This window comes from Cynocephalus volans, chromosome 10 (assembly GCF_027409185.1).
Source record: "Cynocephalus volans isolate mCynVol1 chromosome 10, mCynVol1.pri, whole genome shotgun sequence".
NCBI classification, from domain to species: domain Eukaryota; kingdom Metazoa; phylum Chordata; class Mammalia; order Dermoptera; family Cynocephalidae; genus Cynocephalus; species Cynocephalus volans.
This window is the reverse complement of record NC_084469.1, coordinates 103441196-103511395: the sequence shown is the minus strand read 5'-3', so window position 1 is coordinate 103511395 and position 70200 is coordinate 103441196. Positions and strand designations below refer to the sequence as shown.

Sequence of the window (70200 nt, the reverse complement as noted above, 5' to 3'; positions counted from 1 at the left end):
CCTCCAGTTCGTGGGGGTCAATGGCGGGTGAGAGGAGCCCCCGTCCCCCACTCCCTGTCCGCTCCTCACTTCTGCCCTCCTGCTTGCTCCTCAGTTCGTTCCTGCACAAGAATGTACCCAGTACCCCATTCTAAGTCCTTCCCTTTGATTAATTCATTTAACCAAACTGTCATAGAGAGATGGAGAAACTGAGGCACAAGGAGTCTGAGCGCTTGGCTGGAGCTCACACAGTGACCGAGGAGTCTGCCCTGGGTGGTCTGGCTCCAGAGCCTGTGGCGTAACCACTGCACCATCCTACTCACTGGGAGGTGCCAGGCGCAGCTCCTGGCCCTGACCGAGCTCCCCATCCAGGACACAGATGGCAGTTCCAGCACGGTGTGGTGGGATGGGAGGAAAGGTGGGGGACATTCAGGCAGCGCAGGTCTCTAGGGGAAGGAGGGGACGCGTGTGCCGCGGGACAGGTAGGAGCTAGCAAGGTGAAGAGTGGGACGTGTGCACCAAGGTCAAGGATTCAGATCCCTGTACCGGCCAGACACCCCCAAAACCAAAAGAGTGGTGCGTGGGGAAGGCTCTCCTGGTAGAGGGCACAGCCTGGATAGAGGCCCAGAGGTAGGAGGAAGTGGTAAGCAATGGTTGGTTCGGCGCCTTCAATGCCGTGCCCAGGAGCTTAGACTTTGTCAAGAGGTAGCAAGAAGCACAGGCGGGTCCTGCTTGCGGTGGGACGAGGGTCTGAATCAGTAACACCTGCATAAGGGGCAGCCCTGCAGCCCTGTGAGGTCAGTACTGCCATTGTCCCCATTTAACAGATGGGGAAACTGAGGCCCAGGGAGGTCAGGTAGCCAGGTCCCTGTGTCCCTCCCCCACCACGTCCCATCCCATCTGTAACGTCTCCTCTGTCCCATCCGTCCTTCCTCCCCAGGTATGAGTCCTCTGAAGACTCGAGCACGGCAGAGAACTTCTCAGACAATGACAGCACAGAGAACGAGGCCCCGGAGACAGAGGAGAGGGTTTCGAGTGTGGCCAAAGCCCCCAAGCTCAGGCCCACGGGGCCAGCCGTGGCCAAGACCAGCCAGCAGGAATGCCAGCTGTCTAGGGAGTCTCAGCACATGCCCACGGCTGAGGGGGCATCAGGATCAAACACGGAGGAGGAGATCCGGTCAGTTTTCTGGGAGGGAGGGATTCAGGCAGGGCCAGGGGCAGGTGACCTCTGCCTTAAACCCCCCCATTCAAGCCCTCTGAGGGGGCCCCCCATCAGTCATGCACACCTTAGTCTAAATTAGTGAATGAGCATTTTCTCCTTCTGGATATCCGAAGGTCTGGCTTTGATAAAGGGCCTGATGGGGTATTTCAGTCTGCTGAGGTTAGGATTTAGGGGGCCAGGCAGAGTTTGTTCTTAAGCAACCCACCTTTTGGGGGGAACATTTACTCCACCTGCCCATCCTATTTATGTCTTTCTTTTTTTCCCTGATGAAAAATCTGCCCTTGGGAAAGATTTTTCATCTGCACACTGGCCATTTGAAATGAATTTTGGATTATATATCCACTTTCTCTTGGGGTCTGTGTGTTCCCTCTGTCTGCCCCTTGGGGTGCAGTATAAGAGTGTGACCCAAGTGAAGGGGGTCTGAGATGCCACCATTCAAGTGACCCCTGTCAGGACTGTGTGAGCATCATAGTAGACAGTATCGAACCCCTCCCCAAGCACCCCAGCTCTGGGTAGGAGTGGGGGGACTCAGGAGATCGAGGTGGGTATTCCTAAGATAAATCCGCTGCTCGTCTGCTCCTGGCAGGATGGAGCTGAGCCCTGACCTCATCTCAGCCTGCTTGGCCCTGGAAAAGTACCTGGACAACCCCAACGCCCTCACCGAGCGGGAGCTGGTACGGTCGGGCCCTGGGCCTAGGTGCAGCCCCTCCGACCCCTCCAGCCCCACCCTTGGCTTCTCCTCATTCTCGGTGTCTCCCTCTATCTGCCCAGTGGGGACCCTGGGACCCAAGCCCGGAGCTGGGGGAGGGTGGTGTTTGAGTCACGGGCCTTGGAGAGGGGCCAGGAAGGCGCCAGGAAGGCGGGGAAGGGCCCCAGGATGATCGCCCACGGGCCAAGCCTGCTGCTCCTCTTCCTTCCAGGGCATTGGGGTGGGGGCTCCCATATTTTCCTTTTTCCTTGCCTTTGAAGACTGTATCCATTGGGCTGGCCAGTTAGCTCACCCGGTAGAGCCTGGTGCTGATAACACCAAGGTCAAGGGTTCGATCCCTGTTCTGGCCAGCCACCCCCCCCCCCAAAAAAAAGACTGTATCCAGGATGGAGAGGCTCACACCCTCCTCTGGGGGTCATGTCTGGGATGACCGTGTCTACACTTCCCTTCAAGGGTCTTGTTGGGACAGGGGTGTCCATACTTCCTTCTGGGTGCATCTACACTTTCCTCGAGGGCGCTGTCCAGGACAGGGGCTCCACACTGCTCCAGGGGGCTCGTCTGGGGTGCAGCGGCATGCTCCCCTCCTGGGTCTTTGTCCGGGCGGGGTTGGGGTTCACTGCCCCACGCCCCTCTCCCACCTGACTTGCATCTAGAAAGTGGCCTACACCACAGTGCTGCAGGAGTGGCTGCGCCTGGCCTGCCTCAGCGATGCACACCCCGAGCTTGTGCGGCGCCACCTGGTCACGTTCCGAGCCATGTCCGCGCGGCTGCTGGAATATGTGGTCAACATCGCCGACAGCAATGGCAACACGGCGCTGCACTACTCTGTGTCTCACGCCAACTTCCCCGTGGTGCAGCAGCTGCTCGACAGCGGTGAGCCTGGCAGGGACGGGGAAGGGCCCAAGTGAGTGGCCATCTGTCACCCCCCGGTGTGATGGCCCAATGGGGGAGACACCGCCCTCCCTGTCTGATGAGGGAGACATGGCCCTTCCAGTCTGATAGAGAAGATGTCACCCTCCAATCTGGTGGCGGGAATGTAGCCCTCCTAGTCTGATGGAGGAGGCAGAGTCCACAGTCTGATGGAGGAGACACAGGCCAGTCTGAAGGGTCAATGGCTCTTCCAAATTAGCATCTATTCTCAGTCCTAAACATGGGTGCCAGCATCAGGAGCCCCAAGTCTGATGGGGGTGGCACAGTCTTCACATTCAGAGCCCCTTGTCCGACAGAGTAACACAATGGAGATGGAGACCCCTGGCTGGGACAGAGTGGGGTCCTCAGTCTGAGAAAAGGGAGGAATTAGGCCATGCCTAGACTGATGGGGGAGACACGGAGCCCAGTGCTCACTGTGGTAGAGTGAAGCAAGGCTTCCAGTCTGATGGCAGAGACGGGGCCTGGTCTGAGGGCTCATTCCTGCCATGCCTCTCGCTCAGGCGTCTGCCAGGTGGATAAGCAGAACCGCGCCGGCTACAGCCCCATTATGCTCACGGCTCTGGCCACCTTGAAGACTCAGGATGACATCGAGACTGTTCTGCAGCTCTTCCGGCTCGGAGACGTCAATGCCAAAGCCAGCCAGGTACGGTACGCCTGAACATGACCTCAGAGAGCCGCCATTCCATAGGCGAGGAAACTGAGGCTCGGAGAAGCAGAGGCATTTCCTCAAGGTCATAGTCAAGAAGGCGGGATTTGAACCCAGGTGGTCTAGCTCCAGAGCCCTGTTCTTAATAACCTGCTGCCTCTGGCACAGGACCTTCTTGTGGAAAGTGCGGGGTATGGAGGACATGGGGTCCTCACCTTTCATAATCCGACACCATCCTGCTTGCTGCTTGGTAATTCACTGAACAGCAACGGGGTTCACAGCGGCTGGACACTGGGGACCCAAATGGTGGATAGGCAGGCACAGTCCCACCTCCTGAAGCTCACCAAGTAACCGGGTGCTCCAGGAGCCGCAGAATTTCAGGCATCACTGGGGTTTGGAGCAGGTTAGGACACGGGGGCTGAGGGAAGTCACCAGGGAGAGGAGTGGCATGGCCCGATCCCTGATTTGAGAGCTTCTTTCAGCTGCGGGTTGGGGTATGGAAGCCGGGAGACTATGGAGGTGACTGGGACACAGAAAGGTCTCCAGGCAGAAAAGCAGGGCAGCGATGACCCTGTGGGGACAGTGATGATGGCAGGGATTGCCAGTAGCTTAAATGCAATGACAGAACAGCAGGGCACTGTGATGGGGCATAACAGGAGCTGACCCTGCTTTATTTTTTATTGATTTAATTTTTCTTAATTTTCAAAAAAAATTTCAGTGACCTTTTCTCTCAATTGAGGTGAAATTCATTTCACATAAGGTTAAACCCCCCCCCCTTTTTGTGTGTGGTGGCTGGCCAGTTTGGGGATCTGAACCCTTGACCTTGGTGTTATAACCCTGTGCTCCAGCCAGCTGAGCTAACCCGCCAGCCCTAGATTAACCCTTTTAAAGTGAACAATCTTTGGTGGCATTTAGTACATTTACAATGTTGTGCCACTACCACCTCTATCTAGTTCCAGAACATTCCATCACTCCCAAAGGAAACCCTGCACCCTATTAATAGTCCTTCCCTTTCCCTGCCATCTTCCTCCAGCCCCTGGCAACCACTAATCTGCTTTCTGTCTCTGGGTTTACCTATTCTGGATATTTCATATAAATGGAACTTTATATATGTGATCTTCTACGTCTGGCCCTGTGGTAGAAAGAGTTGTTTGAGATACAGGAGGTCTGTGAGTGTGGTTGTACGTGTCAGCATCAGAGTACTTGGGAGCCACGGCAGGTTCAGGAGCAGGAGTGTCATACCCTGGAGCCTGTGTGAACCATCATTCTGTTCCTTCCTCTGCCCAGGCAGGGCAGACAGCCCTGATGCTGGCGGTCAGCCACGGGCGGGTGGACGTGGTCAAAGCCCTGCTGGCCTGCGAGGCGGATGTCAACGTGCAAGATGATGATGGTTCCACGGCGCTCATGTGCGCCTGCGAGCACGGCCACAAGGAGATCGCTGGGCTGCTCCTGGCCATGCCCAGCTGCGACATCTCGCTCACTGACCGCGTGAGTCCCCACCCAGGTGCACCCCAGGGGAGGGTGGGAACACAGCAAGGGGTGTCACAATAGCAAGAGCTACTTTGCAGGACGGGAGCACAGCACTGATGGTGGCCTTGGATGCGGGGCAGAGTGAGATCGCGTCCATGCTGTACTCCCGCATGAACATCAAGTGCTCGGTGAGTCTCAACCCAGCGGGACAGGGGGTGGGCACTCTGGTAGGAGATGGGTGTTCATGAAGAGCTAAAGGCATACGGGGTACATGCTAAGGACTTTGATCACCTCATCCCCCATCATCATCCACCTGGACCACTGCTGTTACCCTGCCCTGGTCCCTCAGCTCCTGTCCTCACCCCACCCCCAGTCTGTCCTCCTCACAGCAGCTAGAGGTCATTGTGAACACCCGAGTCAGGACACCTCCCTCCTCTTCTCACAACCCTCCATGGCTCCCACCTCACTTGGAGAAAAAGCCGTAGTCCTCCCCAGAGCCCACCAGGCCCTGCAAAACCTCCCTCACCTCCCTGCACTCCCTCCACTTCCACTCCAGCCACACTGGCCTTATTCTCTGTTGCTACCCCAGGGCCTTTGCACTTGCTGGTTGCTCAGCCTGGAATGCCCTTCCCCCGTGGCTGGCCCCTTGACATCATTCAGGGACCAGCTCAGACATCACCCTCCCTGACCACCCACTGTCCCCTTCCATTCCCGTCTGTCCATTATCCCTGATCAGAATCCTCTCCTGCGCTCATTTATTTGCTCCTGCAAGGAGTCTCCCCTAGGACGTCACCTCCTTGAGGCCAGAGATCACTCCTCCTTCTTGCTCACCCACACGGGGCCAGCCGCAAAGCCCGTGGCGCCTTGCAGGGATCTGGAAGGATGCCAGACAAAAAGAATTCTGCTTCTCGTTTCAGTTTGCCCCGATGTCAGATGACGAGAGTCCTGCGTCGTCCTCTGCAGAAGAGTAGTCGTGAAGGGAGGCCAGAGGCGCCTCCCCGCGGGGGCCTGCCAGCCCCAGAGCGAACCATCCCTTGTCTCCTCCCTGGCCCCTCTCCTCTCTGGCCACCCCCCATCTCAGTCTCCAAACCCCAAGTCTCAAAGACACGTGGGTTTTCCTTCTGCTTCCCCGGGGGAGCCCCGACAGCGACAGGACTCCAGCTGGAGGTGGCTTTTCCCGGCGCCCCAGTTCAAAGCAGCCGCAGCACAGACCAAAGCGAAATTCTTGTATAAATTGGCGCCAGTGGCTGATGCTGGGCTGTGGGTTTTATGAAAAACATTGAGAACAATCAGCCGGCAAGCTTGGATGGAGAAAGGCGAGAGGAAAAAATACTGTATTCTTGAAACATTGTTGCAGGAGGGGGAATCATATTATTTGTTGCTACATTTGAAAGTCACTGGAACCGTATACCATCTTTGCATTGTAATCCCGAATCTTATTACGCACGGGTCGTGTCTCAAGCATTGCCCCCCACCCTTTCAGCCCCCACATTTAATTGTCCGGTATATAATAGTGTTTTGTTCACTCCACCCCAGACGGCTCTCGGGGGAATTTTCTGGTTGCCTCACAAAACTGATCTGTCCCTGTCACCAGGAGCAAAAGCTCAGTCCTTTCTTCTGCCTTCTTGCTGCCAATGCCGGTGTCACCCCCATTCAAGTGGGGGGCCCAGGACCCTGCAGCTGAGACACATCGGTAGGCTCTGTGACCTGTCTGTAACCGAGTTTCACAATGAGATATTACCCAGAAATCCACTCCCTCCCCGCACAGAGGCCCTGGCAAATGTTAATTTTCCTAGAAGATCCTTCAGACTTGGAGACACAGGAAAAAGAATCCAATTCTCAGAGTGGATGCTGTGTCCCCGAGCCCAGAACTGTGGTAGCAGGGCCATCCTTTTTGTCCCCAGGACTCCAGAATTTCTCTGCTCAAAGGAAAGGAAACAGGGCATGGGTTTGTTGGCAACACACAGGGCGAGCTCTGAAAACCCCATGTGGACCTGATTAGAAGTTGGCTGCCCCCGGTGGACTCCCAGCGCGAACTTAAAGAGACAGGCCTTTGCCGAAACCAAACAAGGGCCTGCTGGTTTTTAACAACCTAGAGACTTTCCGGAACTGCCTGGAACAGAGCCTGCTGGAAATGGGGAACGCCAGAGATACTCCCAGTTTCCTTTATGGCCTGTTTTGTCCCCAAAATCTCAACCTAGTTTTCTTTCCTGTTCCTTTCCTCGGTGGACAAAAAAAAAAAAAAAAAAAAATAGAAGGGTTCCAAGCCTCTACATGTGCCTTAGGATAGGGAAGCCAGTTCCCTACCAAATATGTGATCTGCCCTTTCGTGTCCAGGACTCAGCTCAGCCTACAGGGCTTTTTGGAAGCCAAACCTCAGCAGGACAGAGTAAGCCCAAGGAGCTCACATGTTCATTAAATAAAGCAAAGTGCTGGCTTCTCTCCTAGAAAAGTAGATTTCTTGGCTTGATAGAGTCCAGCTTGCTTTGATTTTGATGGAAGGGATGGACCCAAGACAAGAGTTTTAATGGCCAAACAAGACAATCATGAGGGATGGATGGATGGATGGATGGACGGCTTGTGTGTAAATGGGAAAGAAAACCAAAGCTGGTTGGGGACAACCCCTGCCGTCTGTTTTGGGCAGCTTTGAGAAGCGGTACAGGCACTGTGTGCCCGTGTGTCCAACCCCAGAGCCAGCAAGCGCGTTTCTTTTAAGCTTCTAGAAGCTACTCCTTGGCTCAGGAGTGCGTGACCCCTCAGATAAGTCCACGTTTATCTCTGCTGTTCCTTCTCTCTCCATACCCAGTGGGCTACAGCGATCCTGCCTTTTGTCCCTTTCTCTTCCCACATATATTCATGAGCTTTAATTTCACTTTCTGACCACGGTACGTCCATAAAGACAGTATTACACTTAAATGAAGTATTCTTTTTTGTATTCTTTTTTTAGAAGGTAAATGAATTTAATAAAGCTACCGATAGTGCCGATGTCTCTGTCTTTTCTTTAAGCTCGTGCTCCTCGTTAAGCTTTAGAGTTACGTCTCAGCTGGCCGGTTAGCTCAGCCGTTTAGAGCACGGTGTTATAACACCAAGATCAAGGGTTCGGATCCCCATACCGGCCAGCTGCCAAAAAAATATAGATCTCTTTTTCAAAATGGACTTATTTGGAAAAATGTTCAAAGCTACAGAAAAGTTGTAAGAATATTACAATAAACCTTATGCTCTATCCTAGACCAGCACTGCTCAATACTATAGCCACATGGCTAGTGGCTACTGTTTGAGGCTGTGATGTCACAAAACATTGCTACTGTCCCAGAAGGTTCTATTGGACACTCCCTGTGAACACCTCAGAAAAAAATAGATTCTGCTGGCTGGTTGGTTCAGCTGGTTAGAGTACCATGTTTTAACACCAACATCAAAGGGTTTGTATCCCCATACCAGCCACCCACCAAAACAAAGAAAAGAAAAAAATAGATTTTTAGTTATTTTTTTCTCATGAAAAAATAGTGTATACCAGTCATCAAAAGACAAAACTCAAAATTCAAAAGTGGCATAGCTGCACTTGGTAGAAATGCCATTGTCGATTGATGGCTTGGAGTGGGTCCTGCCAAATCCTTTTCTAATATGTTTGATTTTAATTTTTTTATTGTTTTATTTTTTTATCAAGGTATCCAATGTATATAATACGTGCACAAGTTGTTCAAAAGTGTACAGCCCCGTGGCTTTTGCAAACTGAGCGTCCTGGAGTCACCAGCACCAGGACAGGAAGCGGAGCATTCTTGGTCCCAGCAGCCCCCCACCAGCCCCTGGCCTGTCCCCTCACTCCCCCAAGGTAATTGGTGATCACTCTCCTGACTTCCTCTTTTTTCCTCCACTGGGCTGTTCAGCCAAGAGATGATGGGTGGGATGTTTTTGGGGGAGTCCCAGAAATTTTACCCAAAGGAGTATATTTCTAAGTGGAATTTCCTTTCCTTGCTCTTGTCTGTTTCCCAGAAGAGTCTGTAAGCCAAGAAGGGGCCTTTAGGAAATAAAAAGTTGTTTCTCCCAGAGCAATTGCCAGGACCATTTTGTCACTGTCTTTGTTATCTCACGTAAGACCCCATCCCCCCACCACCACCAGTTTCTTGCTTTTCTTAAAGTATGTTTCAATATTTAATCGTAAAATATACATAACATAAAATTTGCACCTTTTTCTTATTTGGGCAGCCAGCTGGTATGGGATCTGAACCCTTGACCTTGGCGTTACAAGCTAGTGCTCTAACCAACTAAGCCAACCAGCCAGCCCTAAAATCTGCATCTTCACCTTTTTTAAGCGCACAGCTCAGCAGCGTTAAGCACATTCACAGTGTTGTGCAGTCATCACCACCATCATCTCCAGAACTTTCTCATCTTCCCAAACTGACACTCTGTCCCCGTTAAGCACAAATTCCCCATCCCCATCCCCAGCCTCTGGCACCCACCGTTCTATTTCTGTCTCTATAAATTTGATGACTCTAGGGACCTCCTATAAGTGGATCACACAGTATCTGTCCTATCGTGTCTGGCTTATTTCACTGAGCATAATGTCCTCCAGGTTCCTCGATGTTGTAGCGTGTGCCAGGATTTCCTTCTTTTTCAGGGCTGAATCGTATTCCATTGTATGAACAGTCCACACCGTGTTGATCCATTCATCCATCAATGGACACTTGGGTTGTTTCTATCTTTTGGCTGCCGTGAATCGTGCTGCTGGGCTCATGGGTGTAGAAACATCTGTTTGAGTCCCTGCTTTCAATTCTTTCGGGTCTACACCCAGAAGTGGAACTGCTGAAATGGTAATTCTATTTTTAATATTTGGGGGAACTGCCGTACTGTTTTACATAGCAGCAGTACGTTGTACGTTTCCACCCACAGTTCTTGTCATTTTCTGGTGTTTTTGGTTTGCCTGTTTGTTTTGGATATTAGCCATCTCAATGGCAGGGAGGTGGGTCTCACTTTACTTTTTGGAAGGAAGGTGAGTGACCTATTGTGAAAGGAACCTTTGTACCTGTCAGGTTTGGGTTGCACAATCTGGAATGCCTTATCTCTTGGACATCTGGCCCCAGCTGACAAGAGAGGGCTATCTTTAGCTGCTGTGGCTTAGAAATGGCAAGCACCTGCCAAGGTCACAGGTAAACTACAGAGTCAGAAACTGAACCCAAGTTATCTCCTCTTCACTGCACTCTGCATTATTACGTAATTCACTGCATTTAGGCAAAGAAAAGGTGACTTCCCTGTAGAAGGCCACACAGCTGATTCCAGAAGCCGTGTTCTCAGCCACCGAAGGGTGACAGATCAATCTCAGCACTGAACGCTCAGCACTGACTCTGAGGAGTTGGTTCTATGCTCATATTTCTGCAGGAATCATCTAAGGAGGCATCATTCCTGTATGTGCTACCTGCTCCGTGAGACCATGCTGTTCTAAGGCTGGGCTGATTCTTAGCCTGAAAATCTGGGGAGGGCCTTCTGGGGTGTAGGACCTCCCCAAAGCTGCACAAAACCCAAAAAGAAGAGCCTGTCATTGCTTTCCTAGCATTTCAAAAGGATCTATGACCCAGGAAAAGCTAAATACATTAGTTGTAAGGCTGTCTCCATCTACATGATCATTTTTAAAATATAAAAACATGAGCCTCCCCTGGGGTCTTGGCAACTCCTGTCTTGTTACAGGGCACACTTATCTCCTGGCTGAGGCTCCCCCAAACTGATATCAAACTCACAGGCCTGGCTGCCCGCCCCCAGACAAGAGCACACCAACCAAAAGCCAAATGTCAGTAAAAGTGGAAGTTGGCTTTTATTCAGGAACACTGGTGACCCGAGGAGACATGTTGGGCTAACTCACCTCTCCAGTAAACCTGAAAGAGAGTGGCCAGACTAAACCCATCTCAAAGATTCAGGTTTACTGAGGGGGCTTTAAAGAGGAGGATGAGGGAATGGAAGGTGGGAAATGAAAAGCAGGAGGGAGGGGGATGTGAACTGCGAGGGCTTCCTGCAAGGTCTCAGGTGCAAAGTCTCGCCAAGACTCCGTCTGGATTCTGCTCCCATCGTTGCTGTTATCTCAGGGTCTGGGTAGTACGTGCAAGTCCGCAGCTTCGGGCTGGCTGGAAAACAACTTTAAATTCATGTAAATAATGTCATCTTGCCCCATAACCAAGGTTCAAATTATCAGATACCCATGGGAAAAGAGGGAACTCAGAGAAATGCATGCCAAGAAAAAAACCATGTTCTTTTAAAATCTTTTAGAGCCGATGTGGTTTTAGGTCCCAACATGGCTTCAGTCCTGCTCACTCCAACAGTCTCACAATATAAGCTCTGAGGGGGGGAAGGTGGCCAGAAGCCATTCAGAATCCTGATGGTCAGTGATGGTCTCATTTCTGATGGCTCCATGGTGGCTTTTTCCTCCCTCCCTAGCTGAGCCTTCTCTGTTTTGTGGCTTTCTCTTTTCTACAACTGATGGATCTTGGATGTGACCAGCGCCATTTTACACACACTGAGCACAAAATGGCTGCCAGCCTTTCCCTTAGGAGAAACCTCATGGTTTCTGAGAAATAGAAATTCCTCCACACCAGCACCAAACCCCTCCCTGATTAGTCAGCCTTCCCTACAGCCTATATGCCTCGTGCTGCTCTCCACTGTGAGGTCAGCCCTGGCTGCTGCCCTCCATTTTGAGTACAGCCTGGCAGATGCTTTTCCTTTAATAAAGTTTGATCAGTACCTGGCGTTTCAGCTCACTTTCTTTCAACAACTTCTATAGTTGGAGGGTTTCAAAACTTGGTCCTTGGAGTTCCACCTCTCCATAATCCCCCCAGGGTGGTGGCATCAGGTTTCAGCTGTACCCTGATGACTCTGGGATTTTTATCCCCTGTCCAAATGTCTCAGCAGACTCATACAACCAAGTGTCTACCTTCTTGATAGCTCCACGTGGCCGGCCCCCAGGCATTGGGACTTCCCAGTGCAGTCCCTTATCTCCAAGCCTGGTCCTGTCCTGGTCCTTCCCGACCCAGCCTCTACAGCCATTACCCATCCAGGTGTTGGGGCCTAACACCCAGGAGGTATCCTACAAGCCCCTTCTCTTCCTCATTCTGCACATCCAGTCCATCCGGAAGTTCTCTTGACTTGGGAAGATCTGGAGCCAGTCCACACCATAGTCCTCCCCTACTCAATGTTCCCAATGCTTCCTGTTAAACCAGAATTAAGTCCTTACCTCCCTGGCAACTGCCTCACTCAGTCCTGTCCAGCCAGCTGGCCTCCTTGCTATTCCTCAAACAAATTAAACTTTTTCCCACCTCAGGACCTTTGCACTTGCTCTTTCCTCTGCCTAGCACTTTGTTTCCCAACATATTTCCATCACTCATGTATCCTCTGCTCAGGGAGGCTGTCTCTGATCATCTAACCTAAAATCACTTTCTTAACTCCCCCCCAACTCCAATGACTCTATCCTATGACCCTGTATTATTGCCTGTTAGCAGGTGTTCTTGTCTCAAACGATCTTGTTCGTTTCTCTGCTTATTGTGAAGTCTCGCCACTACAGCAGTGACCTTCGATGATTTTTATGTAACTAATGTGCAGTCAGATACAAATTTCGTATGTGACCCAGTGATACAGGTGTTATAGCTGTGTAACCTATTACCCCCAAATTTACTGGCTTTAAACAACAGCATGTATGTTGCTCACAAATCTGCAGTTTGGGCAGGGCTTGGTGGGGACAGCTCATCTCTGCTCCTATGGGATGACTTGAAGGCTGAGTTCTGGAATCATCTGAGGGCTCATTCCTTCTCATCTTGTGGTTGCCTCTGGGCTTTGGCTAGGAACTTATCTGGGACACTCTTTACCTGGCCCGGGCTTCCTCACAACATGGTAGCTGGACTCCAAGGGAGGGTATCCCAAAGAGAGACAGAGAGAGAGATGCAAAAGATGTATCCTTAAAAGTCACACAGTGCCCTTTCTGCCACATCATATTCATTGCACAAAGTCCTGCTCAGTCTTAAGAGGAGGGGAATCAGAGTTTGCCTCTTCATGGGGAATGGCAAGGTTGGAACTATTTCAGTAGCCATTATTCAAAAATACCATCTGCCACATCCAGTATGAAGAGTTCAGAGTCTCCCAGAACAATACTTAACTTTCCGTACACATGCACTGATTTTTTCCTATTCTATTTTGTAGAAAATGCTGATCATGACCCGCCAAACTGACACCTTCCCATGCCGTTTGAGGGACGTGTCACCAAAGTGTGCAGTTTGTCTTTCCTCTGCCGTAACCCCTCACATAGTGTGGCCTCTGGCACCTTCTGCAGCTCACCTGCTAGCATACCATGTATGTTTCACTATAAACTTATATGGCACTTACTGAATACCAGGCACCAACCTCATTTAATCCTCACACCAACCCTGAGGTAAGCACTATTACGACCCTCATTTTACTGAGGAGAAAAGTGAGACACAGAGAGGTGGAGTAACTTGCCCAAGGTAACACAGCTAGTAAGTGGCAAAGCTGCGATTCGAACCAAATAAATGTGGCCGCAGATTCCATTTTGCTATGCGGTCTCTTACAGAATTTATTTGTTGCTTCTGTTGCGTGCATCCCACGCACACACTGTAGAATGTCAGCTCCACGAGAAGCCGTTCACTGCTTCGACCCCAGAACCGCGCCCTGCACGCAGCAGGAGCTCCAACTATGGAGGAACAAACACCTTCACACTCGCGTAGCCGCCTACCAGCCTGCGCAGGCGCATCAGGCAGGCCTCCCGGAGACGCCCCCTCCCTGCGCCGATTGGTCATGGCTGATGACTGACGGAGGATCCGGCGCAGACGCACCAGTCCAATCGCGAGGCGCTCCCCTCCGTCGATTCTCTCCAAAGCCTATTGGCTATTGCTAATAACTGACGGAGGAGCAAGCCAATGGAAATGGGTCTCTCCGGGAAGTGGGAGGGCCCCCCGGGCAGTCAAATTTGCGCGGGTTTGGCCCTGGCGTAGTCATGGCGGCCTTCCGTGACTTGGAGGAGTTGAGCCGGGGGCTGCTGAGCCTGCTGGGGGCCAACCGGGCCGAGGGGCAGCGGCGGCGGCTGCTGGGGCGCCACGAGCAGGTAGTGGAGCGGCTGCTGGAGACGCAGGACGAGGCCGGGCAGCGGCTGCAAGGTGAGGGCCGGAGCGAGGACGCGGCCGGGCCTGCCTGGGAACCCCCTCCCTGCGGGGCTGCCCTGTCCCTTGCCCTGTCCCCCCGTGGGACCGCCAGGTGGGCGCTGTCCCCTCTGGGCCTCAGTCTCCCCACCCGTGAAATGGGCTTCATGACATGGTTTAGCGGTAAGTATAGGAGCCCGCAGGGCCTGGCCCCTTCTGAGCGCTCCGTGAGCAGGAGCTGGGGGACTCAGGGTTTGAATTGGGGCTCAGGAGTCAAAGCGCCGCGTTCGAATCCCAGCACTTCCCAGCTGTGAGATTTGGGGTGAGTTTCTTAACCTCTCTGGGCCTCGGTTTCCTTCGCTGTCACATGGTTGTAACAACAGTCCATCTCTTCCTCTTGAGGTCGATCAGATGTTTTATGGAGCACCTGCTGCGTGCTAGGCCCTGGGTGGCCGCAGGGACAAAAACCCTGCCTTTGGGGGGGGCTGGCATATTACTGGGGAGGAGGGGACAGGACACACAAGAAAATATGGCAGGAGGTGATGGGCGAAGGAGAACAACTGCACTGTATAAGGAGGAGTGCTGAAGCTTTGGGGGCGAGTCAGCGAAGGCCTTCTGCAAGAGATGTTGAAGCAGAAACCTGAAAGAGGTGAGGAGGGAGGGCGTGGTGAAGGTTAAGTAAACTGATGCGGTCAGTACCTCGCACATCACACAGAGAACCCTGGACAAATTGTACGATTGTCATTGGATCCAAGATGCCATCGAAGGTCAGGCTTACCTAAAGGTAAAGGGGGGGAAAAGCTCTGCTAATAAATATGAAGGTACTTCAAAAACATCGTGGTAAAATATAATTGAAAGATGATATGTACTTTCCATGAACTTTCTGAAGGACCTTCATATCTTAACCTAGACAGAGGGTATAGATCCAGCCTCTCTGCAGGTGAGAAGAACCCACCAGAGCCTCCAACCTGGATTTCAGCTGTTAATTCATGAGCCCTGTGGTCCCAGTCCAGTGGCTTCCCTCACCAAGCCTTAGTTTCCTCATCTGTGAAATGGAGCTGCTCACAGCACTCCTTTTTTTTAAAAAAAAAAAAAAAAAAAAAGATGATGTAAGGGGATCCTAACCCTTGACTTGGTGTTGTCAGCACCACGCTCTCCCAAGTGAGCCACCGGCCATCCCTATATAGGGATCCCAACCCGTGGCCGTGGGGAAGTGAGCCACGGGCCGGCCCTGCTCACAGCACTCCTTGCTGGATTGATGTGAGATTCATGGAGATGAGGCTCTCACAGTTGGTGCCGTCATAGCCGCTGTTCCCTGTGCCAGGATTTGTTTGATTGCTTATTTTAAGGCTACTAAATTATTTTTTTATTGTGGTAAAATAGACATGAGACTGACTATTGCAGCGATTTTTAGGTACATGGTTCAGTGGTATGAAGTATATTCATGTTGCTGTGCAGCTGTCACCACAATCCCTCTCCAGGACTTTCTCTGCTTCCCAAACTGAAACTGTCCCCATTAAACACTCACTCCCCGGCCCCTGGCACCCCCAATGCTACTTTCTGTCTCTGTGGATCTGACGACCATAGGGGCCTCCTGTAAGTGGAATCACACAGTATTTGTCCTTTTGTGTCTGGCTTATTTCACTGAGCGCAATGTCCTCAAGACTCATCTATGTTGTAGCACGTGTCAGGATTTTCCTCCTTTTTAAAGCTGAATCATTCCATTGTATGGAGGGGACCACACTGTCCATCCGTCTGTCGATGGACACTTGGGCGGCCTCCATATTTTGGCTATTGTGAATCATGCTGCTGTGAACATGGATGTACTCATATCTCTTTAAGACACTATTTTCAATTCTCTTTTGTATATATCCCAAAATGGAATTGCTGGTTCCAGTGGTAATTCAACGTTTAATTTTTTGAGGAACTACCAGTCAGTTTTCCACAGCAGCTTCAGTGCCAAGTGTTTTTAATGCCTTTCTACATTTTATGTGGAAGTGCCGTTAGAGTTGAGGCTTTTTTTGGGGGGCTGTACAGGAATCCAAACCCTTGACCTTGGTATTACAGCACCACACTGTAATCATCTGAGCTAACCGACCAGCCCTGAGTTGAGACTGGAAGGGCCTATGGAGCTAGCGACAGGATGGCTCAAGGGGACACCTTCCTGGCAGGGTGGACTACAAGTGCAGAGGCTGGGAGGTGAGAATGAACTTGGAGAACCAAGAGGAAGTAGTAGAAGACAGGTCAGCAGTGGCCTGGTGAGCTCCCAGGAGGAGTTTGGACATTATTCAAACGTGATGTCCCAGGAGGGTCTCCCTGTCCTCTCCCCTCCTCCGTCCCCATAACTCCCCTCCATTGACGGTTTGGGGAGAAAAATAGCATGACCCAGCCTTGCCTGGGTTTTAGCAGAATGGATCGATTTGGGGCCTAGGAGACTGAGAGTCAGTGTTCTAGGGAGCTGGGCTTTGAGGCAAACAGATCCGGCTCACATCCCAGCCTCGGAGCCATGTGCCTCTTTGGGCCTCTTCTTCCTCTCTCCGATGGGGAAGGGGTTAAACCACCCTCCAGAGGGTTGTGGTGGGAATGTCCGAGCAGGAGCTCTTAGATCATCCCATGGCATGTAGCACACAGAACCCTACGATGGACGTCCTGAGGAAGAGATCATTCCCTGGGGAAGAATCCAAGAAGACTCAGTTGTCCATCAAGAGGGTGGGCGGAGGAGGAGTGGGAAGGCTGTGTGAGACGGCCAGACCCTCGGCTGTCCCAGCAGGAAATCAGCGGCCACCGTCGAAAACAGACGGATGAAGAAACAGCAGCATAAGCAAATTATTTAAAAATGTGGAGGTCAGTGCCAGAGAAAACAGCTAGAAGTTGAAAGTGGCTGCTTCACAGGGGTAGGGAGCCAGGAGAGGGGGTGTGTGTATGGTTATGTTTTCACAACCATATACATGTAATACTTTGATTAAAAATTAACTTACTGTAAGTTTTTAAAAACTTAAATGTGGGCCCTTTGGGAAGTGTTTTGATCTGTGCCTTCTCTAAGTTGGCAGATTTCTCTGACTCTCTGGGAAAAAGCACAGTAGCCTTCTTAAGATGTTTTTGATCATTCTGAGTGGGTTTTTTGTTTTGTTTTGTTTTGTTTGAATTTTTGAATTTTTTTCTTTTATTCTGTTTCTGGGTGTTTTGTTCAACGTGTGTTTATCCTGGGTAGGTGCTGGAGATGTATGGTGAATATAACATTCAGGCTTGGATTCAAAGAAGAAAGACGAGCAATAAATAATCAATGTGAGGGCCGAGCCCGTGGCGCACTCGGGAGAGTGTGGCGCTGGGAGTGCAGCGACGCTCCCGCCGCGGGTTCGGATCCTATATAGGACTGGCCGGTGCACTCCCTGGCTGAGTGCCGGTCACGAAAAAGACAAAAAAAAAAAAAAAAATCAATGTGATAGGTCTGTCTTGGAAGCACAGCTGTGCCCTGGAAGCAGGAGAGTGCCCAGCCGCCTGAGGCCTTGCAGGCTGTCTGTGGACATGCTCTGGGGACAGGAGCGCAGGGCAGGAAGTTGGGGCCCAGGACTGTGAAAACTGGGGCATGTTTGAAGAATGATGAGAGAGAAAAAAGCACATGGTGGGGTAGAAAGCTGGGGAGAAAGACTGGTAAAGATTCCAGGGGAGATCGGGACTTTATCCTGGAGACACTGGGGAGCCATGGTAGGTCTTTGAGCAGAGGAGCAACTTTGCATCTGGCCTCTAACGCAGCCACTCTGGAGGCAGAGAGCAGAAAAGATGGGTGGATTGGCTTAGGGAGAGACCAAAGCTGCGGGGGAGGGAGAGGAGCTGGTTGGTTACAGCGCAGCCTTGTAACACCAAGATCAAGGGTTTGGATCCCCATACCCGCCAGCTGCCCTCCAAAAACAAAGCAAAGCTGGGGGGCTGTTAGGGAGATTGGGGTGGGGAGGACGAGGATTAGAACTAGATGGAGAAAGGGGAAGCTGCGAGTCTTGGATGTCTAACTGGATGTGGAAAGTAAGTCTTAGGCTTCTTGCTATAAGATATTCCTGTTATAAACCAAGATTAGAGGGCCAGCACGTGGCTCACTTGGAGAGTGTGGTGCTGACAACACCAAGTCAAGGGTTAAGATTCCCTTACTGGTCATCTTTAAAAAAAAAAAAAAAAAAAATTAAGATTAGATGTGCAAAGAAGGACTGATTTTATTATTTCTGGTGCATTTAAGTGTGCTTTGGTAAAATAGAAATACTTGTGCGAGCTCCAGGTAGAACTCTCTGGTAGGTGGTTAGAAACAGGGCTGCAGGTGGGAAGTGGGAATATTCGTTGTGGATGCAGTGGTGGGACCACCCTCTTCTCTGCTGTCCTGGGGGAAGGACAGACCCTAGGGAGCCTCCTTCTCTCCCACCATACAGAGATCCTGGACATGGAGAAAGAAGTGGCCCAAAGCCTTCTGGACAACAACAAGCAGGCACACCAGGGGGGTACCGAGCTGCAGCAGCTGGAAGCCGAGCTGCAGAAGGCCAGCGAGGAGGACGCCCGGGTCAAGGCCAAACTCCTATATCCTTTCCCGCCAACGGGTCAGGCTCCGCTACAAAGCGAGCCCAGAGCCGGGGGGCCCTGGGCCTGTCACAGCTGGTATTAGCACGTGGGCGGCCCTCTCTCCAAAGCCAGGGGTCCTTAACTATCTGCCCAACTCAGCTCACCAGGGAGCTGGAGGAGCTCAAGGAGATCGAGGCTGATCTCGAGAGACAGGAGAGGGAAGTTGACGAAGATACGACAGTCAAAATCCCTTCCGCCGTGTACGTTGCATGAGCGTGTGTGTGTGTGTGTGCGTGCACATGCTGAGTGTGTGCCTACGTCTCTGGATTCAGTCACGCAGCTCCTGGTAAGTCAATGCTGGGCTAACTTTCTTTTCTCTCTGTCTCATTGTATAGGTATGTGGCTCAACTTTATCACCAAATTAGTAAAATTGAGTGGGATTACGAGTGTGAGCCAGGCGTGATCAAAGGCAGTATCCTTTTGGGGACAACTTGGAAGCCGCGCACACCACTGGTGGGAAGGTAAGACAGTGCTGCTGCTCTGGGAGACAGGATTGTGGGCCTCAAAAATTAGAAACAGCATTACCATGAGGTCCAGCAGTTCCCCTCCTAGGTGGCACACAAAGGAAACAAAGGCAGGGACACACACAGACACTCATGCCCCACGTGCCCAGCAGCGTGATTCACAATAGCGAGAGGTGGGAGCCATCCAAGTGCCCACCGGCAGATGGATGGATCGACACAGTGTGGTCCATCCATACGGTAGAATATGACTCGGCCATGAAAAGGAAGGAGAATCTGAACCTCGAGGGCATTATGCTCAGTGAAATAAGCCAGTCACAAAGGGCAAATACTGTGTGATCCACTTATGTGAGTTACCTAGAGCTGTCAAATCCGCAGAGAGTAAGATGCTTCATGCCAAGGGGTAGGGGAGAGGGGGGATGGGGAGTTAGTTTAATCAGGACAGAGCTTCATTTTGGGAAGATGAGAAAGTTCTGGAGGTGATGTTGGTGACGGCTGCACAGCAATGTTAGTACACTGAACTGCACACTCAGAAATGGTTAAAATGGTAAATTTTATGTTGTAGGTATTTTACTACAGTTTTTAAAAGATAGTGCATTATCACAATTTAACTTCTTGTTCACAAAAATTTGTCTCTAAATGTGTTAATAAGGCCAGCCCGTGGCTCACTCGGTAGAGTGCGGTGCTGATAACACCAAGGCCACAGGTTCGGATCCTATATAGGGATGGCCGGTTTGCTCACTGGCTGAGCGTGGTGCTGACAACACCAAGCCAAGGGTTGAGATTCCCTTACCGGTCATCTTTAAAAAAATAAAATAAAAAAATAAAAAATAAATAAATGTGTTAATAAAAATTGTATTCAATTAGGCAGTAGCCTGGGCCGGCCCATGGCTCACTTGGGAGAGCGTGGTGCTGACAACACCACGTCAAGGGTTAAGATCCCCTTACTGGTCTCTTTAAATAAATAAATAAATAAATTAGGCCATAGCCTTTCCCGTGGGGTGGTGGGCAGGGCTGTGTGTGCGAGCTTTTCCTTATAGCTGTGCCTCAGTCCATCACGGCCCCAGCATCGCCCAGCCCATCCACCTGGACAGCACCCAGCTCTCCAGGAAATTCATCAGCGACCATCTCTGGAGCCTGGTGGACACAGAGTGGTAGCCGGGAGCCTCACAGACCGTGTCTCGCACATAGTGGAATCTGTCATGGTGGGATCACTTTAAAATAAGATGTCTATTTAAAAAAAAAAAGGTGGGGGGGTGCTGGCCAGTTAATTCAGTTGGTTAGAGCTCAGTGGTATAACACTAAAGTCAAGGGTTCGGATCCCTGTACTGGCCAACTGCCAAAAAATAAAATTGTTTATACATAAATGGGTTTTTTACTGGATTTCTTTTTCCCCCGATTTCAGCCTCAGGTCCTGGACTGGCCTCTGCTAGGTAACCATGAGGAACTGACTTAACCAGGCCAGGCCCAGGATTTCATATCTGTGACATCTTACAAATGATACCATAGTACATATTCAATGACAGATCCCAGGAATTTATCATTTTTGATTCAAGTTGAGCCCTTTTTCTTCATTCAGGGAGTATATTTGAGTGCCATGGCATATCCATAACTGCTAGGCACCAGGGACACAAGATACTAATGACAAAGATCCCGTGACTGACTGTGGAATGTGTCCATAAGCAGACGCCACCCTCGAGCTAGAGAGAGGCTCAGATTGCTGCAGGACCCCTCCCGAGAGAGCGTAGCCTTCACCGAGGACAGGAGCAGCTTTCGTACAGGGACTTCAACGTATACGGAGCTGGAGCTGGCCGGTTAGCTCAGTTGGTTAGAGCGTGGTGTTGATAACACCAAGGCCCTGGGTTCCATCCCTGTACAGGCCAGCTGCCGAAAAATAAAAGGATAAGGACTTGAGCATGGAGAGACACAGGGAAGGGCAGTGACATGATGGGGTGTTCATTCTCAGCAGTCTCCTGCAGCCGTAGCAGACTGAGGTTACACACTCAGATTTTCCTTTGGGGACCCACTGCTCCTCTCCCACTCCCAGTGTATTTGACTCACGTAGGAGAGGATCCCTGGCTCCAAGGTAGGCTGTGTGTCCCAAACCACTAGTTGCCTTCCTGACACTCATCCTCCCACCTTAATCAAGGGAACCCTTTTGGCTGCCCACTTAAAACATTTTCCAGCCTCCCTTGCAGCTAAGTTCAGGCCAATGGAGTGCAAGTGGAAGTGTTGTAGAGACTTCTAGAAGGATCCTTAAAAGGATACACCCTTTTTTGTCCACCCTCCATTTCCTGGAATTTGGGTGTGATGGCCAGAGACCTGCCACATGTAAGAGGACTGCATTCCTCTAGGGATGACAGGACCCGGTTCTCTGGTGATGGTGGAGTGAGATATCAGCACCAAACTTCTTTGGTGGGAGGGTGGGGGTGGGGCAAGCAACCTAAACTTGTGTCTTGTGTCAGCCATTGTTATTTGGGGTTTCCTCATGTAAACAGCCAAAATAAACACTGTTTGAGCACACCACCTAGGCCAGGGCCAGCCAGGGATGTGTTCACTATTCCCTTATCCTCACCGCCTGGAGTACAACAGGTTGATTATCCCTTATCCAAAATGCCTGGGACCAGAAATGTTTAGATTTGGGATTGTTTTAGATTCTGGGATATTTGCTTATACATAATAAGATATCTTGGGGAGGGGACCCAAGTGTAAACACAGAGTTCATTTATGTTTCATGTACATCTTATGCATGAAGCCTGAAGGTAATTTTATACAACATTTTAAATAATTTTGTGCATGCATCACATTGTCAAGTGTGGAATTTTCCACTTGTGGCGTCATGTTGACACTCACGGTTTTGGATTTTGGAGCATTCTGGAATTTTGGATTAGGGATGTTCAGCCTGTACCAAGCAAGGAAAGGAAGCTTGCACCTGCCTGCCTGCCTGAGCGGGGAGAGAGGGAAGTAGGGTCCCAGTGACACTGATTGCCCCTGGATACAGCTTTGCCTGAAGCCAGTAGACTTGCTACTTACATGAACTTGAGCTTGGGTTTCATGCCTCTTTCTACAATAGAATTGTTCACAGCCACTGCAATTACTGGTTTTTTTTTTTTTCAGAGAGGGGCATTCTAGGCAGGTGAGACAGTTCTAGCAGCATCTGAGCACATCCAGTGGGCACTGGAAATGGCCCATTCAGGTGACCATTGAGGCCTTGGGGCAAGGAAGCCAGCCCACTGGGCTCCAGAGAGATCAACCCAGGAAAGGGGTCGTTAGTCTGTCCCTGAAATGTAAGAGGCCTCAGTGCATTCGGCTCCCAAAGATTCTCAGCAGAACTTCAGAGGCCCCGCTTTTGAGCTGAGGGCCTGGTTTTAGATATGCAGTTAAGTGTTCCCATAAGCCTTTGGGGCAATTTTCATTTTCAAGGTTGATAGGTTCTTTGACATGGCATGAAATGGTAACACAGCCCCTGTGTGTGCCATTGGCCTCCGAAGAGCAAGACCTAAATCAGAGATGGGTTTCCCTGCCTAGCCTGAGTGACATGGCGCCAGGTGATTCTTTGTGGTAGAGGTTGTCCTGGACATCATAAGACATTTAGCATCCTCCCTGGCCTCCAGCCACCAAATGCCAGGCGCACCCTGTCAGTCATGAAAACAGGAAGTGTCTCCAGCTGTTGCTGGGCGTCCCTGAGAAGCCACACACACAGGGCCACTCAGCCAGGAATCGGTTTGTCTGCAAGTCTGGCAGTGGAGTAACTACTGTATCCTGCTGGCCATTCCTGCCCACACAGGGGGCAGCGTGCTCCTGCTGGCTGCCTCACCATGTGACAGAAAGTGCCAGGAGTAGAGCAGACCAGCCCAGGCTCTCTCCTGGGGCGGGAGAGTAGGTATTTTCCCTCTGATCGTGCAAACAAGCCTGCAGGTTGCAGCATGTAAGGGACAGAAAGCAGGCAGGGGTGCGAGAGGGTGCCACTCAAGGACATAGGGAGTGGGCAGCGACCAGCTCTGAAGCCATCACACACATCACACACAAGGCTTATCTGTGCTCTTGGCCCGGGGCCCTAACCCCTCTGGGTTGGCTCTCCTTCCCAAAGCAGTGGCCTTGCTTTTTTCCCGGACTGGGGCCAAGGAGTCCTTGCCCTGCCAGTCACTCACTGTCCCTCTCCCCCCACCAGCCTGGACCTCAGTTTCCCCAAGGGGAAGACAGCCCTTCCAGGGAGGCTGCACCCAGGCTCAGAGGGGCCATGTGCCCCCATCCCCCGTCCCCCAAGGCAGGACCAGGGACTGACCAGTGGAACAAGCGAGTGGGTGAGGAACGCAGCCTGGGGGGGCCCAACAGGCAAGTTCAAGGAGGGGCCTGATCTCCCAGGGGCCGGGAGAGGCCCGGCTCTGCATGCTTGGGCCCTGACTCACTGCCCGGTGCTGGCCGGCCGCCCAGGACGGCCTCAGGCCCACAGCCTCCAGCCCCCGCCTCCACCCCTACCCCTGCCTGCTCCCCCTCTGAGAGCTGCCCCTTCGGCGACCGGCTCTTTCCTGAATTCTGGAGGCTGGCCAGAGGCTCGCTGAGTGCTGGGCCAGCTCTGTTGAGGTAGGAGAAAGATTCAAGTCCCCAGGAGCAGGCAGTGAGGAACCAGGACACCGGCCTGGCGACTGTAGAACTGAGCCTCGGTCCTAGCACCAACCCAAGCCAGTGAGGGGTATCCATTTTACAGATGGGGAAACTGAGTCACAGGACAGTGATGCCCCTAGAGTCTGGGCATGGGGACCTGCTGCTCCAAGCTGTCCCTGGGTGTGTGGTGCTTATGTTCGGGAGCCGGGAGGGCACTTTATGTTTGGCACCCCTGAAGGGTCATCTGGGCTTCTCAGAAGAGACACAGCCTCTAAGTAAGAGGGACTTACTTAGTCCCCTTCTCACGGGTCTGCAGGAAGACAGGTCAAATTTGCTCCCAGTTTACAGACATGAAACAGATCAAAGGGGAGGGCGTTGCTTGTGCAATAGGAAGTGAGCATCTGAAGCGGGAGTTTAACCTGGGGTTGTCAGATCTGAAGGCTCGCTGTCCCCGCTGGGCTGGACAGGCTGGGGAGAGGCCGGCTTCCTGGGGACTCCCACTGCAGTCCAGGACTAGAGCCTACAAGCAACTGGGCTGGTCCACTCTCAGGGTGGCTCCAGGACCTCCCGGCGCCCTGCCCTGCTTACTCGGAAATGCGGGCTGGACGTCTGTGACCTGCCAGGCCCTTCTTCGGTTGCCACCCCCCAGCAGAGGCCACAGTGAGGCTGAGTGAGTGCTGTGCGCCCAGCTCCATGTTATCTTACAGATGAGGAAACAGGCATGGAGGGGCCACACAGGTTTTCATCTCAGGTTTCGCAGCTTAGGTGGCCAAGCCGGAGTTTTAACCCAAGCCACCTGGATCCAGAGCTCGTGATCTCAATCCTGACCTACGAATGAGATCATTTCAGTTGGTAATATAAAAAAAAAAAAAACACCATTGTGGGTGAGGGCTCTGAGGAGGCCCCCAGGGAGGAAGTGTCATCTGAGCCTGTACTGAGCCTCTGGGGGACACAGATGCAGTGACAGTGATACAGTCAGGGGGAACAGCGAGTGTGAAGGGCAGCAAAGACGCTAGCATGGAAGGAACTGAGGGGGAGCATTGGTCATGCCACGCCTGCAGCCCACAGTGGGACGTTGGAAGGATTTTTAGATTCCAGGAGGGACCCCAGCTCTGGGAAATGGGAGTCTGACATTAGCCTCTTGACAAGGGTGCAGTGCAGGGGCCGATCTCACTACTTACCCCTAAGTTGCCCCCACCCCATCCTGGGCACAGTGTGGGAGCCTCTAGGCCGGGGTGGGCATGGAGCAGCCAGGGCTGGGGGGAGGGATGGAGCTCAGGAAGGAGGGAGCCCCTTCACCGAGGGCAGGAAGCCATGGGGGAACCCGAGCTGCCCTACGGGAGGCCAGACCAGGCCCAGGAGGCCCAGAGGCTACCCACCCTGCTCAGTGACCTGCTGCAGCCTGGAACTCACGCCCGGAACCCTCAGCAGCTTTCTTATCCCTTCATCGTCAGGGAAAATCACTGCCTGCAAGTGGGGGGTGGGCTGACCCAGGCCAGCTCGCCCTCCTCTCCCTGCCTCCCGCCTCCCTCCCTCCCTCCCTCCCTCCCGCAGACATGGGCCCAGCCCCGCAGGCTCCAGGCTGACTCACCGCAGACAGACAGCTGTGGCTTGGGATGCCATGGGTTGGAAGGGACTCCGAGTCTGGGGGCGGGGGACAGCAGAGGATACCAGCTGGGGGTGTCAGACTTGAAGGAGCAGCTTCCTTCCTCCTGCCACCTGCCACATCCTGGCCTGAGCTGTTGAGCCCCCAGAGGTGAGGACAGGACCACCAGCCATCACCCCACCTGCAGGGGTGGTGGTCCCCAAGCTGCACGCTGCCCCTACCCCTGCAGGACCAGCACCTTTGAGTGGGTGGGCAGGGGCTGAGCCTATAGACCAGGGAACCCTGGCAGGGCTCTGAGGAGCTGGCTGGCTGCTGGGCATCTTACCTGGGTGACATCCGTGCTTATCACTAGCCCCGTTCTGAGCCCAGAGAACTGCAGCCAGAAAGATCAGAACCAACTGCAGCGATCGGAGCCTCCCCCTTCCCATCTGTAAAATGGGCAGCCATCACCCTCAGAGGACCACTTTGAGAAGCAGAAGAATTATTATTTGTGATGAAGCTCTAGTGCCTTCATGTCTGTCCCACGTTCAATGCCATGGGGGGGGATCCTGGTACAGGTTTTAGTAACTCCTCCTTTCACAGAAAACAGCCAAGGCCAGATTCCAGAAACATCTATCACCTTTCCCAGGGGACCTGACCCCCGCCCCCAGCCTTGCTCTGGGCACCCCCCTCCCCCCCCCCACCTAGGGACACCCCAGTTCTGCTCACACTCCCATTGTGGTCCCCTCCAGCCACCTCCCGGCCCTCCCGCGCTCCAGGCCACGCAAGCCCATTTATCCTGTTTGCCACACAGTTGAGCATCGTTTTGTTCAATTGAGCAATTATCGGACGCCAGTGTGCAGGCCCTGGCCACTGCCTGTGTGGGCTGCTGAGTTTCCCTCCCAGAGGCGTTCTGGAACCTTCCCAAAACAAAAGGCGGAAGGAAGGAAGGAAGTGCCACCCTGTGGACACTGAAAAGATGACAGTCCCTGCATTAGTCTCGGTGTACGCACGGCCCCCACCCAAACCCATTCGCAGAGCCCGGGGAGTCGGGGATTAGCGTGTCTCCCTTGTAGGGGGGTCATGAGGCTCTAAGATGCTCAAGGTCCTCCAGCCAATCAGTGGCAGAGCCGGGATCTGAACCCGGGCCACCTGGCCTAGTCCGTGCTCTTCACCTCCCCAGGATCCCGACACCCCCAGGCCCATTCCTGCCCCACTTCACTTCGCCCTGTAAGGCACCATCTCCCAACCTCTTTTACCACCAGCTCCAGCAGCTGTCTGTCTCCTACAGGGTTTGGGCTCCTGCCTGCCGCACCTGTCCCACCTGCCCCCACCTGCCCCACCAGCCCCCACCTGCCCCACCAGCCCACCTCTCCCCACCTGCCCTAACCTGCCCCAACAGCTCTACCTGTCCCCACCTGCCCTCCACCCCTACCTGCCCTCACCAGCCCCCGAGCTCCAGTAACACCACCTTCTCCTCATCCTGGTACTGGGGGTGCGGGAGGCTTTCTGCTGCTGCTTATTTCAGGTTTCCTCACTGTCCCCCATTTGGTCTTTAAAGCTTTTTTAAATTATTTTTTATTGTAGTCCAATATACAAAATATAAAATTCACTATAACCACATGTAAGTGCACATCTCAGTGAAATTAAGCACATTCACAGTGTTGTGCAACCGTCACCACCGTCCACCTCCAGAACTTTCTCACCTTCCCAAACTGAAACTCTATTCCCACAAATACTCCCGGTTGCGCTCCCCAGCCCCTGGCACCCACCATTCTACTTTCTGTCTCGATGAATCTGACAAAGATCACACAGTATTTGTCCTATTGTGTCTGGCTTATTTCACTGCGTATTATGTCCTCAGGGTTCATCCATGTTGTAGCGTGTGTCAGAATTTCCTTTTTAAACCTGAATCATCGTCCACTGCACGGGTGGACCACCTTGTGTTGATCCATTCATCCTATACAGACACTTGGGTTGCTTCTACCTTTTGGCTCTTGTGAATCATGCTGCTGTGCACGTGGGTGTGCAAATTTGAGTCCTTCTTTCCACTTCTTTGGGGCATAGGCCCAGGAGTGGAATTGTGGCCTCGTACAGTCACTCTATGCTTTTTTTCCCCCTGAGTAATCGCCATACGTTTTCCACAGCATCACACTTATTCTCACCCACAGAGCACGAGGGTTCCACTTTCTCCACATCCTTGCCCACACTTCTTCGTTTAGTTTGTACTTTTTTTTGGCGGCTGTCTGGTACAGGGTTCTGAACCCTTGACCTTGGTGTTAGAACGCGGAGCTCTAATCAACTGACCCAACCGGCCAGTCCCCGCTGGGTCTTTTATACTTAGTTCCCTGCATGAAATTCTGTCTGCTGTGGGCTCTGTGTTCCTGACCATGTCCCAGTACACACCAGGACTGTCTTCAACGCAGGCCAAGTCCAAGCGAGTGAAGCCGAGGTGCTGAGGGGGACAGTAATACATGTGCCCAGATGCCCGTGGTTCCAGCCAGATGTTCTCTGTATGGAATTTTGAGTCCAGAGTTTCCAGGACTTAACAATCATTAGCATTCGTGTTGTGGAATCTCTTGATCTTCAGATCCTAGCAGTGAATTTGGTAGTCACGTTTTTATCCTATTGTGCCAACCACTCTAGGGTCTGAAGGGAAAAGTCCTTCACAAATATCCCTGTGTGTTGACAGAGCACTGCTCCTTTAGTCCCAAACACTCTTGGTCCCCCAAATCCTCACATGACCAGGTCTTTGTCATTCTATTGGACTCAGCTCAAATGTCACCTTCTTAGAAAAACCCTCCTGGGCCCCTCCCTAAATAAAGGAGCCTCCTTCCTACCAGTCACTTCTCATGACCCTGTTTAATATTCTTCAAAAATGTAATAATTGTTTGAATCTATTTTTCCTTCTAAAATGTCAGCTCCTTGAGGGCAAGGGGACTCTCATTTCCTCTAGTCATTGTGGTGTCATGTTCACATGCCTAGAACAGGGCCTGGTACAAAGTGCTCAATAAATGTCTGTCAAAAAGATGAGTGAAGGGCCGGCCCGTGGCTCACTCGGGAGAGTGCGGTGCTGATAACACCAAGGCCACGGGTTCGGATCCCATATATGGATGGCCGGTTCGCTCACTGGCTGAGCGTGGTGCTGACAACACCAAGTCAAGGGTTAAGATCCCCTTACCAGTCATCTTTAAAAAAAAAAAAAAAAAAAAAAAAAATGAGTGAAACAGCAGAGATGTGACAAAACCCCAACTCGGAGAAGCACCCAGTAGAGCACAAAATTAACCAGCTAGGCATATTGTCACCCCCCCAACCCCCTGGACCTGTGGCTCCCCATGCAGGCTGCAGCCAGCTCTGAGCTCTGGGAAAATATTCCCTTTCTGGATCCTTCCCCCAAGGGAGTTCAACCTATGTACAGACGGAGCAACCGAGCCAACAGAAGAAAGTGCATCAGGTTTAGTCAAATGGTTCATTTAAGAAATTTAATCAATCACAGTAAGACAGTCAGGCTATAAAAACATTCTATACAGTGGTTTAAAAGGCAATACCCATGTCCCAAAGGCCACCCATACGTAAAACATGGACATCATCCTCCTGAAAAGCGTTGCCCACAGTCCAGTTCGTGCAAATAACCTCTGTACATAAAGATGAGGCACGTCAGAGACAATCACCCCCAATGTAGCCTCTAGAGGAGTCACATGAATGCAGCAGACAGGGTTTGCAAAAAATAAATAGATTATATATATATATATATATATATGTATGTATATATAAGTGACAACTGTTTCAACAAATATACAAAGTGCAAACATAACAAAAAGCCTCACTATGTGTCCGGGATTTATGTACATGCTTCAGGAAGAGAAAAGCCGGCCACAGCTTCTTACACAGTGGAGCACAGGGTTTTGTCCTTGAGTAGGGAGCAACTGACATTCCCTTCAGACGTCTTCATGCAGGAATCCTAAGGAGGCTGCCACTGTCCCTTGGGTCGTAAATGCATTGATAACATTGGTGGCAATATCAGAAAGAATTCATGTTTCAAAAGTCCCATCAAGGGCTGGCAGGTTGGTTCAGGTGGTGACACCAAGGTCAAGGGTTCGGATCCCCACACCAGCCAGCCGCCGAAAACAAAACAAGTCCCATCAAATGACCAAGACCGAAGGATTGCTTACAAGACTGGAATGCCACACACACTCCAGATGTGCACTTAAAACAATACCGGGTCCTGTCAGGGGAATCAGTGGCACAGGGGTATTTGCATAGAAGTGGACACTCTGTGGAAACTCTAAACAAGCAGATGTAAAGACAACAGAAAATGGCAGTTCCAGACATTCCCAATCACGGCATTCAAGTCCTGGTCAACCCAACCCTTTCTTCCATGTGCTCATCGACATGGGCCTGCTCCAGCCTGGGATCCCACCCAACACATACGACAGAAAACAGTGCAAAATAATAACACGAATGCTGCATTTACACAATGTACAACCCTGAACTGGAAAAAGTGCAAGGAGACACAAAAAGAGATGAGCAGGGTCCCCGGGGAAGGGTTGGGCTGGGGGGTGGGCGCGAGGCTGGGGTCTAGACAGCCACACCCGGCCAAAGGACACTAGTAGAGGGCAGAGGCTGTGTGTCCTCACATGCAAGGGAACTGGGTGTCTCAGGCACTTGATAGATATTAAGGGCATCTGGTGACTCAGGCTCTCCCTCCGGGAACTGGCCCAGTTTGGGCGAATGAATTGGTCATGGTTGCTGCCACCCCCGGCACCCTGGATTCAACCACATCAGTACCAACACCACAAGTCCCCTTTCTGCTTAAGGATGGCACCAACCTGCTTGAGAGACGCTAGGCTGATCATGATTTGGGGGTGGCAGTGAAAAGGTTAACTCTGGCTGTCCAGCAAGGCTATCAGGTAGAGAGGTAAACACGTTCATTAGTCCTGAGTTTAGGGGCTTGGGTTAGAGGGAGGTGGACCCTGACAGTAGCACCTACTGTCACATGTTCAAAGCCACTTGCTTCTCTCTTCCCCTGTTCCCTTTCGTCCTTCACATGAGGAGCGAGTCACAGTGGACAGAAGGTCAGAACATCCCTGGAGGGAAACCCAGATATCACCTAGCTCTGCGCCTTTCCCAATTCTCCTTTGCACATCAAGAAAGAAAACCAAAAATCCCAACCAAAACCCATTTTGTGGGAGCTGTTGGAAGCCTATGCTGCCTCCCAGAAGAATAAATATATAAAACAAAGCTCTGGCAGACAGGCCACTGGCTGCAGCAGCCAGCAGTGGCTTTGGTTGTTTCTTTCTTCAAATGCAACTGGAGGCCAAGGTCTCAGGAAGGGTTTTGGGCAGGGAGGTGGACAGACGGTCAAGGGTCCGCAGAGAAAGGGTTCTTCCTGCCTGTGAGTGGCAGCAGGTTCCTGGGAGGGACAGGACGCGAGGCAGCTGTTCATGCCACGTCATCCTCGAGGCGGACCATCTGTCTCTGTCAACGAAACAGCCAACACCGGAAATGATCAATCCAATATTCAGTAAACATGGCTGGAATCCACCTACTTCTCACCCCCTGGAGCAGACAGTCGCCTCTGCCCCGTCTTCCAGCCTGTTCCCCCGACAGCCGCAGAGGGCGCCTATGAGCACCTGAGTCAGTCCTGTCCCTCTGGGTTCTAAGCAGAGGAGGGACAGGACTCAGGTGCTCATGAGCACCCTCTGGCGGCTCCACCTAATGTGGAACGAAAGCCAAAGTCCTCCCTGTGGTCCACCAAGCCCTGTCACCTCCTCCCGCTCCCCCTGCCTTGCTCTCCTGCCACACTGGCCTTCTCTGGGCTCCTCAAATGCACCAGGCACGGTGCATCCCCAGGGCCTTTGCATGGGCTGCCCCCTCTTACACCGGACACTCCTGCTCAGAGAAGCCCACCCCGACCTCCTCACCTAAAACCACCTCCCCTCCCTCGCAGCCCCCACAAATGCTTCTCCGACCTCCTCTGGCTTTCTTTTTGTCCACCTCTCTGACTTATGACGTATTTGCTTCCCTGATGTCCCTCTCCCTGCACTAGGAGGATGTCCCATCTGGGCGGAGGGTGACACTTAGCAAGTGAGTGAGGACACAGATAGAATGTCCACCCAGGACCATCCTGGGTCCTCCCAGGGAGCCCCTGCCTTGTCCTCTGAGGGTCTAATGGCTCCAGCCTCCTGGGGGTGGGGCCAGGGCTCTCACCGAAGGGTAGGTGTAGCCGTCCTGGTTCGGGCAAATGTGGACCTCGTCCTCTGTGGTCTTCTGGTACACAGGGTTGTCAAAGTTGATACTGTTGATGCTCTTGAGCCGCCAGTTTTTCCAGAGGAGGAAGGCCCCGAAACAGAGGAGGACGAGAAGCACTGTGGGGACAGTGGTCAGTCACATGATATCCCCGAGTGCCCCGGCTCCATGGCCGGAGTGAGGTCACCCAGCATCAGGAGACGCCTGTGACTCCCGGCCCTCTTAGTCGATAATGTTTTAGTTCTGAATTTACTTGCTCATTGTAAAAATAAATTCTAACTTGAAGCCCACTGGGCCTGCCTCGCCCTGAGAACAGCTGACTGTAGTTGACTCTCCTGGGATTCACCCGACATGGGGCTGGTACTTTTGTAGAAGTAGTATTTTTCTCTACAGACGGAGCCATGATTAATTCTTCTATTTTAACATGAGTGGGGCCCAGTCGTTCTCTGATAGCGAAGTCTGTCCCCTCCCCAGTCTTCTCGTGGGTGTCAACCTCAATCTGTCCAGGAGACAGGCAAGGGCTCACTCAGCCTGGGTTTGTAAGATTCTGGCGAGGCCCAGAAGCAGGGAGAGACCCAGGGTCTGTTGGAAAGACCTCAGGCAGTGTTACCCTGCAAAGCCAGGGGAGGTCCCACCTTCCCTGTTTACCAACTCACAGCCGGACAACTGCCAGGCACCGAGAGACAGGCCATCGGTCTTTGAGAATGGGCTAGGGGGTACAGACATCTCAAAAGGATGTCCTCAGAAAACGGAAAGGGGGCTGGCTGGTTAGCTCAGCTGGTTAGAGCGTGGTGTTGTAACACCAAGGTCCAGAGTTTGGATCCCCATACTGGCCAGCCACCAAAAAGAAAACAAGGGTGACAGGGCCCAGCTGGCTGGGCAGGGCGGGCATGTGGCCTGGGCAAGGGTGGGAACCAGCCAACACTTACCAATGGGGAGGATGATGGACAGAGCCCCCACACTCCTGGGCTTCTCTGCATTCTCTCTGCCAGCCATGTCACCCAGGACTACAGGCGAAAAAGGACAGAGTGAGGCACAGAAAACAAAGCGAGTGTTTGATGATCGCCACACAAAGGAAAATGCCTGATGTCTCACTGTCCGGATGAGTTCAAGGCACCTAGGAGAACCTCCCAAGTTTGAGAGGGGCCATGCTGGCTTATTTGTGAGTTATGGGATTCAAGGCAGATTTAAGAAGGTCGTTTAGCCTCTCATTGACCAAGCATTGGGGAAGGGCTGAGGGTCTTCAAGACTAAGGCCTGCAGATGCATTCTCAGTGACTGAGAAGGTCACTGGTGGAATTTTCCAACCTGGTTCTCCATTTTATCAAAATGGGTATATTCTGGCTGGGGTAGGAGAACCACATTCTGACCCCAAAATAGTCAGCAATCTCACTCTCTGGGTTGGAGGGCACCAAAGCCTGATAGGCCTGTGCCAAATGTCTCAGATAAATGAGAAACATTATGGGATGGGAATAATCTCAGTACCGAACCATGCCTGTGCGCCTGTGCTATGCAACATAAGGGCCCCAGGCAGGCCAACACTTAAAGTGCCCCAGACAAGCAAGTGGGCTGCAAGGGCTGAATAAGCCACACTGCATCGCATACACCAGTGACTGGTGATTTACCATTATCAGTTAGATTCAGATCCATCTGGGTTTTAATACTACCGGCTATAATATGCATGTAGGGTGTTTATACCCAGTTTGACTTTTATTCATATTTAAGAAAAAAATGTGTGATAAAAATAATTAGGGAAACAATGGGATCTTTCAGAATTTTACCCCCTTAAAGGACTCCTTTGCCAAATTTGAGAAGTCCCAGATGGGCCAGTCTGTGAAGTGCTTTTTTAAGCAGTGACACCCGCCTTCCCCCAAGCGAGGTTTGCTGGACTCCCTCAGGCACAGCAGTTCCAATTTATCTTGTTCGTGACTGAACAAAAGCTTCAGCTCCTCTGGAAAAAACCTTTTTTATCTAAAACTTGCTAATGGGCTTTTTTTGGCTAGAAAAGTCTAGGAGCTCCATTACAGACTGCTCACACCAGGTCAGTCACCCTCTGGTGGTCAAACAAGTGAAAGACCGATCAATTCACTGAGAACAGTGAGGACTTCCTCAGCCATAGAACTGAAGGGGGCAGCAAAGAACTCAGTAATCCAATAATATTTTAATGTGTTATTTTAAAAAATCAAAATTAACACAAAAACCCCAAGCTGAATAAAACATCAAAATTTTCAAGAAAGACAAGAGGATCCTGTCTCATTGGAACCTTGGCTCCAATAAAAATATTCAAAACCAGGTGGCCAACCCATGGACTGCAGTCTGATGATTCAATCTCTTAAAACACATTGCATGGGGGCCAGCCAGTTAGTTCAGTTGGTTAGAGCACAGCCTTATAACACCAAGGTCAATGATTTCCTGTACTGGCCAGCTGCCAAAAATATATATATTTATGGCATGGAAATACTACTGGGTTTCTAAGTGTTTTGGTGCCCCCATTAAACACTGCATATTGAGGATCACCATACCCTCATCCTGGCACTGCTGAACAATGCCTAAAAATAAGGCAGCAAATGGACCTTGATACAATATCAGACTCCTGGGTCTCCACTCCTGGTCCACTCTGGGGAACAGCAGTTCAGGCTCTTCACATGAGTTAGCCCATTTAGTCCCCAGGAGGTAGGCAAGTACTAGCATTAGGCCCATTTTATAGGTAGGAAAACAGGTTTCAGAGACAGTGAACAAAGAAGCCCACACAGCCACTATGTCTTCACCAAAATGCTCACGGTCTCTGAAGGGGCCACTGGTCCCAATGAACCAGGGGCCACAGAGGACCCAGCCTTTACCTTGGTGGGACATTGTCACCATCTCCACTGTGGTGAGCTCAGGGATGGCCACAGGCTGCTGGGACATGCTGGGAGCAGGTGGGCTGGCTGTGTGCTTTGGGCCCCTGGGTGCAGAGCTGCCCTTCAGCCTGACTGTGGAGGTACCCTGGGTGGTCACTACAGGCTCAGGCTCTGAAAGAATAAATATATACACAATGGAATACTATTCAGCCTTAGGAATGAAGAAAATCCTGTCATTTGTGATAACATGGATAACCCTGGAGGACATAATGTTAAGTGAAATAAGCCAGACATGGAAAGACAACTACCCCATGATCTCACTTATATGTGGAATCTAAAACAGTTGAATTCTGGGCTGGTTGGTTAGCTCAGTTGTTATAATGGTGTTATAACACCAAGGTCAAGGGTTCGGATCCCCATACCAGCCAGCCACCAAAAAATATAGAATAAATTTAAAAAATTAAAAAGTTGAACTCACAGAATCAGACAGTAGAATGGTGGTTACCAGGGGCTGGCTATGGGGAATAAGGAGATGTTGGTCAGAGGACACAAAATTTCAGTTAGACAGGAAGAATAAGAAGATCCAGAGATCCACTGTAGGACTTAGTGACTATAGATAATAACAATGTATCGTGTACCTCAAAATTGCTGAGAGTAGATTTTAAGTGTTCTCATCACAAAAAAAGTAAGTGTGTGAGGTAATATGTATGCTAATTAGCTCGATTTAGCCATTCCACAATGTATACCTATTTCAAAACATGTTGTACACAATACATACATACAATTTTTATTTATTAAGTAAGTAAATAAAAATCAAAAACTTTAAAAATTTTTACAAGCTTCCTTCAACAAAATTGTGAAGATATTCAGATCCCTGTGCTGGCCAGCCGCCAAAAAAAAATTTGTGAAAATGATTAAAAGCCCGTATTCTCCAGTTAGAATAACATGCACATTTTGTCCAGCAGCCTTCTTGGCAAAAATACGCATGCCAAGAAAATAATGTGCTTTACAGAGAGGGAACAAAAAAGAATAAATATTTTCTGAGGGCTACATGCCCTGGATCCATTCTGATAACTCCCTGCTCCTAATGACACACAGGAAACAAAGGCCATCGGCCACCAAGAAATAACTGAGAATGAATGCACTGAAAATAAACGCTGATGGATATCTATGTTGTGATCACATTTTTATCTGTTGTCATTGTACAAAAGGGAGTGTACATGTGTTAAGGACACATTGGCCCCAAATCAAGACTTTCTTGGGTTAGCTCAGTTAGTTAGAACACAGAGTTGGTAACACCAAGGTCAAAGGTTCAGATCCCCCTACCGACCAGCCACCAAAATAAATGAATGAATGAAGTTTAAAAAAAAAAAAAAAAAAGACTCTCAGAAGAGAATTGACAAAAGGGCCATCTCCTCACTTAACACCTGACACCTGTGTCTAAACTCAGATCTCCTCCCCAGGGTCTGGGAAAGAGAGGACTAGACCCCAAAGGGCAACCAACCAGGACTGAAAGCAGTGCCGATGCACCGGCAAGCAAGAAAGGCAAGGTATGGTGACCCCAACAACTCACGAGTTCTTACAACAGCCTCAAGGTACCCATTTGCAGATAAGCAAAGAGAGGCTCAGAATGGTCCAGTTGCAGGGCCCAGCTGCACAGTGGCAGAGATGAGACCCACACCCCCACCTGTGAGGCAGCTCCTCATGTCCTGGGCCAGCAGCAAGCCGTCGGGGCAGGCACAGGTGAACTTGGGCGAGTGGGGGTTGATCTGCGGGGCCGGAAGACACAGATACTGGCAGCCACCATTGTGGAGAGCTGTTTTCTCACACCAGTTCACCCCTGGGGTGGAAGAAGTGGGGTTTCAAAGAATCATCAGGTAGACTAGAAAATTCCAGAACATTCCAGAATTTTCCAGAGTGACAACAAGGAAATTTCATGGGTAGGAAGTGAGGACAACCCATCCTTACCTCTTGGCTGTGTGAGGTTGTGGAACAGGACAATGTCCTCTGGGGATAACAGGTTTTCAGCCACCAAATTAACATCTGAGCCAGTGAGACGGTTGGCACTGAAAATGGCTTCGTTGATGATATCCGTCCAAAATACTTTGTCCTACAAGGGGCATTAAGAAGATGAAAAATCCCAATAACCACCAGGATAGGACACAGATCACTGTCTCCCTCTAATCTCTGGGGTTCCCTGGGAAAAAGCAATACTAACTAGGTTATAGCATCAGTTCTTTTTTTAAAAAAAGGTTTTAAGGGCCGGCCCGTGGCTCACTCGGGAGAGTGCGGTGCTGATAACACCAAGGCCACGGGTTCGGATCCTATATAGGGATGGCTGGTTTGCTCACTGGCTGAGCGTGGTGCTGACAACACCAAGCCAAGGGTTAAGATCCCCTTACCAGTCATCTTTAAAAAAAAAAAAAAAAAAAAAAGGTTTTAACTGTGGTAACATACACAGAACACAAAATTTTTACCATCTTAAACATGTTTGAGTGCACAGCTCAGTGGCATTAAGTACATTCACACTGTGGTACAATCATCACCATCCATCTCCAGAACTTTCTCATCTTCCCAAATGAAACCCTGTCTTCAGTGAGCCAGGAATTTCCTCAGGCTCCTGAGTCTCACCTCAAAGACAGCCACGGAGAAGGGGTGTGCCAGCTTTTTCTCATCCTCCAAGATGGTCTTCCGATTACCTCCGTTGACATCGATGCTGGAGATGGAGTGCAATTTGGAGTCAACCCAGTAGAGGCGGCCATTGGAAAGATCTAGAACACACAGGTGGACAAGGAGAGGTCACATACCAGATGCCAGAGGAGCCACTCTGCTCCCGCAGGAAGAAGCTCCCTGAAGGACCCAGCAGAGAAGTATCCGGAAAAGCAGCAGGGACAATGTGTGAGCCTGACCCCTACACCGTGACTTTGTCCTGTCTCCCCTGTCCCCTGTGATACTCTCCCAGCTGCACAGCCGGCATGGCTGAAGGTGATAAAAACCTCAGGCAGCAGCATGGACTGGCTCAGGAGCCATGAGGCCACTCCCCTCTGTCCTGCAGACTCTGCCCAACACTGGCAGGAATAAGCGTTGCTCCAACATACCCAGGGTGATGCCATTGGGCCACTGGATGTCTTCAGTCACCAGTGAGTACACATCCACTCCATTCAGACCCCCTTTCTCGATCTTGGCAGGGGTTCCCCAGTCAGTCCAGTACATGAATCTAGTGGGAGAATAGCGACAGAGATATGAGGACACTCAGCCCGGGAGCCCTGTGCCCACTGCAAAAGAGCAGCTTCCACTGGAAATAGCCAGGCCCTGCTGGGGACCCTAAATTTATTGTTTTTGCTCCCCTAACCTTGCCTAACCCTGAGCCTGGGGAGACCTGGGAGGATTCTAGAACCTTTGAGCCAAGGAAGTTTTGGATTCCAAAGGTTGAGACTGGAGCGCTAGAATCTGCACTCGGAACAGTGCTCCCTAAAGACATTTTCTTTTTATATATATATATTATTTTGCTTTTCAAGTAAGTTTTGAAGATTTTTAATGGTGATAAAATACAGATAAAATTTACTGTCTTAACCATTTTTGAGTGTACAGTTCAGCAGCATTAAGCACACTCACATTGCTGCGCAGTCGTCACCATCATCTCCAGAACTTTCCATCTTTCCAAACTGAAACTCTGTCCCCATTTAACACTCCCCATCCCCATCCCCAGTCTACTTTCTGTCTCTGTGGATCTGACACTCTAGGGACCTCCCATGAGTGGGATCATACAGTGTTTGTCCTTTTGTGACTGGCTTATTTCTCTCAGCACAGGCTGCTGTCCCAGGTTGTCAACGCCCCTCTGAAATTGTGATATTCCACCTTTTACGTGCCCAGGTGGGAGATGTAGCCTGACAGGTACAGAGTATGCAGGGCAGGGGGCAGGGAAAACGCTTCCTGCCAGGTCACTGTGTCCTGGCCTGGACCAGCTGAGTCAGCCACCGGTGTCCCCAGCACCCACCCACTGGGGCTCCACAGAAGTTACAACCTTCACTTGCTGTCCCATGACAGAGTGTCACCTACAGATGTCTCCCCAAACTAACTTCATAGAGGACCTCCATATTTTTCTCTCCCTCCAATCCTATCCTGGGCTAGGAGACTCTGACCCCAACACTGATTAAATGTGTATTTTCAGTTCCAATTCAATTTCTAATTTCTGATTAGGATTAAATTCTAACATTCACTGAAATGACTATTTTAGTTTCTGGTTTTGAAATTTTAGCCCGAAGTCCGCTTCTATCTCAGGCAGCACAACAGACGTTGAGAAAGATCTCTCTCCTGTGGCCTCCAAAATGATTGGACCTCTGTGGCCTCCAAACGGCTGTGGGGAAAGTCAACCACTTTGGGTTCCTATTCCTTTCCTGACAGCACGAGGCCCTGCCACCTCTTCTCTGCCCCTAACTTGGGGTATCTCAGGTACAAACATTCCCCCTGAGTCCCACGTGGCTCTTGAATCCCTCACCTATGCCCCTCACTCCTTCTGGACCCCTCAGCTTTGGGGACACGTACCCGTGGACAGGGTCCACCACAATGGCCCTGGGCTTGGAGCCTTTTTCCTTGAAGAGTGTTTTCCTCTTCAGGCCCTTGGTATCGGCCACAGAGACGGTGCCCAGGATGGAGTCGGTCCAGTATATGTGGCCATGGATCCAGTCCACAGCCAACCCATCAGGTGCCTGGAGGTCCCTGCTGATGATGGTGTCGTAGGAGGAGAGACTGTGGGCTCTGTCGATCTGGGTGCTGAGGCAGGAGAAGGGACAGCATCACGGTGAGGAGCTCTCATCTCAGTGGGGGGCCAGGGCTGCCCGGGGGAGCTGGGGCTCACCTGTAGATCTTCCTCTGGGACAGATCAGACCAGTAGATTCTGTTGCTGGCCACCTCCGTGTCCAGGGCGACCACATTCTTCAGGTTTGGGATGAGGCTGGTGTATTCACTGCGGTCGAGGGTCATCCTGCGCACCTCATGGCGGTTGGTGAAGAAGAGATAGGCGATGGAGTCTGGGGACCGAGAAAGGGCGGTCAGGGGAACAGAAGAGATCACTCGATGGAGCCAAGAGCACCTTGCCTCCCCTACGTGTTGCTCTGCAGGGTGGGGCGGAACCAGAAGACACCCTGATCTTCCCTGGTGCATTAGCTGTGCGTTTCGGCTGCTGTGACATCAGGGACCTGGCTGACACTGGAGGGACAGCTCCTCCCAGGGCTACTCAAAGAGCCCACCTCTGCCTGGCTGGTTAGCTCAGTTGTTTAGAGTGCAGCCTTATAACACCAGGGTCATGGGTTTGGATCCCAGTACCGCCCAGCTGTCAATAAATAAAATCTTCACTATAAAACACCAAGGCTCCAGCATTTTCATTTCAGAATATAAAGATGAAATAGGGCTGGTTGGTTAGTTCACTTGAGAGAATGGTGTTGACAACACCAAGGTCAAGGGTTCAGATCCCCATACCAGCCAGTCTCCAAAAAAAAAATATAAAGATGGAGAAATGATCATGCCTAATGTTTAGGGAGCAATACCTAAAGGATGAGAATTCTGCATAGTGTTTTTCATATATCATGTTTTCCCTCAATGAATCCCCACAGTCCTAAGAGGCAGGGGCTATTGTTAACCCCCCTTTACAGATGAGAGGATTGAGGCTCAGAGAGGGAGAGTGACTTGCCCGAAGTCACACAGCCTAGTGAGTGGCAGAGCCAGAATTCGAACCCAGGTCTCACCAACTCCCAGGGCTGTGTTCTAACCATAACACCAACATTCACTCAGCAAACTGACCCCTTCTGTGAGTGGACCTCGTGCAGAATTATCCCTTCCTGAGACGCCATCTCAGCCCCTGGGAATGGCATCTTTATAAACACTGACAGGTATGAGATGAGTTTCAAAGTGAAATCACCAATGCTGGAGGACTTCATGAACTCATGGAAAGTGACATCAGGGAGCCATACACCCCACCTGGCAGAACTGGGGTGCACATGAGATGTACACAGGGAGCCCAGGAAGTCGTGGAAAGAAATGGCAGCAGAGGAGAAAGACCCCTGGGTAAACAGAAGATGCTATAAAATATTTCTGCACCAAGGTCAGGGGTTCAGATCCCCTCACTGCCAGCTACCAATAAATAAATAAATAAATAAATAAACAAACAAAATATTTCTGCCAAATTGATCCCTGTGATCAGACAGGAAGGACAAAACATGAAGCAAAGTGCATCTGGGTGTCTGGACAACTCCACCAGGACAGTTACCCCTGCAGAAACACAGACAGGTTGATTTAGGGGATGCTAAGAGCGAGTGCTTGGTGGCAGCGATAATCTGAATTTCAGGGCAGAAAAAAAAGCAACTATTTCTATGATTTTGTTTCATGATGAGCAAATATTTTGGTCTCTGTTTGAAGTGGATTTGCTTTTGTTGGTATACACCGCGTGAGTTAGTAAGAACAGCTGGAGGGGGTGCAGAAACGTTGGCAAGGGCTTTCCACCTTTTGTCCCTTTGAAGTCACTCCCCAAATTATCCCAGAAAGGACAGCAGGTTCCTGTCCTGCCACCAAGGCTACGGAGTGCAAACCGTCCCCACATCCCATGGCATTAACCAGTGACTTCCCTCCTGGGATGCCCAAGTCCTAACTGGGCTAAACTTTATTTAAACTTCAGCATCCACTAATAAAGTTTGAGCCCTCTGGCAGTTTATTCACCTGCCAGAGGTCTCAAAAGCAAACAGGCTGCCAGCCAGGTGATCTTAGTCTGTGCGAAGTTCGGATGGTGATATTCCCCACCACACTGGCTGGCGAGAGTGACACCAGCTCCACCCACCCACCGCCTTCCTGCACCCACCTATAGCTTTGCAGGCCTTGGTGCTGGAGTCCAGCTGGAAGCCCTCCTCACACTCGCACTTGAAGCCGCCCTCCAGGTTCACGCACAGCTGGCTGCAGGTGTCCGGGTCCTGACACTCATCGATATCTGTGAGTGGGACCAAGAAAAAGGTTCGGGACATATTCCCCACAGTATGGAGCCGTGGGACCCATACCAAAACCCACGGCTCCCCACAGCAGCAGGGGACAGCCCATCTGCCCTGGGGAACACAATCAAAGAAAGAGCCAAGTGTCATCCCCAGCGATGACCCTGACCTCACCATTCACCTCAGGGGCCCAGCCAAGACAGCAAAACTGCATCCCACATGAATTCTTAATTATTAATCCCAAAAGGCAAGAACCTCCAAGAGACCCAGAGCTTGTCGCAGGGTAGGCCTGTCCTAAATGTTCCGCGTATGTGGCATCTCATTAAAACCTCTCGGTTAGCACAGTTGGTTGGACCGCAGTGCTGTAACACCAAGGTCAAGGGTTTGGGTTCCCGTACTGGCCAGCTGCCAAAAGCAATACTCCTAACAGCCCGATGAGGTAGGGACTGTTTTCATGCCATTTAATAGATAGTGAAACTAAGGCATAGAGTTTGGCTTCCATGTGGGGAAAAGGCAGAGGAACCCCAGAGCCCAGCCCTGCTCGGGAATCACCTTCGCATTGTCGCTGATCCACCAGGTGGAAGCCACCAGGGCACAGGCACTCATGGCCGATCTTGAGGTCGTTGCAGATGTGGGAACACCCTCCGTTGTTGTCCAAGCACTCGTTGGTCCCTGCACCAGATGGGGGGGCACAGACCATCACTCTCAGGCCTCCAGCCATCCCTTCTCTGCCGCCGTGTGCTATTTCACCATCTTTATCCCAATCGTGACAACGACTTAGAAGATGGTGCAGTAACACAGCTCATAAGAAGACTTACATAAAAATGTCACATGCTGCAACATGACAGCCTTGGGGACATTATGCTCAGTGAAATAAGCCAAGCACAAAGGGACAAATACTGTGTGATTCCATTTATAGGAGGTCCCTAGAGTCATCAGATCCACAGAGACAGAAAGTAGAACAGTGGGTGCCAGAGGCTGAGGGAGAGGGGTGGGGAGTGAGTGTTTAATGGGGACAGAGTTTAAGTTTGGGAAGATGAGAAAGTTCTGGAGATGATGGTGGTGATGGTCGTATAATAATGTGAATGTGCTTATCAACACTGACCTGTGCGCTTAAAAATGGTTAAGATGGTAAATTTTATGTTATATGTTTTTTACCACAATTAAAATATATACGTATATATGTATGTGTACATATGTACACACACACAACAAAAAAAACCAGCCACATACCACTTACTACAGTTACGTGTATTAACTCACGTAATCCTCCCAACATGGGCTAGCCGGTTGGCTCAGTTGGTTAGAGCACTGCCTTGTTGCACCAAGGTCAAGGGTTCAGATCCCTGTATCGGCCAGCCACACACAAAAAAGCAAACCCTCCCAGCAACCCTAAAAGTAGCTGAAATACAGCTGGGGAAACTAAGGCATGGTCAAGTTAAGTGACTTCCTCAAGATCAACCCATTGGACTTCAACCCAGGGCATGTAGCTACAGAATCTACGCTCCTGCTGTCTACCCAGGCCTGGGCCAAAGCTGGTCTGATGCCTACTGTTGTATATCCTGCAAGTTAAGAATGGTTTTTACATTTTTAAATAGTTGAAAAGAAAAATAAGAATCAAAAGAAAAATATTTCATGACACATAAGTTATATGAAAGTCAAATTTTAGGGGGATAGGTAAAATCCAAAACCTCTCAAGACAGGGGCTAGCCGGATAGCTCGTGTGGTTAGAGCATGGTACTGATAACATGAAGGTCAAGGGTTTGGGTCCCTGTACTGTCTAGCCACCAAAAAAAAGAAGAATTTGCCTATTTTAGAATTCATTTTTTTAGAAAGAATTCTCCTAACAAAATATCTATTAATGGTCACTTCTGTGGTTCACAGACAGCTACTGAATACAAGCACCACATGGGTCAATTCCTAACAGCTTTAAGATAAGTGAGCAACTACTGGCCCATCCGACAGATGTGAAAATTGAGGCTCAGAAGCAAAGCTGGTTATCACCAATCCCCCCCATATCTGTCTTGTTCCAGAACCAAAATGACCATTAGGTCAATCCATGGCTCATACAAACCCTTTGGATCTCATGGGGTGGGTAGGCTGAATTCTCCACAGACCCACAGAACCCCCATCTCGGTCCCATCCCTGACTCCCCCAAACTCTGCCAGCCGCCTGCACCCCGAGCCTCACCGCACTCCTTGATGGGCTCATCTGACCAGTCCCGGCAGTCCCTGACTGAATTGCACACTTTGTCCAGGGTGATGCACTCGCCGCTGTGGCACTTGAACTTGTTGGGCCCCTCACACAGTGTCACTATGAGAGCCAGAGAGAAAAGGGTCAGCTGCAGGAGCCTGCATGGCACTCTTTAACATAATAGTTCCTTCATACAAGAATATATGCAAATCAATTCATTAATACAACATAAATATTCATTGACCACCCAAGGACTCACTACCCAGCTTAAGCATTAGAATGTCACCTAGAGCCAGAGTTAGCAAACTACGACCCACGGGCCAAAACAGCCCACTGCTTGTTTATTTAAATAAAGTTTTGGGCCGGCCAGTGGCTCACTTGGGAGAGTGTGGTGCTGATAACACCAAGGCCATGGGTTTGGATCCTATATAGGGATGGCCGGTTAGCTCACTTGGGAGAGCATGGTGCTGACAACACCAAGCCAAGGGTTAAGATCCCCTTACCGGTCACCTTCTAAAAATAAATAAATAAAGTTTTATTGGCACACAGTCATGCCCATTTATTTATATATTGTCTATGGTTGCTTTCACACTATAGGACAGAGTTGAGTAGTAGTGACACAGACTATGACCTACTGAAAGCTGAAAATATCTGGCCCTTTATGGTAAAAGTTTGCTGTTAACCTAGACTATTCTTTTTTTTTTTCTTTTCAGCTGGCAGGTACAGGGATCCGAACCCTTGACCTTGGTGTTATAACAATGCACTCTAACCAATTGAGCTATATGGCTAGCTCCAACCTAGACTATTATAGCAGCCTTTTCCCTACCCATCCTACTACCCACAGAAGTCACAATACTCCTGAACCGGATTTACCATCTTCCTATTTTTTCATTAACAGTTTTATCAAATGTATATTGTTTAATTTTGCTTGTTTTTGAGCCTGGCAACATAACTCCATCTGGTAATCACCTGCAACTGGCTTCTTGCACCCAGCACTAAGGTTATGAGGTTCATCTATGCTGCAGCTGGTGGCTGGAACCTCATTTCCTGGCTGCGTGCTATGTGTGATCACACCCCACATTAACATTAATTCTAAACTCTCATGTCCATAGCAGCATTATTCACAATGGCCAAAAGGTGGAGGTGAGTGGATCAACACAAGGTGGTCCATCCATACAATGGAATATGATTCAGCCTTAAAAAGGAAGAAAATCCTGACACACGCTACAACATGGATGAACCTTGAGGACATTGTGCTCAGTGAAATAAGCCAGACACAGAAGGACAAATACTGCACGATTCCACCCATAGGTGGTCCCTAGAGTCGTCAGATTCAGAAAGCAGAATGGTGAGTGCCAGGGGCTGCGGAGGCGGATGGGGGATGGGTAGTGAGTGTTTAATGGGGACAAAGTTTCAGTTTGGGAAGATGAAAAAGTTCTGGAGACGGATGGCTGTGTAATGGCTGCACAATGTGAATGTGCTTAATGCCACAGAACTGTGCACTTAAAAATGATTAAGGGGCTGGCTGGTAAGCTCACTTGGTTAGAGTGTGGTGTTATAACACCAAGGTCAAGTGTTTGGATCCCAATATTGGCCAACCACAAAAAAAAAAGACTAAGATAGTAATTTTATGTTACATGTATTTTGCCACAAATAAAAAAAGTTTTTAAAATTAATTCTACACTGGTGAGTCTTTAGTTGCTTCCAGAGTTTTGCTATTAGGTTTTGCTCTTAGGGGCTGCTCACAGTCCATCTCTGGAGCATGGGTGTGACTGTCACCTGAGCACTTTCCCAGAAGTGGAACTGCTGTGTTATGAATTCAGGAATGTGCCTTGCATGGAATTAGACTGCGCACACAACTACGAGTTTAAAGACTTGAGCTCTGCACACAGCGACTTTATTAAATCTCCCAGTCCTGAAGTTGGTGCTGTCATTATGCACATTTTTCAGATAAGCGGAAGTGAGGCTCAGAGTAGTCAAGTAACTTGCCCAAGGATGCACAGCTGACCCAGGAAACACCCTCCCTCACCGGGGACCCACTGTCCCCTGACTCTACGGAGCATTTGCAAACACTGAAAGATAAGGACAGGAGGCCAGGTGACCAGGGCTCACCGTTGTTGCAGCCAAGCTCATCACTCATGTCGCTGCAGTCGTACTCCCGGTCACACTGCCGGCTGCCGTGGATGCACGTCCCATCTGAGCACTGGAATTCATCAGGGCGGCAGGTGGCCACAGCTGGAAAAGACAGAGTGTGCTGATTCTCTCAAGGAGAGGCAACCAGAGAAAAAGAACTAGCACCTTCCAAGCAGCAATTTCCCAACAGGCCAACAGAAGCCTTGGGCATCAGGGGCGGCCATGTGGATGGGGAAGCTGCAGAGATGGCAAAACACACCGGGGCTTCTTGACCTAGCAGAAGATCTGGCTCATCTCCTAAGCGCAAAAAAGTGGTGCTTCTTTGAGTAGGTAAAAAGGAAAAAGAGGGTCTATCTTCCTATTCTGGGGAAAAACTCCCCAGATGAACCTGTCTTCATACTCCACATTTCTTTTGTTTCTTTTTTAATGGTGTCTGGCCATGAGGGGATCCAAACCCATGACTTTGAGGTGATAAGGCTGAGCTCTAACCAACTGAGCTAAAGGGCCAGCTTTTGTATTCTACTTTTTAACCAATGTACGCTGTAGAAGATTTTCTTTAACAGCAATACCTGTGTCCCTCAATGAAAAAGAATCATGGGAGATTATTATTAATGTAATTGCTCAAAGTTGAGAAAATAGGAAAGGAAAAAAAAAACTACTCCAAATTCAAACACACTAACACAGCCATGAAGGTCTTCTTAGACTTCTCACCAGGCTTTCTGCAAATGCATTTTTTAGAACTCTAGATTCATTAAAAATCTGACAGACCCAATAGGTCATTCTCAGCAAGAAAGCCATGAACATGACTCAACCTAGGAAGCAAGGAGAAGCCCAATAAATTATGATAAATCAGATCAATACCATGAGGATAAAACAATCATTCAGTCAGAGAAAGAGAAAAAAAGAAAAAAAAAAAAAAAAACAGTCATTCAAATGACTAAGATTGAGAGTGTGAAATTTATGAGATGATGCTACATCAAGAAAGCAGATGTTGGGGCCGGCCCGTGGCTCACTCGGGAGAGTGCGGTGCTGATAACACCAAGGCCCCGGGTTCGGATCCCATATACAGATGGCCGGTTCGCTCACTGGCTGAGCGTGGTGCTGACAACACCAAGTCAAGGGTTAAGATCCCCTTACCGGTCATCTTAAAAAATAAATAAATAAATAAAAGAAAGCAGATGTTAAAAAAAGAAATATATAAAAACTTAAAAATACAAAAAATGAAAATAATAAAAAACAAAATTTTTTTTTAAAAAGTAGATGTTAGTGAAAAGAGATACAGGAGGGCCGGCCCGTGGCTCACTCAGGAGAGTGCGGTGCTGATAACACCAAGGCCCCAGGTTCGGATCCCATATATGGATGGCCGTTTCGCTCACTGGCTGAGCGTGGTGCTCACAACACCAAATCAAGGGTTAAGATCCCCTTACCGGTCATCTTTTAAAAAAAAAAAAAAAAAAAAAAAAAAAAAAAAAAAAAAAAATAAATTTCAATTCATAAAACTCATTGAGGGCTGGCTGGTTAGCTCACTTGGTTAGAGCATGGTGCCGCTTGGTTAGAGCATGGTGCCGATAACACCAAGGTCAAGGGTTCAGATCCCCTTACCAGCCAGGTGTCAAAAAAAAAAAAAAAAATTCAGTGAAGTTCAAATTTCTGTTCATCAGCCGAACTCACCACACTTCACATGCTCAATGGATACACGGGGCAGCAGCTCCTGTACTGGACAGAGCAACCATGGGACATTTCCACCATTGTGGAACATTCTATTGGGTGGCGTCAGACTCTAATCATAGCCTGCCAAAGTCAATGGAAGGGCCAGCCCATGGCTCACTCAGGAGAGTGCGGTGCTGATAACACCAAGGCCATGGGTTCGGATCCTATATAGGGATGGCTGGTTAGCTCACTGGCTGAGCGTGGTGCTTGACAACACCAAGCCAAGGGTTGAGATTCCCTTACCGGTCATCTTTTTTAAAAACAAAACAAACAAAAAAAAAAAACAAAGTCAATGCAATCGTCCCATCCTATGGTGGGGAGACCACGGCCAAGGGTCACACAGCTTGGACGTCACCAGCCAGGCCTGGAGCCCAGGATTTTTCCTGGGCCAGTAATGCTGCAGCTTGTAGCTGCTACCCTGGTCAAAAAAGAGATTAACTAGGGCTGGCCGGTTAACTGGGTTGGTTAGAGCGCAGTGCAGATAACACCAAGGTCCAGGGTTCAATCCCTGTACCGGCCAGCTGCCAAAATAAAAAAAGAGAGAGATTAACTAGGTGAAAAAGAATCTATTTGGGGGGCTGCTGTTTCCTCAATGTAATCAGAAAGACTGGAAGAAACACAAAATGGGACCGACTCTCTTGCTTCATGATTGGAAATCATTTAAGTACTTAAAGTCACTGCCTGTTTCCCACCCAGGGAGCCTGGAGACAGGTGATGGGAACCCCATCCCCACCCGTACCACAGTCCTCCTCATCAGACTTGTCCTTGCAGTCGGGGCCGCCGTCGCAGTGCCAACTGGCATGGATGCATTCTCCGCTGCCACAGTGGAACTCATGGGCAGAGCAGGGGCCATTGTCTCCTTGGGGGGCAGACGTGTCCCGGCCTCCGCAGTTCTGTGGCCACTCATCGGAGCCGTCCTCACAGTCGTGTTCACCGTCGCAGGCCCACAGCTCGGGGATGCAGATGGAGCTGTTACACTGGAAGCTGACAGGGCCGCAGGTGGTTACTGGGCAGGAGACCTCATCGGAGCCATCCTGGCAGTCCCGGTCTAGGTCGCAGACAAACTGCCGCGAGATGCACTTGCCATCATGGCACTGGAACTCGTCCTGGGAGCATGTCTTAGGGGCTGTGGGGACATGGGAGGAGGCCACACTGTCACTGCAGAGCCCCAACACCAGCCCGTTCTATAGACAGGAACACAGTGCCACAGAGAGGCCCCAGTTAGCAGACCCCCGGACTCTGAACCGCTGCCCCTCTGTGCCTCAGTTTCCTCATCTGTGCATGCCTCCTGGCCTTGCTATGAGAATGGGCCAGTTAATAGCTATATAACTCATAGGCTTTACCAGCATGATGGTACCATTATTGACAGGTTTGCTGTCATTATTACTAAAAAAGCCAAGAAGACCCCCAGCTGCAAAGTGCATTTCCCTCTAGGACTCCTGGCCTTGACTTTTAGCGGAACTCTCTAGCTTGGTGAGGCCTTTTTCTTCTCAGTGGTTAGTTGGGTCACTGAGACTGGGCCAGGGAGCACTCACTATGCACTCAGCCTCATGGGTGGCAGGCACCTGGCCTGACATCCCTAAGAAGAGGCACTGTCCACCCCCACCGCAATGCCTCCTGGTCAAGGTGGGATTGAGGGGTGGGAGGGGACTTGGTACGAGCCCCCAGGAGATGGAGCCCAGTGAGGAGTAGCCAAAATGGAGCTCGGGCAGGGCCACCTGGGGAACAAAGTCTGTCCACACCCCAGAGCTCTGGTGCATCATTAGCACAGGCCAGACTGGGACAAGGCCCCGGGGGGTGCAGACTGCCAGGCCACTTACGACAGCTTTGCTCATCCGAGCCATTCTCACAGTCCACTTGACCATCACATCTCCAGAACTGAGGAATGCAGCGGTTGACACGGCCCCCACAGCTGAAGTCCCCCGACTTGCACGTGACAGACACTACAGGAGAAATGGGATTGAGCTGTAACTTAGAGGGAAGACGAGTGATCCGCACCAGTCCCATCTTTGCAAAGGAAAAGCCCAGCACTTTCAAGAAAGAGGATGCCCATCCCACCTTTATGGGTGAATAAGAAAGGCATTTAGTGGAGCTTGTTAAAAACTAGACATCAGGTGTTGTAAAGGTTTTGGGAATGATATAGAGGGGGTGGCTGCACAGCATCCTGAATGTATTAATACTACTGAGCTGGTTAATTTCATGTTAGGTGAATTTCACTTCAATTGGAAAAACAACAACCATTGAAGGAAAGTCCCAGTAATATGTCCTCTCCCCACTACCCAATTTGTGGTTGAACACATCAATCCACTGGCCACTTTTCCACCCACCATTATCAAAAAAGGTCCCAACCAAAGGGAACTCACTGCATGTCTGCTGGGACTCATCAGAGCCATCCTGGCACTCAGAGCTGCCATCGCAAACCCACTTGTAGGAGATGCATTTCCCGTCCTGGCACTGGAACTCATTTCTCCCACACTTATCTTTCAATGAGAGAAGAAAAGAGGAAGGAGGCTCCTCAGTACTGGAATCAGAAACTGACCATGCTTCCCATGTGTATTTCCTGCCAGCTAAAGGATGAACCAGGAATGTAGTCCTGTCAGTAACAGCCTGAGTCTCAGGAAATGAAACACACACAATCAATGAAATTTCATGAACCCAGAAGTATAGTGGAGGATAAAAGAATAAACCCAAGAGAGACTTGGCAACAATGTTTAAGGCTTTGACATCTTGGCTATTGAATCCAGAGTATAGATCTGCTGAAGTACAGAAACAAAATATTAGAACATCCATGCACCTTAATAAGAAATGAAAATTATCTGGTGTATTAAACACGGTCATGAGGAAAACTGACCCAGTGCAATCACTAAGGTGAAAAAATTTGAGGAGTTTTATCTAGTAGATAGAGAGAAAATATGAAGAGAAAAAATAATTATCAGAAATTATAAATGCAGAAGCCAGAAAACTAAGATCCAGCAGCGAAGACAATCGTATATCTGGAGATCGGATTTAAGAAAAAAACAAAGGGCTGAGCCCGTGGCGCACTCGGTAGCGTGCTGCGCTAGCAGCGCGGCGACGCTCCCGCCGCCGCGGGTTCAGATCCTATATAAGGATGATCGGTGCACTCCCTGGCTGAGCACCGGTCACCGGAAAAAAAAAAAAAAAAAAAAAAAAAAAAAAGAAAAAAACAAAAACAGAAACAGTAACAAAAGATGTAATAAGAGAAAACTTTTCCTACAATTTGAATTTTTGGATAAAAATGAGAACAAACTGGGAAATTTCCTAAAATATATGATTTTTGAACTTTGGAAAAGAGATCAAGATGCTATTGACTGCATTTAGTTTTAGATATTAAGTTTTGGGGCCGGCCCATGGCTCACTCGGGAGAGTGCGGTGCTGATAACACCAAGGCCCCGGGTTCGGATCCCATATATGGATGGCCGGTTTGCTCACTGGCTGAGTGTGGTGCTGACACAACCAAGTCAAGGGTTAAGTTCTCCTTACCGGTCATCTTTAAAAAAAAAAAAAAAAATAGATATTAAGTTTTGGTTTAGAATGTGGTGTTAAGTGTGAACTGGAATCAAAGAAACTTTGCAAATCAATATAAACTCTGATTCTATATGTAAACTAAAACAATAGTGCCAATAACAAATTAGGACTGCTTATTTCAGCACACTTTTTGAATAAAGTAATAAGACCAAAAAAAAAAAAAAAAGAAGAAGAAGAAAATAGCAGAATCTGCCTTTTTACTGTCATCCACATGTGTCAGATGTTTTCTAGGCAAACCCTACATAAAATATAAGTTTTCGTCAAAGGCTAAATTTACTATATGTTTCATTATCCTCTTAAGAAGATTAAGAACGTTTTTTCTTTCATCAATTTTTAATGTTAGCCATACAAACATCATTTAATGGCTTGTGCAAAATTTAGTCATCAGCTCATTTTGCACAAAGGTAATTAATAAATGCATCATACTTGAAGCCAACACCCCATCTCCAGAAAGTTATTCCATTCCTGGAAGAACCTTCCAGACAAAAAGAGCAGAAGAGTGTAGATACTTTAATGATTCTACCTGCCCCAGGAGAGAAGCCTCCTTTTCTTCGTTCTGGATCTTGAAGGGTCAATATCTTACAACCTGTGTTTTATACACTCGTCCCTTAGCATTCATGGGGGACATGTTCCAGAACTCCCCAAGGATACCAAAATCTGATGACGCCCAAGTCCCTGATATAAAATAGGTTTGTATTTGCATATAACTTATGCGCATTGTCCTGCGTATCTATGCAGGTTTTTATTAACAGAGTTTGGAGACCAGTTGCTTAAAACTATGATCAAAAGACTTTAGGGGTAGGGGCTGGCTAATTAGCTCACTTGGTTAAAGTGTGGTGCTGACAACACCAACATCAAGGGTTTGGATCCCCATAACAGCCAGCTGCCAAAAAAAAACAACTTTAGGGCTAAATGTAATATAGAATACCAGATTGCATCTTGGAACAGAAAGGGCCATTACAGGAAAAATTGGTGAAATCCAAATAAAGTCTAGAGTTAATAGTATTCTACCAACGTTAATCTCTTAGTTTTGACAAATGAGCCATAGTTATCTAAGATGTTAACAATGGGGAAAACTGTATGAGGGTATGTAAGAATTCTCTGCAATATCTTCGCAACTTTTCTGTAAATCTAGTACTATTCCAAAATATAAAGGTGATTTTCTGCGGGGGGATGTCTGGCCAGTAAGGGGATTCGAACCCTTGACCTTAGTGTATAAAGGTGATTTTAAAAGTCCTCGAGGTGAAAGACTACATACATTAGAACGCATTAGTTCTTTAAAGCAAACAAGGAAGCTTCAAAGATTTATGGGCTTATCTCAGTTGATTAGAGCGCGATGCTGTAACTAACAAACACCAAGTTCAAGGGTTCGGATCTCCTTACTGGACAGCTGCCAAAAAAAAGATTTACGGAGCATCTGGGAAAAAGTACACTGTAGGGGAAACCACATACAAGAAAGACTTAAAGACCCATGATGGATTTAGTTATGAGGCTCCAGCTCACCCCATCCTTGGCCAGAGTGAAGAACTGTAGTCTCCACTTAAATTAATGCCAAGATTTAAGACAGCAGAGGGAGCAGTTCATAGCTGAAGGTGACCCACAGCCGGAAGGAGCAGAAGGAACACACTTAGAAACCTCTCCTCCAGGCTCATGAATGCACAGCCATGACTTCCTCCTCCCATCCAGTTCCTCTGCTCATGCATATCGTCAGACATCTCTTTTTCCTGTAAATTACAGGCCCCAGACCTCTTCTATAAGTGAGAAAGAGAGCAATGTCCTTGAGGTCACAAGATTTCACCAACTGTCCCCAAGCCCTCAGCAGCGAGAATTGCAACACTAAGGGACACATCTCCTTTCATGGGACCACGGGTGACACACCTTCACCCTTGGCACATAATCTGTCCCCATACTGGAGCCTGTAAACATTTCACAATCTCAGACCCCACATCCCTGCAATCCCCTTCCCTTGGCTCAGCTACCGTCTGTTAGCGTTCAGTTCAGCTTTGATGCCGACCTTCCAAAAAACTGGGTTAGGCACGCTTAAAAGCTCCTAAAACACCTTTTTGTCACTCCATCATCAAATGATATCAAAATTGCCTGTTTATCTATGTATCTTCCAGCCTAGACCTAAACACCTTGTGGCTAAGGGATGTCTTTTTCATAGGTGAAAAGGCCTTTTTCATAGGCCCAAAATCAGAGTTTGGCTCATCACCTGGCCGGGCAAAGGTTTGGGAAAAGGGCTGCTCATCCACACCCCACCTTTTGGGAAGGTAACAGGGCAGAATCTGTCGAAATTCAAACGCAAAATCCCTGGCACCCAGCAGAAATACTAATGCATGTGTGCACTGATGGTAAATTCAAGGGTGTCCAACAAAATCTTACTTATAAGAGGAAAGGGGGCGCAACTGGCGGTGGTTGAAAACATGACCACAAATTCTGAAACGCTGCTTTCAAAAGGTAGAGCCTAGGGCCAGCCTGTTGCTCACTTGGGGAGAGTGTGGTACTGATAAAACCAAGGCCATGGGTTCAGATCCCTATATAGGGATGGCCGGTTAGCTCACTTGGAGAGCATGGTGCTGACAACACCAAGCCAAGGGTTAAGATCCCCTTACCGGTCATCTTCAAAAAAAAAAAAAAAAAAAAGGTAGAGCCTAATTCCCCTCCCCTAGAGTGTGTGCTAAGCTTTTTTTTGCTTCTAACAAATAGGAAAATAGAGGTGATGCGAATTACCGCAGCCTCTACTGTGCTTATTTTTTGTTTGTTTTGTGGCTGGCCAATATGGGGATCTGAACCCTTGACCTTGGTGCTATAACACTGTGCTCTAACCAATGAAGCTAACTGGCCAGGCTGTTTTATTTTTTGGCTGTGCTCATTCTTTTTAATCACTTACACCAGGGCAGCCAGCTGTATGTCACGCGTCCACTCCAGCAGTTCTAGGAGAGCCCCACCAGGAATTGAGACCTCCCACCAAAAGCCATTGAGTGCACCATCTTGGAGGCTGATTCTTCCCATGACTGCGGCCCCTGCAAATATGCTATTTCTCCACCAACATTTTTTTTTAATCGCATTCGTGCCTGCCAACATTTCAATTGCAACTTCATGACAGAACTTGAGCTATACCCATGTAACTATACTGCTTCCAAATTCCTGACTCAGAGAAACTGTGAGACAATAAATGTCTTGTTTGTTTTTTTTTTTTTTTTTTTTTTTTTTTTTTTTTTTTTTTTTTTTTTTTTTTTTTCCGGTGACCGGCGCTCAGCCAGGGAGTGCACTGATCATCCTTATATAGGATCTGAACCCGCGGCGGCGGGAGCGTCGCCGCGCTGCTAGCGCAGCACGCTACCGAGTGCGCCACGGGCTCAGCCCTGTTTGTTTGTTTTTTTTTAAAAAAAGATGACCAGTAAGGGGATCTTAACCCTTGACTTGGTGTTGTCAGCATCACGCTCTCCCAAGCGAGCCAACCGGCCATCCCTATATAGGGATCCAAACCCGCGGCCTTGGCACCACAACTCTCCCAAGTGAGCCATGGGCCGGCCCTTATGTCTTGTTTTAAGCTGTTAAGTTTTGGGGCAATCTGACATGCAGCAATAGGTAATTAATACAAAATCTAACATAAAAAGGTATGTCTGCATCTATATAAGTATTACATATAAATTTTATATAACAATATATAAGACAGGTATTATATAAAATATAGATTTATAGATTTTTATATGAAAATGTACGTATATATCTATATGTCTATATTTTATATACATCTATAACACAGATACATATATATAGATGATTATACTTAAATATGTCTTAACATAGGCTGGTTGGTTAGCTCAGTTGGTTAGAGCGTGGCCTTGTAACACCAAGAAAAGGGTTCAGTTTCCCTGTACCAGTCAGTCGCCAAATATTATATATAGATTTACATTATACCTTTATATTATATTATCTGTGTTAGAGATGTATAAAATATAGACATATATTTTGTTAAGTGGGAAAAAAGCCAGGAGAGCTGGCTGGTTAGTTTAACTGGTTAGAGTGCGGTGTTACACCACCAAGATCAAGGGTTCGGATCCCCATACTGGCCAGCCACAACAACAACAAAAAAAGCCTGGTGCCGAAGAGTTCAGTGTAATCCTATTTTCATAAGAAACAAAATCTTATCAGTGTGTCTACATAGGAAATTATGGCAACAGAGCTTATTTTTTATTTGCTTCAGGGTTGTTAGATTTTCTTCTATGAATCCTTTATTCTTGAACTTTTTAGAAAGAAAAAGAAAAAATATTCCGGAAGGCCAGTCAATGCATACCTCTGGCTTTAGCCCTAATTGCGGCAACCCTATAATCTCGCAAATGGGTTTGGTTGGCTTTGGTCATTCTAACCCAGGGAAGACAAGGCCAGAGACCTAGGAATTCCCTTGAACATTTCACGCAACCTTGAACCCAATCTTGAACCTGGGCTGAGGGTTCTGTGGGGCCAGGGGCTCCGGGACCCAGTTTGAGAACCACCTTCCTAGAGATCTTGATACAATTTTGTTGCACTTCATTACCGTTCATTCATAAACTGTCCTGAACCTCCAGATGAGTGCATTTTCTCTGCCCTAGTATCTTTTTTTTTTGCTGGCTGGTTCAGGGATCAAACCCTGGAGCTTGGTGTTATCAGCACCCAGCTCTAGTCAACAGAGCTAGCCAGCCAGCCACTGCCCTTGAATATATGGAGCAAAATTAAACTAACATTTGGTTGCTTTCCCTTATAAAAAGTGACTTTTTGAAAAGATCATTCTTTTTTATGTATATGCATCTGCGTATTTATTTGAATTCTCAAATATGCATGGACAGAAGGAGACATCTGATTTGGCATTTCTGGTACAAAGATCCATGGAAGAAAAATCTGCCCCTTTATCCATTTCTACTTCGATGGTTCACCCAGCACATTAGTGTAGATTCCCTGAGCAGCAGTGTATAAAGAGTTAGACAGACAGTCTGGGTTTAAATGGCCTTTCAAGGCCGAGCCTGTGGCGCACTCGGGAGAGTGCGGCGCTGGGAGCGCGGCGATGCTCCCACCGCGGGTTCGGATCCTATATAGGAATGGCCGGTGCACTCACTGGCTGAGTACCGGTCACGAAAAAGACAGAAAAAAAAAAAAAAAAAAAAAATGGCCTTTCAAGTCATTTAACTAGAATGACTTGGGAACTGACTTAATCCTTCTGGGCATCAGTTTCCTCATCTGTAAAATGGGGGAGGATAGCAGTCCCTATCTCCTAGAGGGTGTTGGAGGATTAAAGAACAACAAAAAAGGAGCCCCACCCAGATACTAATAAAATAAGCATCAGCTTTTAAGCTGATGCAGATTTTAAGCAGACACACAGGTGATATATCCATCTAGTGGAACTCAACTCAGCAATAAGAAAGGACAATCGTTTGATATACACACTAATCTCCAAAACATAATGTTGTTTACGGCTTTTTTTGCTAAAGAGTACATACTATGATTGCTTCTATGTGAAGTTCTAGGACAGGCAAAACGAAACTATAATGATAGAAATCAGATTAGTGATTGCCTCTGGTGCGTGTGAGGGTGTGATTCTACTGGAAAGGGTCCCAAGGGAACTTTCCGGGAGGTTATAAATATTCTACAAGAGTACTTCAAAAAGTTAATTAAGAGATGCGTGTTATCTCTCAATTCTATTTTTCCACCAACTTTTCAAAGTACCCTCCTATATGCTAAGGGAAGATGGTTACATGAATGCAGACACTTATGAAACTCACTGAACTGTCACTTAATATCTGTCCATTACAGTATATCAATGCCACCTCATTAAAAAAAAACAAACTCTGGGTCTTCTAAGTTCAAGTCCAATGCACCTGCTAGAGGTTAGGAAAGTGGTCAGGTGACATTAGAAGAGGTATGTATGGAGGGACAGAATGAGGATAGAAGTGGTAAAGCTGGAAAAAATTATATATATATAAAGAGTATTTAGAAGGATCAACAGAACTTGGTCCAAGGTGGCCGCAGTTGGGAGCCCAGGCAACAAGGAGAATGGGTAGAAAATAAGGAGGGAAGTGAGAAGCGAAGGAGTTGAGCTTTGGAACTTGCAGTGGCCACAGAGACTGGTAATCCTGTTGTCTAAACCCTGATCTGTGCAGAAAGTCTCCCTGGGAGGTGCTTGGCTGGAATCTTCCACACCCCACTGACTCACAGCTGAATTCCAATTGTGCTGGAAGGAGGAAGTGAGTCACTTATCCCTTGCTGACACACTGGGTGGGCAAAAGGCAACTGGGATTCCAGGACTCTCACTATAAATAAAACGGGAAGTTCAGGCAAGGGGCACTGGCAATAAAGATATTGGAGGAGGAGCTTCAGTCACCCCACCAAGTGACCTCAGCTTTGGTGATCACTGATCCATTGCATAAAGGGCCATCTTACAAACAAAATGTTTCACCACAAAGACTGGAAATAATAATAATACTGAAGGCCCTTTAAAGAGATAAAGGACAACAAATTCACGTCACCCTCTCTGGACATCAAGCCTTCCCCTGGCTGTAATTCTCTATTTGCTAGCCACAGGTATCTCAAGACCGCTCCAAAAGGAAGACCCCACCTCTACTATTTCTGTCCCAACAGATGACCCAACAGCTGGCCAGCCCTCTAGACAATGTGTAAAAAGTAGAATTTACTGCTACAGCAGCAGCCTGCAAAATAAGCCCCCAGTGGCCTGGACAGTGCGGGCAGGGCTCAGGAACAGGAGTACCAAGTGCCGGTGCGTCAGTGGGTGTCCCCACAGCATGGCCCTTTCTGAGCAAGGGGACAGAACTGTTTCAAACACCACAGCCCAAGAAACAGTACATCTTCTTTGTGCTTTTCTTAAGCAATGTTTGGGTTTTCCACACTAGTTTATTTGAACTTCAGCAAAAGCAAACCAGAGCACCAGGTTCCCATATCTCCTCATGCTGCGGATGCCCAAAATGACACAAACACTGTGCCCCTCTATTTTTCTTTTTTTTTGGGTGGCTGGCCAGTATGGGGATCTGAATCCTTGACCTTGGTATTATAACACTGTGCTCTAACCAGCTGAGCTCAGGAGCCAGCCCTGCACTTAACCCCTCTCAAAAAAAATCTCTAAAAAAACCCCCTCCAATCTCTCATGTCACGGGTGACAAGTCAGGAACTAGGTAATTGAAACAGAAAAGGAGAATACACATTTCTGCTTTTTGCCCAGCACACAAATGAGGTGGTAAATGCTTTCAATGTTTTCTTTCCCATGCTACTGAAAATCATCGTTGTACAGGGAAATCAAAACTGTAGCTAGAATCATTTCCCTGAAAAAAGAAAAACCCCTGGCTGAAGTGAACAGACTCAGCCGGAAATGAATGAGAAATCAATGGATCAGTGCCATACCCAAAACGGGGGCTTATTTTTCCCCAGGCATTATCTTGATGGTAAATTTTGTTGTCAGCTCCTTTTGGGAGGGGCAGCCTGTCTCTGTCACTATTCACCACTGGTGAGTTCCAGAGTCTATTAGCAACAAGTTGCCATTCGTTTGACAGCTAGGCAGAGCATGGATGCTATTAATGTACTTAACCAGAATGAAAAGGGGACATGGAAAGGCCCATCAAAGCACCCAGCAACAGAAGCATCTAGAATTGGATCTTATCCGGGGAGGAACCCTACAGATAAGAGCAGGAATCGCCTAGAAAGACAGACCAAGGAACATAATTCCGCTAAAGCTTTTTGAGTCTCAAGAAAGCACACCCTATCTTTTATCCGTGGTCTCCTGGAAGAAAAGTTTGTAAAATCCCCCTGGGACTTGCTGCTAAAGCCAACACAACTCTCAGAAAGACGGCTCTACTTTCTCTGAAGTTGACTGAGTCCCTGACCTCTTTAACACACCAAACAAGACTATTAGCTGATTTTGATCTGGCTAAGTACAGGCGCACAGTGTAGATTCCGTTCCTAAAGGAAACAGATTAAGAAATTCTCCTCTCGAAATGCCCTCAAGCAAGCCAGTGCAGCCAGGGCGGCTATAAACACACATCATCCAGCTCTGGGAAGTCTGGGAAAGACATCAGGGCTCAGAGCCTCCACACATCAGATCCTCAGCCATCCAGGGAGAGAGGACACTAAAGTGAGCTACATGGCCTTGCTCAGGATCTCACTAGCAACATTTTCTTTTTTCTTTTTAAGATGACCAGTAAGGGGATCTTAACCCTTGGCTTGGTGTTGTCAGCACCGCACTCTCCCGAGTGAGCCACGGGCCAGCCCCCGCAACATTTTCTCTTAAGGAAGGAGTTGATCAGCCGGTGAAATACAAGTTAATCCACTGCCTCTTCACCAAGCCATGCTTGCTATGCTTTATACAACTGGGTGGCCGAAATACTGCAAGGATAATCATCCCTGCTATTTTGCTGCACCCTCCTAGTGGAAACTGATGTGTCAGTGTGGATTCCCAGCGATTCAAAGCTCTCCCTCCACTCAGAGTCAACGCCCTGCCAATAAAAAAAAGAAAGAAAGAAAAGAAAGAAAGAAAAAAGCTTCTTGCAATCCTGTTATCAGGCAATCCCAATCCTTATATAGGCTGCGCTGGTTCTAAGTAGGAAAAGGGCCATTTAACTACTGTCCCCGGGCGGAGCTGACTGCCTCTCCGCAGTTAATTTAAAGCCACTTAAGAAACCAGTAACTCAAGATCATGCACCAACTAGCCTCCTGTCTAAGTCTAAATTCGGATCTACCCTCCCCCCCAAAAAACCAAAAGTCGCCATGTGGGAAACTCAACCGAATCCATTTAGGGCCTCCGAACAAAGGCCACCCTGAGGGTCGGTCTAGGTATCGCCCTCCGGGACCCTGCCTCGCCCCGGCTGAAGGTCTCGGCCACGGACCAAGGCGGGGCAGGAGAGTTTCCAAGGCAACGACTCAGCTTCGAAAGGAACCGAGGCCTTGAGGGTGGCCTGGGGCACGTCTGTGAACTTGACCAGGGCGGGCGGAGCTAGGGCGGCCCCGAGGACGAGGTGGGGATGACGGAGGTCTCACCGAGGGCGCCTGGGCGAGAATGACCAGAAGCGGCTCGGGAGCCCGGGACTGAAGCGAAACCTTCCGTGGAGCCGCCTCACCCAGAAACCGCCGCGAGGCGATTTCCGCCCTAGCCCCGCCCCTCTCGGCGCGCGCCTCTGCTTCTGCCACCTCCCATTGGGTGAGGGGAGTGGCTCGAACCTCGCGTGTTCGGACTGCGCCCAATGGGAGCTGGGGGCGGGGCGGAGGGGGCGGGGCGCTGTAGCCTTCGGCAAGGCGCGTGCGGACCAGCCGGGTCTCCAGTCGCCTTCCCCCCTAGAAAACTGGTTGGCGGGGAGGGGGGGGCCCCCTCCTTTTAGGACCGGAGGTCCCCGTACCCCACTCTGAGAAAGACGTGGAGGCCCCGAGGGGGGGAGCCTCGCCTCGTTTCCCCTGATCCCCCCAGACTCCCCCAAACCCTTGCGCCCGCCTCAGCACCCCCTCCAACCGTACTTCTCCCCCAAGTTTCCCCGGACGGAGTGATTATTTTTTCGCTCTCCTCCCCCAAATAACCAAGGGACTCCCGGAGTTCGGGGGCTCCCTCTCACCCCGCGGAGGCTCCTGGAGCAAGCCTTACCTGCAGCTCCTGCTGCGATGAGGAGCAGGGCGGTGGCCCAGCGCAGCCCCCCTTCCGCGGGTCGCATGATCGCAGCCTCTGCCCGCAACGTCCTGCCCCGGACCACGGCACTCTGTGTCCCCACAGAACACCCGGCCTTCGCGTGGCCAGGCGGCGACTGCACTAAAGGCCAGAGTCATTTGCAGCATTTCAATGTGAGGTTTCTAGCAGGGGGAGGAGTTTGCAGTGGGGTGATTTTCAAATGTCTTCACCTCACAGGGAGAGGAGGAGTTTCGAACGGCTGATGTGACATTGGCTTTTTTAACCCGTGAAACCCTGATTCTGATTCCAGTCCCAAAGCAGATCCGGAGCAGGCAACTTGGGTTGTTGTATTTTAGTCGCCGGTGAAGAGCTGACCCCCCAAAACTGGAAAGGCGTCTCCTGGAAGAACCCCCTGGAATTTCTTAACGTTTAACTGCTACGTTTGTCATTCCTGCCTAAAGAAGTAACAACCGTCCTTTCAAATTCTCTAATAGCCTAATGATCTCCTCTCTGCCTCAAAAGGAAAAACTAGAAATATTGGAAAACCACCCCCCTTCTATATTTACTTTTTCCTTTCTAGGAATTGCATGTAGATTTTTTCAGCTTAGTTTAGCTGTATATTGTTTTTAGATGATTATTCTAAATTGCCTTATAAACAGTAATCAATGAAGAATTTAAATAAAATCTTCATGAAATACAGCCAAAGAAAGTATTTTGTTTTGTGGGATCCAGCACTTGGAGGAATTACGAGGAAAAACATCTCAAAAATCAGTTGACCCAGTACCTGGAGTCTGGACATAAATATTGGTTTATCCTTTTAGGAAAAGGAGCTTTACTAACAGAAGGGTGGCTTCTCCCTGGAGCAAAATCAAAACAAACCTACTTCTGCAGCTCAGCCTGGTTGCCTAAATGGAGGAGTGATGGAGAGAAACTTCTAAGAATCAAGGAGTCTCTTTTGGGTTTTTTGGGGTTACCTACTTACCTGAACACAAAGGGTCTGGCAATTTGGGAGGGTTCCCCAGGAAAGAGCTGGAGTTCTCTGGGGTATTGCAAACTGACTCTATCGGAGAGTGCTAACCTCTCAGCAGCATTATTGAGAAACCCATGAAAGGAGGTAGAGAGGGGATAATTGAGCCCTCAGAAAATTGGAGCTGGCTGGTTAGCTCAGTTGGTTGGAGCTCAGCCTTGTAACGGCAGGGTCTAGGGTTTGGATCCCCATAACAAAAAAAAAAAAAAAAGAAAAGAAAAGAAAAGAAAAATTGTATGTAGAAATAAAAATGGCGATTAATCCAGAGGAGGAAATTTATAAGCAGAGTGCTTGGCAGTGAAGAGCCCAGCTTCAGAGTTGGACCTCAAGCAAGTAAATTAGCTTTCCCAACCTGTAAAGGGGAGATAATGATACTTCCTCTATTGTCAGATTCAGTTTCAGGGTCAGGACTGGCCAGTTAGCTCAGTTGGTTAGAGCATGGGGTGTTATAACACCAAGGTCAAGGCTTCAGATCTCCTTACCAGCCAAATGTCAGGGTCAAATGAGATAATTATCAATCACCTGGGAAAGTTTACAAGGATAGGCAAGTACTAGGAGTTGTCCCCATTAAATTCCATTCCTTATCCCATTTGCTACATTAAAAAGAAGTCAGTTAGGGGTTGGCTGATTAGCTCAGTTGGTTAGAGCATGCTGCTGATGACACCAAGGTCCAGGGTTCAATGCCTGTAACAGACAGCTGCTTCCTAAAAAAGATAGATTATAATCACTGGGTTTGATTTCCCTTTAGAAAAATTAGGAGACACAAGCTCAGTTTGTGTTGTGAGTCCAGCTCTCTTTATCCTCCTGGTGATGGCCCTTCCTTCCCAACAGGCCTAGAAAGAGTTACCAGGAAGGGACTCTTCCCAGAAGGGACTTAGCTTAAATTTTATTCAGAGCTAGAGGTCGGGGCAGGCCTGGAAAAGGGCCACAAAAGCTCTGAACACCACATTTCCTGAGAGCCAAGGCCCAGCCAAAGTTTCCAGGACAGCTTTCCCCAGACCTCTGACCTGCCTGTGGAAATCTCCAGGCCTCACTGTCCCTGAGCTCATGGACATGGTCACATATTACACTAAGGATAGAATCACGGTGTTTAATTTTTCTACTTCTATTTATTACAGCTTCTATTTCCTCTTCTGTAACTAACGCATAGGGTTCTTTTTTGCTTTGTTTTACCTTTTTCTTTTTTTTTGTATTGTTGTATTTGCGCATTAATTCTTATGAGGATTAAGTAGGTAAATGTATATGAAGTGATTGGAGTCATCCTTGACCCACACCCCCTGCCCCCCAGCAGCTGGCCGGTAAAGGGGAATCCGAATCCTTGACCTTGGTGTTATATAACACCATGCTCTAACCAACCAAGCTATCCCACCAGCTTGTTTTTTTTTTTTTAATCTCTTTAAGGAAAACCTGCCTTTTCCAGCCTTCTTCCTCCTAGACACTCAGTAAATAACCCTTCCATGATATCCTTTTTATTTGAAAGTTCCTGGGCTGGCTGGTTGGTTCAGCTGGTTAGAGTGCAGCCTTGTAATGCCAAGGTCAAGGGTCTGGATTCCCATATCAGCCAGCTGCCAAAAAAAAAAGCTAGTGGGCTTGCGGAGTCATCTAATACAACCCGGGGTAGGTGTTTTCCTCCTTCTAATAGACAGCCAGCCTGCCTCCTCCTGGTTTCCACCTCTCTAATTCACCAGGAGGCTCAGAACAGAGTAGGTCTCTGCCCAGGCCAGCCTGGCCTTTTGGTAGAGGTGACCACTGCCAGCTGGGCTGTCTGGCCTTTGGCCCAAAAGTCAGCAAAGAAGGGATGACTAACCGCAGAGGCCTCTGGATACAATCAGGGACCTGACTTGGGTTAGTTGCCATTAATTATCTCCACAAAATGCCCGTAAGCCATGTGAGGGCAGACACCATGGCTTGTATTACCAGCGCCTGCCCACAATAAGGGTTAAATTAAAAAGTGAAAATAAAGGGAACTTATGGTTGGTGTGGCTGCAACCACATCAGAGATGTGCTGTTTCTCAATTTCACCGTCACTAGGATTTTGATAATTAGGAACTCAAATTTTGCTGGTCCTTCCTTTCCAACACCAGACTCAAAAGCAAGCCTATATTGAGAACACAGAGACCTGAGTTGGTGACCTTGCCGCAAGGACTCCAGGAGCGAGAACGGGGCAGGGTTTGTCTATAAACATGGACCTAATAAAATTGTTTTCTTTTGTTGTTGTTGTTGTCAGCTGGTTAGTACAGGGATGGAACCCTGGACCTTGATGTTATCAGCACCACACTCTAACCAACTGAGCTAACCAGCCAGCCCAAAACTGATTTCTTAATTTATTTTTTGAATTGTATAGAAATGCAACTTTTTGTGTGTATGTATTGATTTTGTATCCTGCAACTTTGTTGAATTCATTTATTAATTTTAAGAGTATTTTGGTGGTGTCTTTAGTATTTTCTACATATAAATGTGTCCAGAGAATGCAGAGGCTATTTCTAATATGAGAAGTGGGAATGGTTAGAGCATGGTGCTGATAACACCAGTGTCAAGGGTTCAGATCCCCATGCCGGCCAGCTGCCAGAAAGAAAAAATAAAAATAAAGAGAAGTCGGAGACTACTAGATAAAAAGTGCATTTAATTTTTTTTTTTTTTGTCGTTTTTTCGTGACCGGCACTCAGCCAGTGAGTGCACCGGTCAGTCCTATATAGGATCCGAACCCGCGGCGGGAGCGTCGCCGCGCTGCCAGCGCAGCACTCTACCAAGTGCGCCACGGGCTCAGCCCTAAATTTATTTTGAAAAGGTGAAACATTCCCATGGTTCAAAAGTAAAAAGAATTCTTCCTGAGTTCAAGAACAAGACAAGGATGCCTACTTTTGTCCTTTCTATTCAAAACAGCATTGGAAGTTCTAGCTAGAGCAATTAGGTGAGAAAAAGAAACAAAGGATATACAAATTGGAAAGGAAGAAGTAAAATGATCTCTGTTCACAGATGACATGATCTTATATGTAGAAAACCCTAAAGATGCCACAAAAAAAAAAAAAAAAAACTAATAAATGAATTCAGCAAAGTTGTAGGATACAAACTCAATACACACAAAAAACCAGTTTAAGAATAAATGTAACCACGAAGGTGAAAGACTTATACAGTGAAAACTACAAAATACTGCTGAGAGAAATTAAAGAAGATATAAATACATGGAAAAACATCCCATGTTCACAGATTGGAAGATATAACATTGTAAGATGTCAATACTGTCTAATGCAAGTTACAGATTTAATGTAACCCCTATCAAAATCCCAATGACTTCTTTGCATAAATAGAAAAAATTATTCTAAAAATCACATGAAATCTAAAGGGACCCCAAATAGCCAAAACAATCTTGGAAAAAAAGAACAAACTTAGAGGTCTCACACTTTCTGATTTCACTTTTTTTTTTTTTTTTCCGGTGGCTGGCTGGTATGGGAATCTGAACTCTTGATATCTGATTTCAAAAGTTACTACAGGGCCAGCCCATGGCTCACTCAGGACAGTGTGGTGCTGAGAACACCAAGGCCCCGGGTTCGGATCCTATATAGGGATGGCTGGATGGCTCACTGGTTGAGCGTGGTGCTGACAACACCAAGCCGAGGATTGAGATCCCCTTACCGGTCATCTTTTAAAAAAAAAAAAAGTTACTACAAAGCTACAATAATCAAACAGGATTCTACTGGCATAAAGGTAGACATATACACCAATGGACTAGAATAGAAAGCCCAGAAATAAACCTCACATATATGGCCAAATTATCTTTGACAAAGCTGGTAAGACCATTCAATGGAGTCTTTTCAACAAACGATGCTGGGAAAATTTGGATATCCACATTCAGCAAAACGAAGCTGAACCCTTACCTCACACCATATACCAAAATTAACTCAACATGGATCAAAAACCTAAATGTAAGAGCTCAAACTACAAAACTCTTAGAAAAAAAAAACAGGAGAAAAGCCTCATGACATTGGAATTGGCAATGATTTCTTCAATATGACGCCAAAAGCACGGGAAGTAAGAGAAAAATTAGATAAGTTGGATGTCAATGAAATTAAAAACTTTTCTGCATCAAAGGACACTATTGTTGGGGCCAAGAGAAGACATCCCCTTCAATCCCCTGAAGGTTCTCTGAAAAATCATCCGATAAACACAGATTAATGTGAAGAATAGGCACAACAAAATTTCTTTTTTTTTTTTTTTTTAAAAGATGACCGGTAAGGGGATCTTAACCCTTGACTTGGTGTTGTCAGCACCACGCTCCCCCAGTGAGCCAACCGGCCATCCCTATATGGGGATCCGAACCCGTGGCCTTGGTGTTATCAGCACCGCACTCTCCCGAGTGAGCCACGGGCTGGCCCCAACAAAATTTTTAATATCATAGTTTTATGTGATACGGGAGCCTTCAGAATGAAGACCCAAAGATACAGGAAAAATTGTCCATATTTATGCTTAGGTTCTATGAAGCAGGCGTAGCTGTGTAGAAATGTGATTGGGCAAAAAAAGTGTGATCTAATGCTCATAGACTGAGTGGGGAAACCAGCAAGGCCTCTCTGTTCAGATTCTTCTTTGTTTCTCTGTGTAGCATTCATTCCTCCAGGGTATGGGGCAGGACCCTTTCTGGAATGGGGGTCTTATGACCTATAATCAGACAAGGTAGGTTAGAGAATTTCTTTCTGGCCAGCTCCTACACAGAGAGGTAGGGGAGGAGATTATAGTGTATCTATGACCCACCTTGGGGAGAGGGATTCTAGTTTCTATAGCTGGTCTCAGGGGAGAATGAGACTGAGAGACAGGAGGGCAGGAGAATGTATGAGGCTGCTTCTGAAGGCTTCACTTTGGGATATTGCTTTCTGGGCCCCAACACTAGCAACAGAGTGTAAATACAACCGATGGAATGGGAGAAAATATTTGCAAATCATATATTTGATAAGGGATCAATATCCAGAATATATAAAGAACTTTTTCAACTGAACAACAAAAAAAAACTTGATCAAAAACGGGCAAAGAACTTGAACAGACATTTCGCCAAAGTAGATATATGTACAGTAAGCACATGAAAAGATGCTTCACATCACTAATCATTAGGGAAATGCAAGTCAAAACCACAACAAAATACTGCTTTACACCTATTAGGAAGAGTATTATCAAAAACCAGAAAACAGCAGTTAAAGGCAAGGATGTGGAGAAACTGGAACCCTTGTTCACTGTGGATGGGAATATAAAATGATGCAGCTGCTATCAAAAACAGTTTGGCTGTTTCCCAAAAAAACTAAAAACAGAGTTACCATATAACCCAGCAACTCCACTTCTGGTTAAGCAAGGACTTAAAAGAGATATTTACACACTAATGTGCATTGCAGCATGATTCGCAACAGCCAAAATGTGCAAATAACCCAAGTGTCCATCAACAGATGAACGGATAAACAAAATGTGGTCGATCTATACAATGAAATATTATTCAGCCTAAAGAAAAATCCTGACACATGCTACACCATGGATGTCCCTTGAGAACATTATGTTAAGTGAAATAAGCCAGTCACAAAGACAAATGTTATTTGATTCCATTTATATTATTAGGTCCTAAAATAGGCACATTCATAGTCAGGAAGTAGAATAGTGCTATGGGAAGGAGGAAGGGGAGTTGGGAACAGAGTGTCAATTTGGGGAGTTCTGGAGATGGATGTTGGTGATAATTGCACAATGTGAATATACTTTATGCCACTGAACTTGAAAATAGTTAATATGGGGCTGGCTGGTTAGCTCAGTTGGTTAGAGCACGGTGTTGATAACACCAAGGTCAAGGGTTCAGATCCCTGTTTCAGCCAGCTGCCAAAAAAAAAAAAAAAAAAAAAGGTTACTATGGTAAATTTTATTTAAAAAAGCATTTTCAAAAAAAGTAAAAAGGTTTTGGTGATGGGGAGCAATAATCAGCCACAATGTATATCGACAAAATAAAATTAAAAAAAAAAAAAAGTAAAAAGGTCAAAAGGTGGACATAGTAAAAATCCACTTTGTACTGGCCAGCTGCCAGAAGAAAAAAGAGAGAAGCATAACAAATTTATCTACGGTAAGTTGCAGACCCAAAGAAACAGGGCAATCTGGAGAGGCATGATTGGACAAAAGGGGGTCTGATCTAATGGTAATAAACTGGAGATGTCACAAGGCCTATTCCTTCAGGTTTTCCTCTGTGTCCCTGTGTCTTCAGCAATAAAGACAGTTTTTTCCCTTCCAGGTATGTTCCACTGTTGGAATGAGAGTCTACGGCCCGATTCAGGAGGGGACAAAGAGGCCAGGTAATTCTTTCCAGTTTTTATGGTCTATTTCAGGAGAGAGCGGTTCCGGTTTCTGATCTTTCCTCCAATGCTTCAGTGCCGTATTTTGGGGTACTACGTCCCAGGCCCCACCCTAAGTACAAACCTGTACACAGCAAGATAGAAAAGATTCACAATAAGGCCAGCCCGTGGCTCACTTGGGAGAGCGTGGTGCTGACACCACCAAGTCAAGGGTTAAGATCCCCTTACTGGTCATCTTTTAAAAAAAAAAAGGAAAAGATTCACAGTGCCCTTCATGCCACTGGAATGACTTTTGATTGGGGAAAGGAAAGGTGGCCTCTCTGAGGATGTGGACATTGGAGCAAAGACCTGGATGATAAAAAGGCACTGGCTGAGGGAACGGTGTTGTGAGCACAGGGAAGAGAAGATGCAAGTTCCCAGAGGTGGGAATGAGGTGGGAAATTTCTAGCAGAAGAAGGGAAGCCAGTAAGGCTGGGGTGGAGTGACTTGGAGGAGGCAAGGACAAGCTGGTGACAAAGTAGAGCAGGCAGGGCCTTGTTGCCTACAGGGAGAACTTTGGCTTCTATCTACCCTGTGTGAGGTGGGAGCCATGGAGTGTTGCTGAGCAGAGGAGACACATGCCTTGACTCAGGTGCTCACAGGCACCCCCAGTGGCTGTCATGGGAACAGACTGTGAGGGAGCAAGGGTGGGAGGTGGGAGCCCAGGGAAGGGGCGATTGTGCTGGTCTAGAGGGGAGATGAGAGTGCTGGACTCGGGCGGGCCATGGAGGTAAGGAATGGTCGGGTTCTGGTTATATTTTGGCTGAGACGCCATGGAGCTTCCAAAGGTCAGGATGAGGCTTTTGTTTCCCAGCAGTCTACCCTTGGCCTACAAAGGCCTGGGCTGCAAGGCCTCCCAGGCAGGGCCAGTTCATACATGCAAGAGAGAAAAAGATCTTTCCTCACCCGTGGCTAGGTTCCAGGTTGCGGCTTTTATCTCCCTAGCAGCAGTGGCTGGGAATAGGCTCTACGTATCTGCGTTTTGGGTGACTGCTAAAGAGCCAAGGCTGAGAGAAAGACGTGGGCAGGAAGGAAGATGGGCCAGAGTCCAGGACTGCAGTCCCGTTAAGACTGGGAGCCAAGTATCTGAGTGGCAAGTGGTTGCAACCTTGGGAATCACATAGCCCTGTGGCCTGGTCTGGAGGCAATTGGGAGAGGATGTTTTTCACTGTGTCCTCCTAGAATGTTGGACATTTTTTGTGTATGATTTGTGTGATTAAGGAGAAAAAGAACAGTTCCTGTACGAACCAGCTGCTAAAAAAAAAAAAAAAAGTAAATAAGCCAAACACAAAAAGACAAATACTGTATAATTCCACTTACAGGAGATCCCTAGAGTCGTCAGATCTGTAGAAACAGAAAGTAGAATGGGGGGGGTGCCAGGGGCTGGGGAGGGGGATGGGGAGTGAGTGTTTAATGGGGACAGAGTGTCAGTTTGGGGAGATGAGAAAGTTCTGGAGACAGATGGTGACAATGGGTGCATAATCATGTGAATGTGCTTACTATTACTAAATTGTACACGTAAAAGGGTTAAGATGGTAAATTTTATGTTTTGTGTATTTTGCCACAATTAGAAAGAAAAGAGAGGGGAGGAGGGAGGGAGGAAGAGAAAGAAAGCAAGAAAGCTTACCAGCTAGCCAAACAAACAAACAAAAAAAGATAAAGAAAGAGAAAGGAAGGATGGAAAAAAGGAAGGAAGGAAGGAAGGAAGGAAGGAAGGAAGGAAAGGGGGGAAAAACAGAGAGAAAGCAAGACAGAAAGAGAAGAGAAAGAAGCCTTTGTTAGAAGCTTCTTCAAGCCTCCCGGTCGACCTTGGCCTCCGCAGCAGCTTCTCCGTCAGTGATGACGAGCCACGGCTATCAAGGCTCAATGTCAAGGGCATCACAGCCTCACTCATCTCTTTCCAGAGGACTTTACCCTGCTGCCAGGACCCCACAGAACGGGAGAAAAACTCGTCAGAAGCTCCTGCTGGGGACCCTGTCCTCCTGTATCTACTCTTCTCATTCTGCATCTTAGGATGCAGGGCGATCCCGCTGCCCCATCTGGAATCTGAGCTCTGTCCTCCGTGGTAGAATTAACTGGAACTCGTGGTCTTAGGTCAGGGAACAGACGTCATCCCTGTCTCCAGGTGTGATGGACAAGGCTAGCTGCCTGCAACCAGAACACTCTCCTGTTCTTCCTTTTTTTTTAAAAAAGATGACTGGTAAGGGGATTTTA

General features: G+C 48.5%; 3 protein-coding genes across 4 annotated transcripts in view; 2 read left to right on the top strand and 1 right to left on the bottom strand.

Annotated features, from left to right (window-relative positions):
• The window catches only part of KANK2 (KN motif and ankyrin repeat domains 2), a 20403-nt gene extending 12531 nt beyond the window's left edge, over positions 1–7872 (top strand). Inside the window, exons 5-12 of the mRNA XM_063112159.1 lie at positions 1–27; positions 920–1156; positions 1788–1875; positions 2564–2783; positions 3341–3483; positions 4774–4974; positions 5055–5144; positions 5874–7872. The exon at positions 1–27 is cut by the window's left edge and continues 76 nt beyond it. Coding sequence (XP_062968229.1) covers positions 1–27; positions 920–1156; positions 1788–1875; positions 2564–2783; positions 3341–3483; positions 4774–4974; positions 5055–5144; positions 5874–5927 — 1060 coding nt within the window. The 3' untranslated portion in view covers positions 5928–7872. The remainder of the gene's footprint in view (positions 28–919; positions 1157–1787; positions 1876–2563; positions 2784–3340; positions 3484–4773; positions 4975–5054; positions 5145–5873) is intronic.
• Positions 7873–13939: 6067 nt separating this feature from the next.
• On the top strand, positions 13940–20395 carry SPC24 (SPC24 component of NDC80 kinetochore complex). Of its 2 annotated transcripts, XM_063112741.1 has the most exons (5): positions 13940–14099; positions 18497–18641; positions 18779–18883; positions 19019–19095; positions 20196–20364. In XM_063112741.1, the coding sequence occupies exons 1-5, from the start codon at positions 13940–13942 to the stop codon at positions 20300–20302; spliced, it is 594 nt and encodes a 197-aa protein (XP_062968811.1). In that variant the 3' UTR covers positions 20303–20364. The 2 variants fall into 2 exon arrangements, with proteins under 2 accessions (XP_062968811.1, XP_062968813.1); XM_063112743.1 differs by lacking the exon at positions 19019–19095 and having other exon boundaries at positions 20196–20395.
• Positions 20396–28799: 8404 nt separating this feature from the next.
• LDLR (low density lipoprotein receptor) lies at positions 28800–60763 on the bottom strand. The gene is made up of 18 exons (XM_063110237.1): positions 60592–60763; positions 49796–49912; positions 49253–49375; positions 48172–48558; positions 45702–45824; positions 43587–43709; positions 41949–42068; positions 41273–41398; positions 39281–39452; positions 38968–39195; positions 37521–37639; positions 37054–37193; positions 36391–36532; positions 36110–36262; positions 34423–34593; positions 32513–32590; positions 31545–31702; positions 28800–30812 (listed from the first exon to the last, which is right to left on the bottom strand). Exons 1-18 carry the CDS (start codon positions 60656–60658, stop codon positions 30777–30779), a joined length of 2583 nt encoding a protein of 860 aa, XP_062966307.1. The 5' UTR covers positions 60659–60763; the 3' UTR covers positions 28800–30776.
• Positions 60764–70200: the final 9437 nt, after the last annotated feature.

Coding starts and splice junctions, on each gene's coding strand:
- SPC24 (XM_063112741.1), top strand. CDS start 13,940: ATGGCGGCCTTCCGTGACTTGGAGGAGTTGAGCCGGGGGCTGCTGAGC. Junction 18,642..18,778: donor CGGGTCAAGGCCAAACTCCT/ATATCCTTTCCC, acceptor TATCTGCCCAAC/TCAGCTCACCAGGGAGCTGG. Junction 18,884..19,018: donor GTCAAAATCCCTTCCGCCGT/GTACGTTGCATG, acceptor CTCATTGTATAG/GTATGTGGCTCAACTTTATC.
- LDLR (XM_063110237.1), bottom strand. CDS start 60,658: ATGCGACCCGCGGAAGGGGGGCTGCGCTGGGCCACCGCCCTGCTCCTC. Junction 39,453..41,272: donor CAAGGCCTGCAAAGCTATAG/GTGGGTGCAGGA, acceptor CTCGGTCCCCAG/ACTCCATCGCCTATCTCTTC. Junction 32,591..34,422: donor GGTGACAATGTCCCACCAAG/GTAAAGGCTGGG, acceptor TTTCGCCTGTAG/TCCTGGGTGACATGGCTGGC.